The sequence below is a fragment of the Elaeis guineensis genome, chromosome 4, assembly GCF_000442705.2.
Source record: "Elaeis guineensis isolate ETL-2024a chromosome 4, EG11, whole genome shotgun sequence".
NCBI classification, from domain to species: Eukaryota; Viridiplantae; Streptophyta; class Magnoliopsida; order Arecales; family Arecaceae; genus Elaeis; species Elaeis guineensis.
The window spans coordinates 29389729-29461817 of NC_025996.2; the positions used below are offsets into that span (position 1 = coordinate 29389729).

The 72089-nt window shown below is 38.8% G+C and overlaps 3 protein-coding genes and 1 pseudogene across 6 annotated transcripts in view; 1 reads left to right on the top strand and 3 right to left on the bottom strand.

Moving 5' to 3' along the window:
- Positions 1-5327: 5327 nt before the first annotated feature.
- Positions 5328-33110, bottom strand: LOC105043157 (sterol 3-beta-glucosyltransferase UGT80A2-like; annotated as a pseudogene).
- A 6925-nt stretch (positions 33111-40035) lies between these two features.
- Positions 40036-44566, bottom strand: LOC105043158 (probable pectate lyase 8). 3 transcript variants are annotated; one of them, XM_073256049.1, is made up of 7 exons: positions 44304-44566; positions 43961-44026; positions 43231-43296; positions 41254-41896; positions 41054-41157; positions 40807-40945; positions 40036-40704 (listed from the first exon to the last, which is right to left on the bottom strand). In XM_073256049.1, exons 1-7 carry the CDS (start codon positions 44408-44410, stop codon positions 40483-40485), a joined length of 1347 nt encoding a protein of 448 aa, XP_073112150.1. In that variant the 5' UTR covers positions 44411-44566; the 3' UTR covers positions 40036-40482. The 3 variants fall into 3 exon arrangements, with proteins under 3 accessions (XP_073112150.1, XP_073112149.1, XP_010918897.2); XM_073256048.1 differs by lacking the exon at positions 44304-44566 and having other exon boundaries at positions 43961-44187; XM_010920595.4 differs by lacking the exon at positions 43961-44026 and having other exon boundaries at positions 40037-40704.
- An 18987-nt stretch (positions 44567-63553) lies between these two features.
- On the top strand, positions 63554-69514 carry LOC105037085 (uncharacterized). 2 transcript variants are annotated; one of them, XM_073256052.1, is made up of 5 exons: positions 63554-63971; positions 64044-64226; positions 68975-69047; positions 69153-69224; positions 69307-69514. In XM_073256052.1, the coding sequence occupies exons 1-5, from the start codon at positions 63654-63656 to the stop codon at positions 69357-69359; spliced, it is 699 nt and encodes a 232-aa protein (XP_073112153.1). In that variant the 5' UTR covers positions 63554-63653; the 3' UTR covers positions 69360-69514. The 2 variants fall into 2 exon arrangements, with proteins under 2 accessions (XP_073112153.1, XP_073112154.1); XM_073256053.1 differs by having other exon boundaries at positions 63556-63971; positions 68978-69047.
- A 2162-nt stretch (positions 69515-71676) lies between these two features.
- Positions 71677-72089, bottom strand: part of LOC140857275 (uncharacterized) — a 4263-nt gene continuing 3850 nt past the window's right edge. The window contains exon 2 of the mRNA XM_073256051.1: positions 71677-72089. This exon is cut by the window's right edge and continues 645 nt beyond it. The gene's annotated coding sequence lies outside the window, so the exon portion shown is untranslated.

The following is a 72089-nucleotide window of genomic DNA, read 5'->3' on the forward strand; positions in this document are numbered from 1 at the left end:
CGGCTAGGGTGTGGAAGGAAGAGAAGGGAGAAACGAGGGAAAAAAAGAAAATGATAAAAAAAAATAAATATAAATTACAAATAATTTTTAAAAAATATTTTTTTAAAAATATTTTTAAAATTTAATAATTTATTATTAATTAAAAATGCCACTTGGCATGCAATTTTACTGATATCACCGGTTGGACCGGTGATTTCAGTGAAATCGCCCGTTCGAGCGAGCGATTTTAGTAAAAATATTTTTAAAATAAAATATTATTTTTAAAAAATAATTTTTTAAAAAATAATATTTAAAAAAATATTTTTAAAAAAATTATTTATTAAAAATAATAATTTATTATTATTTTAAAAATCTATTTTAAATTTTTACGGCTCTGTGCCGAGCACCCACAATCGTCCCTCCGATGCCACTCGCGGCTCCTCCACACCTATCCATACAGTTTTCAAAATTTTTTTTAAAAAATATTTTTTTTATTATTTTAAAAATAATATTTTTTAAAAAATAATTTATTTTTTAAAATAATAATAAAATATTTTATTACTGCGTCAAGATACAGCGGCAATCATGATTCTGAGTCAATTTCTTGATCTGTGTTGCAGCTGCAGCAGATTCAGACTCATCATAGGTTAACAATTTAAGTAAAATCGCTACTTAGACGAGTGATGCGGGTAGATGAGAGTGGTGATGCAGATGGTTAGGGGGCAGGGAACTGCAGGGGGTGGGGTGCGAGGTGGCCGCCGGCAGAAGAAGATCAGTCCGGGGGGGGTGGGGTTGGGAGGAAGGGAAGGAAGAAATCAGGAAAAAAAAAAGATAGATATAAATTATAAATAATTTTTAAAAAATTATTTTAAAAATTATTGTTAAATTTTTTTAAATTTTTTTAAATTAATAATTTATTATTATTTTAAAAATCTATTTTGAAATATTATTATTATTAATAAGTTATTATTATTATTATTTAATTTGTTATTAAATATTATTATTTTATTAATAAAAAATATTATTATTTGATAAATAAAAATATTAATTTTATTTATTATTGAAATTGCCACTTGGACGTGCGATTTCACTGAAATCACCATTTCGACCGACAATTTCAGTGAAATTGCTACTTCGACCAGCGATTTCACTGTAAAATATTATTTTTAAAAAATAATTTTAAAAAAAATGCTTAAGGTCCGAAGACGAAGATGTAACGGGTGCCATGCCGACACAAAGGGTAGGATGCATGGAGTTGAAGATGTGATGGGCGGGGTGCCAACATAGGAGGTAGGGTGCACGAAGCCACAGACACGATGAGTGGCGTGCCGCGAGGGGGTAGGGTACGTAGAGCAGCCAGGAGTGAGAAGGAGAAGGATTGTGATTTACAGTTGATGATGGATATTGTTACCATTGGTAAGGAATTAATGCCACATAAGAGAGGTACGAGTATACCAGGCACCTGTCCATGATGAGTTTGAGTCTACTGCAGCTGCAACACAGATCAGATGGAGACGGATGGGTGGAGTGTCGGCATTAGGGATAAGGTGCATGAAGCAGTCGGGGGTGTGGGTGGTGTGGCGTGCAAGTGAAGGAGGTGGAAGAAAAAATAAATAATAATAATAATAATAAATATTAAATAATAATAATAATAATAAATTATTAAAAAATTTTAAAATACGCCAGCCCAGGGGGGAGGGGGTGGGGTTTTGGGGCCGACGTGCGGGGGGGGCGGGGGGTGCATAGAGTAGCAGTCGGTGTGTGGGGGCTGGGCGAGTGCGCGGAGGAGAAGAAAAAAACCCCCCCAAAAAAAAAATAATTATAAAAAATAATAATAATAAAATATTAGTTTTTAAAAATAATTTAATTTTATTTTTTAAAAGTAATATTTGATTATTATTTTCACTGAAATCATTGACTCAAGTGGTGATTTTAATAAAAAAATATTTTTATTAATCAAATAATAATATTTTTTATTAATAAAATATTAATATTTAATTACTAATTCAATAATAATAATAATTTATTATTAATCAAATAATAATTTATTATTAATCAAGTAACAATATTTTATTATTTATAAAATAATAATAAAAAAAATTATTATTGATCTTTTTTTTTTCCTCTCATTTCTCCTTTTCCTTCCTCCTACCCCTCCGACCGACCTCCCTCTGCTGGCAGCCGATCCACACGTACTCCCCTCTGACGCACCACCTGCGGCTCTGCTGTGGGTTGCCTCTCTCTCTCCTCGTGAGGCAGCCGCCGCAGTTCCGCCTCATCGCCATTCGCGCCACACTCACCGTCCACTTCCATCTCCATGCGACCACTGCCCCTCCTCCCCTTCCCCTTCAGGTCTCGATAGTCGTCCGTACGAACATAAAATACACCCGCCGCTGCCCCCCACCTCTCCCGCTCCAGCGATTTTAACGTGGATGGTAATTTGAGAAATAAGATGGAAGGGAGGGTACTTTTGAAAATAAAAAATAATAAAATAATAAAAAAAATCTGAAAATTACTGCAATTTTAAAGCGCAAATACCTTGAAAGAGAACAGAGTTGGACTCGGATGAGAGCCATAAGGCTGAGTCCGGATCACACGAAGATTCTATCAGTCGTTACCTTCCAAGAATTATTAAGATTTTTTTTAAAAAAATATGTAAGTTACTGAAAGCAGAACCATTTGCGCCCTCTCCAGCAGTGGACTCTTTCTTCTTTTTTTAAGTTTAGATTGGATCACACAACTCGAGAACGAATACATCTGATAGAGTCTACAAAAAAAAAAAAAAAAAGTCCAAAATCTAGGATGGAAGATGAGCAAGTCTCTCCCACTTGGTATGTCCAATGTCCTCAGCCACGAAGGACGATATCTCGAAGTCTTCAAAACTATTGATCTTTCTAGCCTCTCGGTGGACATGGACTCTTGAAAATAATAGATGGTAAAAGGAAGTCAATTGAAAACGGGGATCTATCAATATCTCGGGAGTGGTTGCCTTCACAAATTGAATTTTTGTATCAGTTGCAGGAGTTTACAACTCCATCGATTGTGAGTCAAAGATAACTTTAATTTATATAGTTTGGATCCTTCTCTTCTTCGTGAGACATTTTTTGAAAGGTAAAACCATAAGATCCGATTGCCACAAACATAAGCTACGACCGTCAGAGAAAACCACAAACACAAGCTATGGTATACACGCACATCAAAACAGACAATACCTCACACTGGACGGAGTCCACCAGCCATCCGAGCCTAGAGTCCTCTAACCACAACCTACGGTGACACCCATCGTGGGGCCTTCTAAAAGGCAGAGTTCTACTTGTGAGTCAAGGATAATTTTAACTTATATGGTCTGAGTCCTTCTCTCTCTCATTAGACATTTGTTGAGAAAAAAAATTGTAAGACTCGACTATCACAAGCATAAGCTACGGCCGTCAAAAAAGACTATAAATACAAACTACGGTATGCATGGAAATCAAAACGGACAATTCCTCACGTACCTCATGCTAGACGAAGTCCTCCAACCATCCGAGCCTAGAGTCTTCTGACCACAACTAACAATGGCAACCACTATGGGGCCCTCTAATAGACAAAATTTTCTTTAACTAGAGAACTACTGTTGTGGGGAGGATGTTAATCGCACATCGGTTGTGAGTCAAGAGCAACTCTGACTTATATGATCTGGGCTCTTCTCTTCCTAATAAGTATCTTTTGAGAGACAAAATTGTGAGGCTATAAGCTACGACTGCTAAAAAAGGCCACAATATGCAGGTCAAAATGGATAATACTTTATGCTGGACAGAACCCTCCCGTCGTCCGAGCCTAAAGTCCCCCGGCCAAAAGCAACAGTATCTTTGGTGGATCCGATTGTTCCGTGATGAAGCCACGTGGGCTTGCTTTGTTTAACGAGGAGCAGCATCGAGTAGTTGACTCGATACAGTTATCCGTTCGAAGAAACCCGCAACAGAATCATCATATTCACCTGGGAGCTGGGGGGTTTATCTCCGAGCCAGATGTCATCTGAAGATCAGTCTGCCACCCTACCATCCTCTAAATGGAATCTAATACCTTCAACCAAATTACTCCGGATTCTGGCAATTCATACGGAAAATGGAGGTTGGAGATCTTGAATAAGATTTTTTCTTTTTTTGGCCTTGAGAGAGAGAGAGAGGGAGCGTGAATAAACTACCTAGATCCTAGTACTAGCTGAAACTGAGCCACGCAGTCTTCTAGTATAATAATTTAAGGGCATGCTTGTTTGAGGGAGTTGATCAATCGGGTTTTGGATTGGGGAAGAGAACAGGTGCCTTTTATTCCAGTCATTTAGTCTCATTTCCAATCCGATTCTAGAAAAAAATTAAAATATTCCGATCATCTCAAATCTAATCTAGACTCTCCTTTAACATTTAAATCCCATCCAAATTCTAATCACAAACCAAATATATTAAAAAATATGACCATTTCGATTCTCACTCAAATCCATTTCAATTCTAATTCTAATTTTAACTGTACATGTGCACCCCACGTAATCAGGATTCCACATGGTCCATCAAGCTTTGGAATAGAGCGTTACTGCCCATTTAGTAGCAAGGCTATAATAAAAACCTTTTTTTTTTTTTTTGGAGTTCTTACTTTACTTCTTGCAAACAAGGCTCTCTAGTTCATGAAACAGCAGCCACCGACTCCTCCATCAAATACGCTAAGAAAAGCCTTCTGAGGATTGTCAATCTTAATATTTAAGCAGTCAGGATTAAAGTAGGTGAGGTTGAGGACATCATATTCATCAACACCACTCACTCAGTAGAAGTGCTCGGCTTTTCTGACCCACCCATCTGTTTAATTTCATAAAAAGTATGTTTTCAGAGTGATGTTAAATTATATTTTTATTCAGTTCGGTTGAAGAAAAGTGAGAGAACGGACGAAAGACAGATTGAGAAGGCAGAAGGGGACTTGAAGTAGATGACAAATTGGGAATGAAATGGCATAAGGAGGCGACAAGGTGGTCTGAATTTTGAGAAGGCAGAAGGGTACCTGAGGTAGATAATAAATTGGGGATGAAATGGCATAAGGAGGCGACAAGGCGGTCTGAATCCAAAATGCAGACCAAGATAGATATTGATTCGTATATCATAAAATTCATTTTTTGATTTTATTAGATTTTTGTTTCACTTAGAATCACAACTATCAAGATAGATATTGATTCGTATTTCATAAAATTCATTTTTTGATTTTATTAGATTCTTGTTTCACTTAGAATCATAACTATCACATTCACTGGAACAATTCATCATGCGCACTCTAATGAAAACGAACCTTCTCCATGCCGATCATTGAATCCATTCAGAAACCACGAGAGAAACAATACTCGAATAATTATTTATTACAACAAAGGATCCCTTTTTCAAGATAATTTATGCCCTTCACTCAGCTGATTTAGTAGCTGCCCGCCTCTCAAACTACTTACCTAGCTCCTTTTTTTGCAGCAGTTCGGTGCATATATTATGCATCATTACAACCGGAGAAACCATAACTTCCTAAACATCTCCGTACAGAGTCAAAAAGGTGTTCGATGAGACCTGATGGTGGTGGTGGAGTTTGAGGTTGCAATTCTTGAGGAAGATGCTTAAAAAATGCTTTCACTGCTACTGTCACACCATCTTCTGATTCCATGGCTACGCTGAAATATGTCATAATAGTAACCTGAACCATCTCCGATAATAACCTCATGATTGCTTTATTTCTTTTTGGAGAATGCCACACTACAACAATATTGCTTCCTTGCGTATATATGTTTCCAACAATTTTACCTTCATAACCATTAAGAGATGGGATTGCCTTGTCCCATTTGACATCAAAGAAAGATAAAATAAGTTTTGCCAAATTTGACAAATGCACATTTAGTGTTCAGTTCACCAATGCTTCCTGTTAGCAGAAGCACGAGGAAACAACAGTGCTTTCTGTCCTTTGGGACCAATGAACTCAAAAACACTAAGGCGAGAATGAACAGCATCCTTCACTTACCTTCGTACTTTAGCAAGCGATCACTCACTCAATCCACAAAAGTGCCAGGCACAGAAGGTCTGACTTGACCTCACCCAACCTTCCTTTTGCTCTTCCTTCGGTTTGGCACCACGAATGTGCCACCTAGGAGCCCCACTCATATTCAAAAGGCGCTACGTACCAAAGTGGTTGCAGGAATGAACTCATAATTATAACGTATCCACATACCAGCATGCTTGGAAGGACAGCAGCCTTAGTAGAAATGACTAGGTAAGAGAGAAACATGAAGACCTAAAATTTGACAGGACTTGTAACTGTTTGAAAAGCTTGCAAACATAACAAGAACGACCACCAAATAAGGATTCATAAACTCAACAATAAATAATTGGAATAAGGATTGATGGTTATGGTTGCAGGAGGTCACATTCCATCAACACTATCACATATTATGTAGCAAATTGATCAAAAACATTATCAAGCCACCTCGTTCATTTCAGAGAATCATACTTTGTGGCTACGTTGTTTTGGTGAGTGCATTTTTTTGATGTTTCCGTTTCAATCAATTAAATTTAATATCCATTAAAGCCGGACAGACAATAACTTTGACATACTCTGGGGACATGCAGAAAGAAAGAAGAAATCGGAGAAACATAATCATGTGATTGTTTTCATTGTAGCTTTTGACAACCATAGCTGGTTGGCCTGGTGACTCCCGTTTTCCAATATCAGTCAACCTGGAACGTAGATTGATAGGGAGGGAGGGTGCAACTATAATTGTCCCTTGCCAGCATTCCCCAGCCAGTGGTTGGTGTTTGAAGGTTTCTTTCTGTTTCCCCTCTAAATCTTTAATCTACTGATGGCAACATTTTTCTTCTATTATGTTTTCTTGCAAAAATAACATTTCGCCATCGATTCACCCTTAACCCTGGATTGAGAACTCTCTCGTCTTCACACTTCAGATCTATCCTTTTTAACACCAGCTAGGGTTTCCCCAAAGCTGCCTTCGAGCAAGATTGCAACAGCAGCACGCACGCAGATGGTCAAGGACAGGTGAGAAGCATGGAAACTTTATGAATTATTTTTTTTCAATGACTGAAAGATGACTCACAAGTCACAACTAAGTTTTATATCAGATACTGAACTGACAAAAAAACTCCCATGTCAAAGATCTAATTATTGGAAAACTTAGTTGGCATTCCTCTCACCACATGAGAGGTCCAGGGTTCAAACCCTGAGTCTACAGAGAGTAGAATTTTCCACTAATTTGAAAAATATAATAGAAGTTTAAAGGTTGATAGATTTTCTTTGGTCTCCGCTCATTCCACTTGATGCAACAGCATTAAAAGATCGCTTGCTGTGCACCACGGGAGGCAGTGATAGCTTAAAAAATCAGCTCATGAGGTGTTTAGATCAAGTTTTAATGCAATGGAGGACTCCAAGTAATCAATCATAAAACATGAAAGAGTTTCTGGCCTATACCATGCTGTCCAGCACAATCAAGGAGAAGACTGCAGCCATTGATGTGTCTAATATTGGGCCTATATCAGCATAAAACAAGAAAGAGTTGCTGGCCTATATCAACAAAAGAGTTAGGTCCTACCATGTCTAAAAGAAGATTAGTAGTCAAAAAAAAAAAAAGACTCTTTTAATTTACTTTGTCCAGTTTGTAGCATGAACTGAACAATGATGTCATAATATTGGGCTTAGTTAGGAGTTCTAATAGGATTTGAGTACATATTTCTTATATCTTTCACTGATCTTATCACATCTTCTCATTGATAAGAATCCACATTGGATTTCAATTATGCTGAAACATGTAGTTTCAACACGCATGAACTTCTGTATCGATGTCTCTGTTGTTTAATTGTTACTAAGCAAATCTGCTGTCTATTTAATTCTGCACTCCTAATTCATATTTTGGTTATTGCGCATTTATGGAACACTTGATTAAACTCCAATCACCTGAGATCTGTAGTCTTCTCTTCCTCCCAAAGACACAGAATCTGAATGCAGATATAGTTAATGTTAGCAATCATGCACCTCAAAGACTAAAACAGCAATGCAAACACAAAGGGTCAATAGTGAGCGTAATCATGATCCAAGATCACAACAAAAAAGAGGAGAGGATGCCCCCTCAAGTCAGCATCATGCCACATGACGAGCAAGGTAAACACAATCACCCCTCAGACCCTCGGGCATCGGTCCTTAATGTAAGTCCTAAGAAGAGGCTAGTATGGCATCATGGACCAATCAAGACATACCCCAACCACATGAGCTTCCCACAGCCCACATTCCAAGTCACCTTTGGACTAATCAGTATTGGATTGAACTGATCACCATTGAAAAAACAAAAATGAGCTCCCACAGCCCACATTCCACCTCATCCTATGTTCCACATGTCCATATCTCTAGTCAACTTATCAGAATTGAAATAACAAGAATGAGTATGCATGCGATAACAATAGAATAATTTGAATAAATAGCACAATAACCACACATAACATGTAGCAATATAACATCATATATAGCCATAACCATTTTATCACCAAGTATATGTTTCATATCATTAAGTATTTTAGAGGTTCAAAACAAGTCGAAACAGCCATTTTGGCCTAAGTTTTGTAATATAAGCTTCTGTTGGGCCAGGAAATATCATATTTCAGCTCAGGCTTAAGATTATGAAATAGACAGCCCATATCAGGTGTCATACTCAGTTTCTGCCAGACAGCAATTGGCCTATCATGAAGGTTTGTGGTTTTGTGTTATCCTGCATTCGTCCTGGGTATATGGGCCTGACTTACCTTTGCATGTCAGGCCCAAAACCATATCTCTATCAGGCTTACATAATATAGAACATGGTTTAGCTCAGCCCTCTTGCCAAAATAAAGTAATATGAAAGAAAAAGGTCAAGGCCAAGATTTTAAATCCAATGGGATGGGGCTGTCCTGGTTTTTCCATAAACAGGATGCTCCGTCATCCCGTCTCGTCCCGACACTTGGGATAGGAAATATCCCAAAATGCCCTGATGGGGATGCTGGTGAGACAGCCTGTCCTGACACATAGGATGATACCCCATCCCGATGTCCCCCCCCGGACAAAAGGGCTACTGGTCGCTGGCTCCATGCCAACACATAACGTCTCCTCGGACTCTAACTGGAGCATCAGCATGCAGCTGTTGCCAGCAATCCTCAAGTCACCAAGTTGGTGCCAGATTTCGATGAAGCCTAGATCAAAAAAAGGTTTTGGGGAAAAAAACTGGTCATGGATAATTGTTGCTTCACAAAATCACACACCTGACCTGGCAGCAGCAGGTCCAAGCAATCAGCCTTAGTAACTTCTATATTATTTTATTTTGTTTTAATCTCCAGATCTATGATAAGGGGTTTGTTGGCTACACAGATCAAATCATGTTCTTCTAGGCTTTGGTACTACCATCGGCAATCATGCACTCCAACAACACAAAACGCACAAGTGGAGGATCCACAGTGGGCACTATCTTGATCCGGGACCAGAGCAGCCAAAAAAAGGGGGAAAATGAAAGGGTACTTTCTCTGAGATTGACATGTTGCTACGTGAGAAGCAAGGCACACACGTTTATCCTAAGATCCTTTGGGACAACAATATCACCAGCAGAGAGTATCATAGAGAATATGAGTGATACATTGGCCTCTCCTAATAGGTGATGAAACTAAGGCAGCAGCCCATTGGGTGTCATGTAAGGTTTTCATATCGCTCAAGTTATTGATTTGAAACAACACTGAGCATCCACCAACATGCAATATTAGAAAATATCAACTCAAATAATATCAGCTGATATAACTGAGTACACCTCGACATATCAGCATATACAATATGGACAAATTTGCTAACATATCTTAATCCCCATTAAATCATAGTAGCTTGCAAGAGTTCTCGTCTAGGCTTCAGCTCTCGGCCTCAGCCAGACAGGCAGAGATAGGTGGTGACCGCAGAGACTATATAAGGTGCTCACAACATGGACAAGTTGTATCTCATTTGAATTGAGAAATATGCCTTTGGCATGCAAGGTGCAGTGGTTTTGGATGTCTGTGAAGAGGCCCACAAGGTAGACATTCACTGCTACATAGAGGGTGGTGATGACATGGCTCTGGAAGTCGATATCGTTTTCAATGTTTTTGATGTCTGGGAAATCTTTGGAACCAATTGCTCAAAAGCATAGCTTCAAATGAGGAACCAATTTCCAACAACATTTCCATCCTTGATCAGAATTGGTGGGGCTTCTCCATGTCACCATCCCTCATTCTACTTCTGTGCCACATTAACACCATCTGCTTCCCAAGAGCTAATCTCCCATCAACATTTGAAGACAAAATACATAGGTTCCATGGAGAGAGGGGTGGAGATAGAAAGATGGTGAGGAAAGGGAAGCAGATTAACAATTTTTCTACACATAGGTCGATCCTTAATCATGTTTTACTAAATCAGGTGATATACTTAAATCTTCTTTTTCAATATTGGTCACTCACTATCATTGAAATAAATGTGACACCCAAGATTAAAAAGCTCAATCAAACAATTAATGCTCAATTCATTCATAAATTCATAATGAGTTCTTGGCTGTCCTGTTCTCAGATTTTAGACAGCAGTTGACCAATTTCATTGGAACCCCAATCTAATCTACCCAAAGGGCCTTCCACATTGCAGATAATCCCTTATTAGGCCTGAACAACACATGTATCTATGTGCATCTGTTTTGTACGTATTCATGTATATACACTAGAATGTTACTTTGTTTACTTTATCCTAAATGAAGTGATTTACAAGACAAGGACGGCAAGAAAGATTTTTTACTCTTTTTATTGAATGTCTTTTGTTTTTTCCTTTTTCTTTTTCCTTTTTTTGGTTGTGGGGTGGAGGCAGGGGTATAAAATCAGGCTAGATATCGCTACATAAGATCTAAGAACTGAGATGGCTTCGATAGGGTTGAGGGCAAGGTTTATCATACAGCCTGGTATGGGGCGAACCATACCATACTGATATGGAGTATTGCCCCATGCCGACACTACCACGCCGTATCGAACCATGTAGTGACACTATGATAGGATTTTACCAATATAGTGTCCAGTACTGAGACGGCGAACCATGGTTGAGGGGATATGGCCCTATATGATATTCATATAAATTGCTGATAAACAAGAATTATTTGTGAGAATTGGTCTAGTGGTTAGCAGTTAAAACATTCAAACATATCCACAAACAGGAACATCAACCAGTCCTAGAAATTAAGATGATATTTAAGGTATATTATCTGCACCAACAGCATATGTTATTGGTATCATAATATCATTTTACATTACTAAACATTATGAAGAAGATCAAAACTAAATATCGAGAACTAGTCAACAACCTAGGAAAAAGACATCTCAAAAGGAAAATGGAAGAAAACACACAATAAGACCCACAAACAAAATAAAATAAAGAGAAATAGGCTAGCATAAATATTTACCTTTGGATCCATCATGAATTTTATTGCATTGACCAACCTTGATGGTGTAAATTCATCCACAGGAATAGGTGGGGGGGTCCTAACCCTCTAGCGTGCACACGCTCCCCCCAGAAAGGCTGATCACCAAAGAAAGGTACAATGGTAGTTGGACACTGCACATCATTAAACACCAATATTTGAAGAATTGTTTCTATTCCAATATATTTTAGTAAAGAGGGGACAAAGAAAAAAAAAGGAGTTAAGTACCCCAGCCTTTAGCCCAGCAGCTGTTGTTCCAGCACCACCATGATGCACCTGAGTAGAAAAACATTGCAAATTATGATCAATGGTTTAACTTCCAGCAAACAATCATATATAACAAAAAATTCACAAATAAAAGAAAAAATAGTTGCATCTAGTGCTAATTTATCTGCAAATATGTTGAGAAAAACTTATATTGAACATAATTTATATTTTAGATCTTTGTGGTGCTCACTATATTTCAAAATCTATAGTCCATGCATTGTACTCCAAAATTTTGCATGAAGCGATGACTGACAAAGGAAATACTTGGAACATGATACAATAGCTTGAGCTAAGTTTATTGTACAAAAGCATGATGAAGAATGTCAACATTAATGATGCATATGCACATTGTGAACTTATGCTGGCATATATCAACCATCAGATCAGGATTTGCCGAACCATCCTGAACTGGGCGGTTCAGGGCATTCCGAGCCATACCGGCAGCAAACCGAGACAGTTCGGTTGAGCAAATTGGAACACTGGAAAGAGAGGAAGAGAGAGAGAAGAGAGAAGGGAAAGAGAGGGTGAGGCTGCCAGAAGCTGGTGGCGGCCCGCTGAGGCCGCCGAGGGCCATGGAGGCTTTTACGGCTCAGTGTCATCCGATAGGACATTTAATCGACAAATAAAGAGAGAGGGGCAGCGACAGTATTGGAGGAAGGTGCAGCCAGCAGAGAGGCTATCGGAGGGCACCGGACGGTGAAAAATATGCGAGCGGAGCTACAGCCACGAAACAAACGTGATTGCCCCTATTCACTCATTGTATTTTTTTTTAAAAACGATGATGAATAGTGAAGCCGACAACAGATTTACCAGCTTCACTTAATGGGGGTTTCTTAAAAAAAAGCCTGTGAAACAAGGGCGTTTGCCTCTATTTCATGCCCACGGTGCCACAGGCCTCAATTGCGCTGTCCGACGGTCATGACGGCTAGCTGGAAGCCCTTCGACAGCTTTCCCTCCCTTCTTTTCTCTCTCTCCCCTCTCTCTTTATCTCTCTCTCTTTTCCTCCTCTCCAGTTCCCTTCTCCTCTGTGATGGTTCGCACCGGTCCGATCCGATACGGACCATACTGAGTCTATTGCCAGCCGGCCGGCCAGCATAGGTCTCGGTTCCAATTCTATCTTCCTTGCATCAGACAGTTTATTTAAGTTATTTTAAGCAATAGAAAGATTCAGATTTTCTCAAGCTATTTCTAAAGTTGCTTACTCAGAATGCAACTGTCAATAAAATGCACTTTCATTGATCCGAAAAGCATTTTTTATTTAATCCTAAAACATTTTTTTACAAAATCATTCAAGAGCTCTGGTGAGTATTATGTGTTTTCATGCAAGCTTAGAGGATTGACTAGATAAGTTCTCTATAAACAGGTCTTGGTCCAAGCCAAACCACATTTTTTCAGCTAAATTATTTGTGTTTTCCAACCTGTTTATGGTTCCACAGATTTCTTCAGCATTAAAAAGTGCATTGAAATTATTATATTTTGATCCATCGACAATGTTTATGTCAATTGAGAGCAATTTTCAGTGAGTTAAGTACTACAAGAGTTTAAAAAAGGCACAAGATTCCTACCATTGTAGGATCTAGGGAGGGTCATATGTACGCGACCTTACACCTATGGGCAGAGAGGCTATTTTCCATGTTTCTAACATGTGACCTCTAAGTCACAACGGAGCAACCTTACCATTCCACCAAAGTGTACGCTTAGTCAAGTTCTATAAGAGTTAGCATTCAAATACTCGGTACCACATAAAACCCATATGTCACCCAGGCCCCTTTATTTAGCTTGAAACACCTGAACCTAAACTTAAATATGGATATTATATGACAACTGAACAAAGATCTGTAAGAGGGAACATTTAGATATCGTAAGGATCCAACACTAGGACATGCACCACACTTGACAACTACATTTTTACCAAAAAAAAAAAAAAGTACTGCATGTCTATATCACTGATAACTAGATTTAGCAAAAACCTTGTAGAAGCAAGGATTGCTTAATTATGGTTTCAAGCTTGGTAATGAAATGTCCTCCTGCTCTCACATCTATTCTTGCTTCCAAGCCATGCCAAACAATGACTAGGAATGTAGCATTACTTTCTTGGATGTTGTCACGACTCTTACTCTCTAAGGGCCATCCATCAAGGCTTTATCCTTAGCCAAAATGTTTATCGAATACACAGGTTTCTATAGATTTGGAAAAAGAAATCCCGAGGTTGATTTGGTAGGTGGTAAGAAACGGAGCCCTCCAAATTGGTCTTACTCACAATAATTAGCACAACTATGACGAAGTTACAAAGAAGTTGGGGACTCACATTCTAATTAGGACTAACTTGCACTAGGGGCTTCCCTTGATAGCATCTTGGATGTGCAATTACATCTCTATTGTTTACAGATTGCATTTGGCCAGCAGGCTAGAGTATTAGCAAGTCATAATTTCAAAGTAAAGAGGAATGAGAGGTCAAACCAAAACAAAGCATAAGAAATTTTATTGAGCATAGAATATGTGCACCCATGCAGACACGTATGTATACATAAGCAGATAAATATGTATGTTTGCATATATCGGATGTGAATTAATGCATCTGTTTTGTAAACACTGTATATTGCTAATAAGCCTAGAGTTCGTAGTGAGCCATGAATTTAAACTAAAGAGGAATGAATGGTCAAACAAAAACACAGCATAAGCAAGCACATGTGCATACAGATACATGCATATGTATATACTTAGTACTTACGCATCATATGTTTATATTTGGTAGAGCTAAAATATGGCACAAAGTAAGGTGTCTCCATGTTTCCACACAACCAATTTCAAAGATGGGGTTCCAAAATGATGAAACCAAAACAAAGCCATGATTTTAAATGAAAGAGTGAATGGTCAAACTGAAACCAAGCACAAGCAAGCACATGCTGCATCATATGCATATGTCTGGTAGAGCTAAAATATGACACAAAATAAGAAGCTTGCGGACAACCAATTTCAACAATGGGTTCCAACATGGCTAAACAACTGGATGATATAGCCAAGGATTAAAGTGCCAGCAATGCTGGTCGGCACAAGCCAGCAAGGGGCATGGCTAAGTGCCAGCACTTAAAAACCTTGAATGAAATAAACTAGGACAATTCAGATAAAATAAGTCCATATAAATGCAGCTAATGAATCACAAACGTGAATTTAAATATTACCCTAAGTTATGCACAAAAATTACTCAGAATACATTCACATGGCAAAATGACTCCCAATGCTTCAGCTCCTAATCTGGACCATATATAACTGCCAAATCAAAAAGGAATAGCTGGAAAAATGAAGCAAATAATAGATAGTTTACATTAACTGACAAAACTCATAATTAGGGTCTCTGCTTATATATTGCAAAGCATGAATTATACAAATCTATACAGACTAGCATTAACAATAAAAGTTAGATTTTCATGATAATTAAGTTTTGAAGGTGCATCCCAGAAAAGTGACAAAATGATGTAATCACCGGAACTAATGACAAGATGCAAGGTTGATATTGCGAGCAATATGTAAACTGACAAAGAGTTAATGGTCTGTACCAACAAGAAACCACTAAAAATAGAAGCTTCAACCACTTTTTTACAAGAATTCAGTTCTGGAAAAGAGATAGCACAAAATTATTTGCTTTAATATTTAATGATGAATAATTTGCATACATCCAACACAAATTTCCAATAATTGTTATAGTTTTTGGTCTGGGCAGAAGGCAGATATAAATCAAATTATACAGAAAAAAATATGGCTGAATATGTTGCATGGAATGTCAAATATGTTGACCCCCCCACCCCCAAAAAAAAAGAAAAAAAGGTAAAGAGTCATAAAATTAAGAATGTTTCCCTAAATGTGCAGCAAATATGAAAAGGTTAATAATGAGTACAATCAAGCAAGCATAGGATATAAGTAGAAAAGAGAATAAAATGCTAAAGAGACATTTGAATTGGCATCTTCATGTACAACAAAGACTGTTTGAAGCCCCTATCCATGTAAGGAACACAAAAAAAGTACAGGAGACCAAACAATTCTGATGCCTGTGTAGGTCAATAATAAAAGGTCATACACTCTGAAAAGGCTTAAATAAAAGAAAGGAAAAAAAAATTCACTACGATCTGGATAAACAAATGAAAATTCAGTCAGATCTGGATAAACAAAAATGAGCTTGACTAGTAACAAATGGTTGTAAACGACACATCCTGCCAGCCTAAAAGAGGGACTTGACCTTGTCACTTCAATTATTACACAGTTACAATTTTTATGCTAAATTATCATGCTACAAATATCACTGTCCATGGGGCACTACCATGAAACATCCAAAAAAAAAAAAAAGCGATAAAGCATCAAAGAAGGGGAAAAAAAAAAAAAAGGGCTATACATTCAGATCTAATTAGTACTGTCAAAATGGGCCGGCTCGGCCCGGCCCATAAGGGCCTAAAATTTGATGGGCCGAGCCGGGCTAGGCCCATCCAAAAAATGGGACATAATATTGCTGGCCCAGCCCAGCCCTTTAAGGGCCGTGGGCCGGGCTGGGCCAGCTCATGGGCCTTAAATCTCAAATGACTAATAAAAAAAATTAATAATCTAATAAAAAAATCAACTGACGGGCGACTACCCAGAGGGAGATACCAACTGGGAGAGAGATACCAACTGGCGGGCGACTATCGAGAGGGAGAGAGATCGAGGAAGAGGGGAATCGTCCGGTCGACGGCGTCGGTCGTCCGTCGATCGGCAGTGGTCGGAAAGGAGGGGCGTCGATCGGTGGAGAGGAGGGGCCCGGAGGAGGGGGATCGTCCGGTCAGCGGTCGGAAAGGAGGGTGTCGATCGACGGAAAGAAGGGGCCCGGAGGAGGAGGGCTGGAGGGGAATCGTCCGGTCGGCGGCGTCGGTCGTTAGTCAGTCGGCAGCGATCGGAAAGGAGGGGCTCGGAGGAGGGGGATCGTCCGGTCAGTGGTCGGAAAGGAGGGGAATCATCCGGTTGGCGGCGTCGGTCGTCCGTCAGTTGGCGGCGGTCGAAAAGGAGGGGCGTCAATCGACGGAAAGGAGGGGCCCAGAGGAGGGGCTCGACGTCCTACTACTCGACGAAGACGATCGTCTTGCTAACAAGGAGGCGGTCGTCCTGCGGTGATGTGGTGGCAGCGGTGCGGCGGCGGCGGCAGCCGGCGATGTGGGGGCACCGGGGCGACAGCGACGACCGGCGATGTGGGCAACGGTCGGGATTCGGGAATCAAATTAAAAAACTTAAGTCCCACTCCCACCGTCCCAGCCTCCCAATAAAATATAAAACCTAATACATAATAGTAATACTGTTACACTGTAAATTGTAATAAGATTTTTTTTTTAAATTTTCATGGCCCATTTAAGCTGGCCCGGCCCAACCCATATTAGCCCTTGGGCTGATGTGGGACGAGCCAAACAGGCCCGGTTGTTATTTGGGCTACTCGTATGGCAGCCCAACCCATCCCATTTATAGGGTAGGGCAGAATCGGTCCTGTGGGCCAAGCCCATTTTGACAGTCCTAAATCTAATCTATTTCATTGGGAATATGTTGAAATGGACCTAGATGAAACAGGGTACTTATGGCTCAAAAATGAAGAATAAAGTGATCCGAGAAGATAGAGGGAAAGAAAAACACAGCACATGCAGATTTATATGGCTCAAACAAGGGCCTATGTCCATGAGCAAGGATGGAGCAAAGATTCCATTATAATTAAAAAATAGAGTATAAGAACCAAGGATCGGTGAACCAAAACCAGACCCTGTGCTAGCCGGCTGGCAGTACAGTTCAGTATGGCTCTGTACCGGGCCGAACCGACGGGGAAGGGAAGGGGAGAGAGAGAAGAAAGAGAGGAAGAGAGAGAGAGCGAGAAGGAGAGGGAGAGAGGGAATGAGGGGGCGAAGGAGAGGAAGAGACGGCCTCCGACAGCTATCAGAGGCCATCCGAGCTCTTGCCAAGCTTGATAAGGGTAAAGAGAGGAAAGAAAAGAGAGAGAAAGATCTTATGGGTCACAGGAGGCTCTCGAAGCCTCTGGACAAATGGCGACCTCACCAAGAGCTCTCTGATAGCCGGCGAGCCAACTCTGAGAGAGCTGAGGGTGGCTGAGGCCGAAGGAGGGCCTCCACCCTCCTCCGATTCAAAATAGGAGTTCACCCTTATTTAATTTTTTTTTTGTTTTTCTTGCGGACTTTCCCTTACTTTTTTTTTTAATAATTTGGTTGAAGTCAGCAAACCATTTGCTGACTTCAACCGAAATTACAAAAAAAAAAAAAAAGGTGAAGTTGGCAACTGCGTTGCGGACGTCGCCCATTAAAAACCTAAAAAGGGCAACTTCGCCAGTTAAAAACCAAAAAAAAAATGAAACAAGGGTTCACCTATTTCGAACTAGAGGGCAGAGGACCTCCTCCGGCCTTGGCCGCCCTCAACTCCCTCGGAGTTGGCTTGCTGGCTGTCGGAGAGCTCGTGGTGGCGTTGCCGTCCGTCCGGAGGCCTTCGAAGGACTCCAGTGATCCGTAAGATCTCCCGCTCTCTCTTCTTTCCTCCCTCCGCCTTTACCAAGCTCGGCAAGAGCTCGATGGCCTCCGACGGCTACCGGAAGCCCTCTCTCCCTCTTCCTCTCCTTCTTCTCCCTTCCTCCAAGATGGCCACTGTGCCGTTTTGAGCGCCAAAATCGGACCGGTGACTAAGTAGACATCACCATTGACTTGATGGAAGAGTACTCTATGTCTATGGTGTCGGGAAGGGGAATACTTTTCTTAGTTGTTTCCGGGACCTAACCCAACTAATCCTTTAGAATGGATGGAAAGAGCTTTTTGGCAATAGCTAGCACTACATATTTAACCTTTAGACTAAGCCGAAGCATGTAACACATCATTGTGTTTTGAGTCTATTTACTTATGTGCACTGCAATTGTACAATGAAGAAAGGACATCACCTTGATCAGTTATGCCAATTTTGTCAATAAATAAAAAGGCCAATCTTAGAATGGATATTCATGTGACATTTCTGGATTGTTAAAACTGTAAAGGAGAACAAAGAGGGTGTAGATATTGTGTATAAGATTACAAAAAATCAGATAAAATCTCACCATATGCTGCTGGATTTGCAATTATCGCATCTGCTTTGAAAGGAATGCCGGTATCAACATCTAGGTCCTTGCAGGGTGGGAGTAATGAAAATATAATTTCCTTGATCTGTTTTCGCTGAATATGTATCTCTGAAGGTGATGAAGGTAAGAATCCCTTATTCTTGACCATATCTGTTCAAATTATCAATCCAGTACTCCCAAGTTCCACTAATTTTTAGCTTATCACGTCTTTTTAACAAGTAATAAACAACAGATGCATGTGATTCACATACATGCAGCAAGAATTTTGGGATCTCCACCTAGAGGGTAAAACTCCAGTCCATCAGTCAATACGAACTCCTTAAAGTTTGCATGAGTTGCTAGTCTAACACGATGCCCATGGTCCTGCAAGAAATCATCGCAGGTTATCTCGCTGATCCTTTTTATTTAATTAGTATGTGAAGAATATACGAAGATATTAAGACAATAATTGGGGAGGATATTGTAGCCACTGTTAACAAATACTTGGATGGAGACCACACTAATTAAAGCTGATGCTTGATGTCATAAGAAGTAACGTAAGAAATGGCATTTAGATCAACCAATTCCAATTCACAGCCTAATTACTGTACATAAAGTAAAATTATATTATAAAAAAGTAATAGTACTTCAACAAATAAAAGAGTGCGAATCAACCAAACAAATGCAAGAGCATCATTACAAATTAACAAGTCAATGGACAAGAAACAAAAATGTATTAGTTGGTCAACATATTGTTGAATGATTGATGCATTCTAATACAAATAATAATACTAATGATAACAGTATAACAATTAACTAATGATAAGCAACAAAGTTTTGTCTCTGTAGAGTGAGCTTTCATTTGAAATAATGCTTATATTTTATTAAAGATATTCAACCACATATTCCATCTAGCAGGAGCGCTCATATACAGAACAAATAACATTATATCCCAGATTGCCATATATGAAAAATCCTAATGATTATTTTGATGATTTTCTGCCAATTTGCACAATTTATCCTCCTCAGATCAATTCAAACAAATCATCAAATGTGCACTTGCATTGTCCGTTAACCTAAATACAAAGAGCATGGTGCATCATCTAGGCAAGCAAATGGATAGTAGATCTCTCCATGTGATCTAATATGCAACCCAATCCAACTTCTCCAAAGCATAAAATTCTAAAGTACATCTTTCTTTGCACTTTTTGATTCTATTCAAATAAGCAAAATTTTATGTAAAGATACTATAAGTTAGTCAATAATAAAATGGTAGCTTCAGTATATTTAACTCACAACAGCCGGATGCTCTACCATAATAAAAACAGGTTAAGTGTTTTTCAAATTTGATAAGCTAAAATATCTGCCATATATTGATCAGTGAATTACATTAGTACATTTTTAGCAAGTGCTTCCACAAGTTAAATTGGACAAAAAAGAGGCTCCATATGATGTAAGGCATCTATAGCTTTCCAGGTGAAGAGAACGCTAATGACTAGTTTAGACACTATTTATGCTAAAAATAAAGCTAACCTGTAGATGTTTACCAATAGCAACAAAGGGCCGCACATCTCCTCGTGTACCAACAATAAGAATAACTATTTGCATAGGCGGTCTGTATTGGAAGTCCGTTGAGTCTAGTAATTCTTCATCAACTGGTTCAACAGCAACATCCTCAGGCCTAATATCAACTGGCATAGGTTCTAGACTGCTCGGAACATCAAATTCTAAAGTTCGATCATCTTTCACCGTAGCTATTCAATTTAACATTTTTAGCTGCAGCACATACCCCCCCAAAAGAAAAAAAGAAAAAAGAAAAGAAGAAAACAAAGCTTTCAATTTCTCTCATAAATTGCATGGCTGCTAAAAGTTTAGAGTATACAGGCAAAGAATAATGCAAGTTTTTTTGAATATAAAAGTATAAAACAATGCATCGTATGCAAGGAAGTGAGTGGGTTTATACACAATTACACAAAATGATGGTCAATAATAAGAGACTCAGCTTTGTAACATCCCCAGTTGGAGGTTCCTTAAAGATCACCACAGGACAGCGTGAGAGCTGAAAGTGGCAGAAACCCAGAATATCTTTTTTTTTTTTCTTTTTTGATGAAGGCAGAAATCCAGAATCAAAAATTCTAAATGTTTAAAGAAGGCATAGGCATGACTCCAAAATTAACCACAAGTAATGGTTAATCTGTGAAGCATCTTAAAAGGTACCCCTTTCATGAACATGTGCTACAAAAGATATTTCTTTAACTATGTGAAACTTTGCAAATCAATCTCACCTGAATTTGAAATCTTATTTCAAGAATACATGAAAGTAGAAAAATGCATGGTGGGTGCGAAAATGAAAAAAAAAAGGCTGGCATGTTAAGACTGCTATCAAAAAGTGTTCGGTTACTCACTTCAGCCATTAAAGTGACTAAAGCATTCTATAAATGTATGCATAGATGATAAAGTGGACATCAACAGTAGGCATATAAATACTAAAAAAAAAAAAAAGTGGTAAAGCATGTTTGCATCAAAATCAAGTTAAATTTACTTCCTAGGACTTTAAATTGCAAGAGCAGAACAGAAACTGAGATGCTTAGATTCAAAACTGTTGCAAGTCATGTTAGGTAATTCATGCATTTTCTTGATATTTGGGGGAAAAGGATTTTTTTTTTTTTTTTGATACCTTGGAAGTTGCATTAGATTGAGTTTTTTTATTTTGCAAGAAAATGGCCAGTCATAAAAGGTATCGAATTCATCAATTCAGTAAATATAGTGGTTCAAGAAATAAATATATACATATACAACAATCATCAAGAGTTGGAATTGAAATATTAAAAAAATGTGGTATATCACTGTTTCACCAAAATCAAATTAATAGTACTTCTGAGGACAAGAAGTTGTAAGATGATAACATACACTGAGCTGCTTGGATTCAAAAGTGGGAACATATTTTGGGCCCTCTGAACAAAGCTTATAATTGATCAAGCAGAACCTCTTAATGGTCTTGACCAAATGCAAAAGAGATATAAAAAGGCTAATAATCTCATTTGCTATATCTTTCAAGTGATGTTAGCTAATTCATGCATGTTCCTGACAAAACAGAAGATACTAAAGGAAGTAAGGAACTTTTCGATCGTAGAAGCTGCATCAGGTTGAGATATCTGTTACATGCAAATGGCCGTCCATGGATGGAAGGTGTTCATTACAATAATTAGCTTGCTTTCCCATAAACTAAAGGGCAAGCAGAGGATATTTTATGTTCGTTAAAATGCAACCTTGTGAACAAAAAGAGAAGCAGCGAAGGCCAACTATAAACCAATGCACACCCTACACACAATCTTACATTAAAGTCCCTCTCTCAGAGGTGAGGCTCTTTCTTGAGCATCCAATAAAGTTGTATTATTATAATCAGCCTGCAAAGCATGCAGTTGACAATCCAATGTCCTAAAATGCAAAACCTTGTAAAGGCGAACCGTAACTTCATAAGATTAGTCTACATTTGAAAAATTAATGAAATTATATGTTCTAGTGGACATTTGGTTCATATGATAAATGTGTCATGTAGCTTTTAGCATTTTGGCCCAAACTATCAAAATGTGACAAGAATGGTAACTGATCTCAGATTGGGTATATTGTGAAGTTAAGCAGCAAATAGGGCTCTCATTTTTAACCGATAAAGCAAGAGGGGTGTGTTGTCGCCAAACTCCTCGATTTGCGTGCGTTTAGCTCACCGGTGGGATACACATGCAAAAATGTCTTGTGCCGAAGAAGATGGGGGGTTCTCCAGCATGAACCCTCCAATGCCTAAGTTAGTGGAGGAATTTGAGAACAGTAGAGTAATTGCCCGAGCGAGAAAAACCTTACCGAATACCCCCATTGCTTCCGTTTTATATAAGGTATTTGACGGTTACCCTGAAAGTGCGCCATTATGAGGCAGTTACTCCCCAAACATGCGTCACTGTGAACGTCGTGGTAATGGATTTTATAACGGCATTAATGTCATGCACGTCGTGGGCAGGACCACGTTTATCAATTTGTGCGTGTCATCCTTTAGGCTAGTGGTCAGAGCTCTTTGGGGCAAGACGGCTTGGAGACGACTTCCCTTCTTCCTTGAGGCAAGTCGGTTTGAGGCCGACTTGCCACTCTTCTTTGGACCAAGTTGGACGGAGACCGGCTTGGTGATCTTTTCTTTGGACCAAGTCGGCCCGGCCGACTTGGTGGTTCTTCTCTGGACCAAGTCGGCTGGAGGCCAACTTGGCTGACTTTTCTGGGCTAAGTCGGCTGAAGGTCGACTTGTCTGGCTCTTTGAGCCGAGTCGGCTGAAGGTCGACTTAGTGTTCTTCTTCACCCAATGACCGAGTACGACCTTTGAGTTGGTGAGAGGTCGAATCGTCGCATTATGCCGGATATTGGGTTGTTGAACTGGATTGTCGTAGACACGGGTTTATTTCCCAACAGGGTGCATGGCCTGTAATCGCTAGGAGATATTTTAAACATGCATTCCACAGGACAGCATCCTCATGTTGACTGCCCCAGATGGGATCATCGTTTTGAAGGTCTTTTACAAATGAAGACATCATTCCTGATAAGCATATGAGAGACATCAAATAAGTATAAAACTAATAGTAGATGGTTTGTTTTAGCAGGTATAGCTACTAAGACATTATACACATAGTTGACCATTTATAATGTACCCACAAAAAAAGAAAGAAAGAAATAGAAGCACAATATGCACCATGCAGGCTGCTGAGAGGTTCTGACACACCACTTGTTTTGTTATCCAAAGTATAAGCACAGTCCCAAACTAGCAATGGCAGATAAAGATTTGCAACTAGTAGATCAGAAATGCACTAGCTACTCTTAGTTATTCAAGATGAGATTTCAAAACAAGGTTTGTAGTACTAGTAGGTACCATACTATACCGGTACTGAACCGGTACACAGTCTTGTACTATACCAACATTCTGTATGCCTCACCGTCTCATACCGTACTGCATATCGATACTGTAATAGGATGGAACCAGTACGGAGTCCAGTACCAAGATGGCATATCTTATTTCAAAATGTGTTGACAATAAAGCAACCAAAATGCACTTGGTACAAGGACAACTTACTCTACACAAGACCTCATCAAATACTACAACATAATCCAAAAAAAAAGTTGAGGTCATGGAATAGGTTCATACCTTCATTTTTACAGAAATCTTATCATCAAATAGTTGGGCTACTGGGTGATCACATGGATTGCTTTGCCTGTGTCTCTCAGTTTTTAATCTTTCCCAATTATGCTGACCTGAGGATGTCTCTGACTTTTCAGTATTCTTCATCTCACCAGGCATGGTACTTGCCCTGGGTCAATTTCTGTTAAGGATCACTGAATAAAAGAGTTTCAGAAATAGCACCAACAGTAACATCATAATGAAAGACACACATGCATACACCAAAAAAAAAAAAAAGAAAAGAAAAAGAAAAACTCCAACAGTAAAAAAATCAACCCAACGCCTTTAAATTCCTCTTGAGTTTGATAAACACAAAATATTTGCATTTTTTCCAACCTTTATTTTGGTAACCAAGCAACTAATTTAATTTAATCATGGAATATGTGGCTGAAAAAAAATAAAAAGGATAGCACACTACTGAGACAATTTAAAGGATTTTCCAACATCAATTCTGTTAATAAGTCTATGCACTATTATCAGTGCAAATCAAAGTTCGTGGCATAACTAAATCCAGAGAGTCACCGGCCATTAATATGGGTTTGACAGGTATTAGGAAAAAGGAGGAAGTGAGACGGTTCACCCTTGCAATGCAAGATACAAACCACAATGCAGTCCAAGGAAAATGTGTTGCATAAATTATCAAACTAAATTAGTTTTCAGAAGACTGAGATGCCCTCCTTGCAGCCTCTTATAGTCTGGTATCTCCATAATTTCGTCCAAAACCCAAAGCTAAAGCCAGAAAATAGAGAAGCAATTGCATAATAGTTTACAAACCGCTGAAACACATAGAAACTTCATGTGAACGTGACTAGTTCCTACATACCACCCGTATAGTGAAAAAGTAGGTTCACGCCTTCCAAGGTAAAGCAAGGGAGCAACTACACAACCTTCTGCCAAGTGTTCTGCTAACCATATCTACCAGCTAATTACATGATCTAACAAATGGAAATACTACTGTAGTATAAATCCATATCAGTATTATGTAACAGCTAATGCGGAGACAGGAAAAAATGGAGAGAAGAGAATAGAGAATGGAGGTGCTGAGGTGCTCAGTTGCATTCCCTAGTTGAACTTACTGTACATCTTTTCTATTTAATTAGGCCAACAATTGTCCAAGTGATAATAAGACCAAAATACACTTTTCTATTCTGGTCAGTTGCTTCTGCTTTGTTCCATCCATGCTAGTCACTCCAAAACCAAATGATTAAGGCCCAGTTACTTAAAGCAACTAAGATGGTGACCACAAAACCCCTTAGGCACAGACACTGTGAAGTGTGAACACTTATTTGTACCTTAAATTGACAGTCAATGCTTCTTTCTTTGCTGTTTAAATTCCTCTTGAAATTTACCAACATCAATTTGGTATGAGTGGAACTCTTGTATGATGGTTCATTGCCTGTAAATTTAACTAGCAAGATGGAAATATTGATGAAAAATCCACAATCTAGTAATTAATTTTGTTGCTTAGTCAGATGATCACTGTGACAAGATTCCATCTTCTCCTACTTACAACCCGTCAATATCCTAAACAAAGGACAGTAAGATGTGCAAAGCACAATGACAGCAAGAAAGGTGGATGATCACTGTGACCAGATTCCATCTTCTCCTGCTTACAACCCTGTCGATATCCTAAACAAAGGACAGTAAGATGTACAAAGTTCAATGACAACAAGAAAGGTGGTTGCACATATTAAACCAACAAAGCAAGGATGGATGATGAATATCATCAACTTCCAATGATGAGCATGCTTATGTTTTTTAAAAGACAGGCTGGATGCCTTAGGGACCAAAAGGAGGAAACGGCAGTTAGTGAGTTTACCAAAGGTGATGATAGGGGAGACAAGCAAGTTCACCTGATGCAGCTTTCAGCAGCTTAGGTAAGGCAGATTTTTTTCCCCTTTTTCCTTTCTCTGCCTTGGTTGTCAAACTCCTTCTAGTTTTTCAAAACCACGGTTTTCCCATCATATTTCACCAAATAATAGGAGAAGATGTAGTCTTAGATATCTACAGAATAGCTCCTTATGGTGCTTAGTCAAGGCTTTAGCATGCCAAGTTGCCAACAATCTCATATGACAGAGAAAATGAAGGATGAATCAAGGATTAAAGTGTTGGCCATGCCAATCCATGCCCCTAAATCTGTCCTTAGAAGAGATAGATCAATATGCAGCACGACTGTTTCCTGGTGCATGTATGACAGAGTGCACCAAGCCTCCCCATGTTCAATACTAGCATCTATATTGTGCTAGTGCTAGGTCAACACAGCACTAGCGTGCTGAGCCTCCACATGTTCAGTACTAGCATCTACATTGTGCTAGTGCTAGGTTGACACAGCACTAGCATGCCGCATTTAAAGTTTGAATCAGGTATTTTTATAAGAAATTGCATTTAATTATATTTCCAACTGATGACAACCAGGATTGAGGTATCCATTCCAACAACTGGTTGTCACAGCAGTGTCATGTGCCATGCAGTGTGACACATGTTGTGGCATGGATATTTTTCAGTGGACATGGGACATGGGGGTTTAGTTTGTGTTTTAAAAAGAAATTGATGCTTTAAACATGTTTCTATGTTTGGTAGGGCAATTTTTATGCATTAAATTTTTATTTTAACCTTGTTAATAGCATTTAGCAATTAAAAATGTGCATCAATGTAAATATAAGACACATATTGATGATGATGATACCAAAATTAATTTTTCAAGGTTTCACATCAGCCCTGTGCATACTGCATACTACATTATTAAATAATTTTTTTTTTTAAGAAAAAAAAAGAAGTCTTATGTGTCTTGGTCAAGCTGATTTTGAGAATATACAAGTTTCACATAGGTTCATATTAAACCCAAGCACACCCAACTTTAGCTTGATTAACATGCAATCATTGTAGCATCTGCACATTTATATCGCAATAGGCTACCATAAACTTCCTCGCAATTCACTCTTTTACAATTTTAGAATTATTTAGCATAAATTGAATTTTCAAACTAAATGTAACTCAAAAGGGAAAAAAACAATAGGGTTGTAGATAATGGCCCACTTGACAATGTATAAAAATCAACCTGAATGAGCTTTATTGCATCTGATTATTTTCAGACATGTTGCTTTGGATGAACCTCCCAAAATCACTTATTTTAATTCCAGATTTGTGTGCTATAGTTAAAAACAACAAAATAAAGTTATATTAAGCTACGAATTCTGAATAACTATTATCTTTAGTTTATATTTTATATATTAATGACATAAAAAATGGAAGGGAACCATTATCTTATAACTGCAAGAGGAAGGCTCCGATCTGCCTCAATTTCACCTCAAACCACGCAAATTTTCTCACCAGACTCTTGGAAATCCCCAAACACCACATTCTCAATATACCCAAAACATTAAAAAAAAAAGGGTGGAGGAATTTTTTCTTTTTTTGGTTGGGGTGGGGGTGGGGGTTTATGCTTGGTATTAATCTATATCAAGCATTATTGGTAAATGTATTATTAGTATGCATGAGGCAATACCACTCAATACCAAGCAACTCAGCCCACTATTGGGTGCCAACTCAGGCTCAGCATGGTATGTGGCAAACAGCATGGAAGGCACCGCAGCACAGCCAACACTCCAATCCTTGATACCAACTATGCATATCCAAGAAGGTGCACTTTGGGATGATATGGATGTTCCAAACATTTCTTCCTATAAACTATAAGCAAACCCTTCATCTTCAAGACAAATGACCCAAAAAGGGCTGAAAGTTGGGTTAAATAAAATTCAACCTCATCCAAATTAGGATTTGCATCAGATTCAGATCAAAAGATCCATATCTGACCAAATTCAGATATGGATTTGGATACAAGGATGGAAAATTTTTCATATGCAAATAGAAATACAGATACTAAGTTCTTCAGATTCGATGGCATCACCATCAGTTTGCTATTTTTTTAAAAACATGAAAAATGAATCTTTGTTTCTATTTTATCTAAATTTAAAAAATATAAACATTATTATTGTCGATTTTTTAAACTTTAACCATAAATTCTATAATCGGTGGTTATGGTGGTGGTGGCAATGGTAATGGCAAGCATTGGCAGCATGGATGGCAATTGTAGTGGCAGCAATGGCGATGGTGGTGGCTGCAGAGGTGGCGGCGACGGTTGTGGTGGTAGTGGTGGTGGTGGTGTAGCAACTATAGAGGTAAGACAACTTGTTCATCTTTTCATGTGATAGCCACTTTTAATAGCTTTCACTTTTCTCAACAACCAGACAAGAGTTTTTTAAAAACAAAAAATGAAAACTACCTTACCAAACAAGTGTTCTATCTCAATTTTCATGTTTCTTTTTTTTGTTTGAAAACCGGGAAAAAAAAATTATAATGATGCTAAATAGGGCCTAGATCAGATACCAAGGAATTTTGAAACCCAGATATTTGGCATATATATTTTTTTTCCAAAAGCCCTCTCTTAGTAAGAGCTTGGATTAGGGCTTGCTTAAAATTGACATGGATGACCTCACATTCATGCTGTTCAAAAAGGTGGCTATTAATTATATGAAATCACTCTTACCTAAGGTTCGCCGTCTCAATACCAGACCTCATACCGGTATTATCCTGTTACAATATCGGTATATGCTACAATACGAGAAGGCAAGGCATACCGAGTGTCAGTACAGTACAAGATCATATATTGGTTTAGTACTGGTACCTAATGCCCAGTACAGTATAGTACCAAGTACCAACCAGTGCAAACCTGGCTCCTATATATTAAAAATATTTATTTTAATTTTCATTCTCCTCCCTATTAAAAACATTCATTTTGCTTAATTTAATAATCTAATAATGCCCTTATAAAAAATCAAAAGTTTAATTTGTATCCAACATTATATCCAATTTATACATGTATCCATTTAGAACAAATATGGATATGGTTGATATCCAATCCATATCCATTTCTGTTTAGGACATATATGGGCACAATTTTTTTAGTATCTGTTTAAATTGTATGATCATATTTGTAACTACTAAATACGCATGAACGTAGAAATGTATATATCAAGATTCGCTGTCTCAATACCGGACCCTATACTGATACCATTCTTTTACAGTGTCGTTATGTGGTACGGATCGGTATAACAGTATCGATATAGTATAGATGGCATACCAATATGATACGGTATGGCGTACCAGCATGATACAACACGATACGGCAAACACTAGTATATACCAATATCTGGTCTTGTTACAACCCTAGATGCAGTAAAGCAATTGAACATTTTGCATGCTTGTGATTGAAAGGAGATCAAAACTTCTAAGTTATTGCATTTAATCAGCCTACATATAAGAAGTCTAGGAGAGAGAGTGAGTCACTTTTCAAGTTCAACACCAAGTGCATGCTAAGGTCACTTTTAGGGCCCATCCGAAGCTGCAGATTGGTCTAAGGTTGTAGATGCTCGTAGATTCAATTTATACAACATTTACACTAAGCAAATTTATCTCTTCCCTATGATAGCATGATATTCCTTTTTAATCAAGTCAATCTCAACTAGTGCAATTTAAGCAAGAAACAAAAAGAATCTTTGATGATCCAAATTGACGTGAGAGAATATGAGTTGATATCACATCGTGGACCCACAGAGTGAAGTGACGAACATTTTAACATAGGAATGGAACCTCGAAATTGAAAACAAAGTCAAACCTATTCAATTCACTAAGATGAGCTTCCAAAAAGGATTGGTGTCAAACACTAACATGCACAATCTCCTTGTCCAACAGAAATTTAACATACTGAGTTTTAAGTGATGTAAAGTTGGTGCCAACAGCCTAAATTCTTTCAGGAAGTCCAAGGATTTTTGGCAAGGATATGAAGCATAATGATGGATTTAACACCTAAATCACGAAAACTAAAAAGGTCAATCCTCTGTGTTTGCCATAGAATGAATGCAAACACGAAAATTCAACTCCACAGGGCTATGCAGACAGATTCTTAAGGTTTAGGTTTCCACCATAATTCCAGCCCTCTATATAAATAGGATTTTGACTTTGAGTAGATGTGATAAATACAACACAACAGTTTGAATTTTGCCATACTATTTCCTGAAGCTTCTTCCTCCCTTCTCCTTAAAATTCTCATCCTCTCTTTAGCATCTTTCTTTTCATTATTTGAGGATGCCATGCGTCCTTTCTTGCACAATTAATCTCTATTTGAATTGTTCACATCAATATTCCTTATATAAGATGATTCAAAAAGCAAAGTAGATGGCCTTGGACTAACTGGATGAGTTCGTGCATCAAAACCAAGATTTTACATCCCATGAAATGAGGGTATCTTGATTTCTCCATGGAATGAGTGCCCCACAATCCTACCTCATCCCGCAGCAGTCCCAATCGAAAGGCCCATGAGTGCCCCACAATCCTACCTCATCCCAGCAGCAGTCCCAATCGAAAGGCCCATAGGTACCCTCCATTTCTCTCCTCTTTCTTTCTTTTCCTTTCTTTTTTTCTTCTTTCTCTCTTTCTTTTTCTTCTTTCTCTTCTTTCTTCCTTCTTTCCTTCCTTTTTCCTGACCTTCCTTTCTATCCTTTTTCTTCTTCTTTATTTTTCTTATCCCTTCTTTAGCTGCTTTCTTTCTTCTCTTTTTCTTCTTCTTTCTCCTTCCATTCTTCCTTCTCCATTCATTCTTTTTCTTCCTTCATTTCTTTCTTTCCTTTTTCATCTTCTTTCTTTTCACTTTTCCTTTTCTTCATCATTGTCCTTCCTTTCTTCCTTTCATTTTTTCTTCTTTCTCCTTATAGATGGGTTTAGAATCCCAACCCTATCCCAGTTCCATTTTCTCATAGGAACAAGATGGGATGGCCATTAATGTGACGGATATTTTGTCTAACCTCGGTAATAGCTGATACGAATCCATCTCGACACTATCCAACATCATTTACCTTAGATATGGACAAATTGAAGGGACAATTGTGTCGGCCCGAGAATAGCTGTAGCAGTTACATCCACTCGGCCATTATCGCACGTTTAAAGTGGCTATAACTATGAAGTAACATGTGAAGCCATTACTATATAGTTGAGCATAATTATAGCAATTGTCATGCAATTAATGCACATCTCGCCCATCTTGATAACAGCTATCGAACTCCCTCAATAAATAGGAGTAAACAGAAGACTCTCTGATAAGGTCCACTATCTCGATATCGGATACCATATCCGTATGGTTGGGTCGGTACGGTACAATCAATACAGTACAGTACGCATCCTATGCCGAAATAGTACGGTATGGTTGATGTAGTATGGGTTCATATGCACTTCGATACAGGTCCGTATATACCTCAGTATGGGCCAGTATATCTCAGTACTAGTGGTACGAGACTTGTACCGACTCAAAGGAGAATTTCATATGGTTTCCTCTAGGTATGATACCGTATGTCCTATACGGGATGCTATGAGACGGTACAGCAGATCATGCTCTCAAGTAAGTCATTCGACTGCTCTCTCATACTTTTTCTCTTCTATTATTCTTTGCATTCCGACTAACTTGAGTATTAAAGGATCCACCATTAGAAAAACTCTGACAAAAGGACTTTCTTTCAGGTCCATCTACCAATCAAGAAGCTACAACAACCACATTCCCGAATCCTCACCGCACAATGGGAAAAGACCGACCCCACCATCACCTCAGCTTGATGTTGAAGTTCAACAGCAACAATTAGGACACCCGTCATCCCCCCAAGACTTAAAATCTTAATTAAAACTATTTCTTGTCCCAAAAGGAGAAAAGATTGAAATCAGATAAAGGCAAATGTCTTCAACAACAATAGTCGAGATGCCTCTCATCCCACGAGGACTTAAAATCTTGATTAAAACCATGTCTTGTTCCAAAAGGAGAAAAGTTTAAAATCAGATAATGGCAAATGTCCTTGCTAGGTTCAGTTATCTCTAGAAAAAGACCCCATTGTACGTACTCATGCTTCAGAATTTGAGTTGTAATGGGTAAACTTTGGCTTGGACGAGTCAGTCAAGGTCAACTTTGGGTAAGTCTCATCAAAAGTATCTGTGACAAGCCATCAGCCTCGTATCTCTCAGCCTTGTGTCTCTCACAATAAATCTCTATTTGTCTTGTAGAACCACTAAACACATCCAATTGGACTTCCCTTCAAGAATCACTAAGGGCTTGTGCCTTCATTGATTCTTTCACTAGACAACTGACATCAGAAATTCATTCCTTGTTGGATGATTAGGTCCCTCACGTTCTCTGCAAGCTTTCAGTTATCTCAACCTATCGATGCAATGGAAGTTCTTGAAAGCTTCACAAATAAGTCACAGTGGCTATAAAGTGTCCGAGAAACTACACTAAAATGCAAGACGATTCTTCCAAATTCATCACAGAAAAAAAATGTTCAACTTGTCCTAATATAAACTCCAAAACTAAATATCGATATTCTTTGGTCACCAAAACCCTACAAATAACCTCTGTCCGGGTTCAGATCCCAAATCCAAAACACCAACTAACCGCAACCCACCGACTCCATAACAAACAAGTTCAAAATCCCGATCTTCCGTATCGATCTCCCATTAAAATTTCAAGCAGTTTTCCATCAAAATTTCTCATCCAAAACCTCAAGATTTCAATCCCACCGAAACAAAACAAAACAAACGAACAGAAGCAATCAACAAAATATCTAGTTCTCCACTGCGCACCGCTTCCAATTCCAACTCATATCCGACCAACCAAATAAAGAACAACAAGGGTTTCAAGAACAAAGAGGAGGAGAGTAGAAAGATCGATAGAGAGAAACTGACCAGATGGCGACGAACTCGATCCATCGCCGTTGCTTCCCTCCGTGCCGCCACTGCTCCCGGCCATCGCTTCCTTGGGTGAAAGAAAGAGTGGAGCGAGAAAAAGAACACGGAGAGAGAGGAGCGGGATGCAGTGAGCGAATCTGGCGCGAAGCCGAAAAGAAAAGAAGAGGAAAAGGGGCATGCACCGTTCTGACCCACGCCACGTGTCACCTCCCGAGCCGCCACCGTAGCCCACTGCACGAAAATAACCACCGGTCCGTGGAAGAAGAGTCCAAGCGAACACGTCGATCCGCGGTCCCACTGTTCCAATTGCAAAGCTCGCGTCGGATGATCCTCACGTCTTCTGCTTGTTCCCTGCCTTTATATATAATATATATATATAACTCAAATTTTTATTCATAATATATATATAACTCAATTTTTTATTCATAATATATATATAACTAAATTTTTATTCATATCGATTGAGATATGAGACAGTTTATATATATATATATATATATATATATATATATATATTATATTATTTATTTATATATATGATAGTATATTGAGAATGAAAGTGATATGAATAATATTCATTTGGATCTGTTTTCATATCTGAATCAATTCGGATATGAATAGAAATTTGAGGATCTAACTAAAATTCGTATTCGTATCTATATCTGTTAAAAAAAATGAATATAAATATAAATAGATAACTATCTGATCCATAACCGAATATCTAAATTTATCTATAATTTTATATTATTTTTATATATCAATTATTAATTTTTTTAAAAAATATATAATTATATAAATATACTATTAACTTGATTTATCATCTTTTAGTAATATCTTTGATCCTGCAGTCATCAAATCTAATTATCTAATTTATATCCGTGAGTATATCTATACTTTTGTTATCCAAATTGTATCTATATCCATATTTGTATTTGTCAAAAAAAATAAATATGGATATAGATATGCTAGTATGCAGTATGCGATCTGTATTTGATCTGATTTCAGCCCTAAAATATATCTTTTTGATCGTGAGATACTTTGGACAAGATTAAAGGAGGTGCACTATCGTTCGTCGAAGATACATTGCCCCCACGATGGATGCCAATATCTATCTAGATATATGAGGTATTATCCACCTCTGCCTATATTATGACATGGGGCCTCGGCTTCACGATTTTATTTTTAAAAGATGTCTCATAAGGAAAAAAAAAAAAAGTCTCAACCTATATAAATCAAAGCCTCTCTTGATTTATAACTAAGGATGTCTCACTACAATGATATATACAGCGCATTATATGGTTATATTTTCAACCTTCGATGGTAATCCAATCATATTTAATACACGCATGCAGATAAGATGATGTGCACGCCTTCCATTCGTTTATTTAGACATAAAGCCTTTATTTAAACGCATTGTTACAGAGACGAACAGCTGTGAATATTGTAAGATCACAACCATCCGTTTGCTATATTATTATCAAAATGAGTGATTATAATTGACAGTATATACGGTTATATGATCCATGTGTTTAAGGATATAATTTGCCATTACCTTGAGGTGGTCCTCCAATACTATTTCAATGAACAGTGGAACCTAAACCATCCGAAGCAACTCATTTGAGATTCGCCGTGCATGGTGAGGGACGGCCTTCGATTATTTGAATGAAGGATTAAATAGTTTGAGCGAGGCACGTGCGTGACGGTGGCTGAGTCCACTGAGAATTTATTTAGTGTTACGTGATTCACAAGTCGTTCTGCCACGTCTCAAGCCGTCTACATCTTCTGTGATCAAAGTATTTAATATTTCATGCTCTAATTAACATAGCTTGTTGAAATTGACTATTATTTTGAAAACTGTTTGATACTTTGTAGGAGACGTAGCTGTGAGTCAAAATCCCGCAAATGATTGGCAAGCAATAATTTTTGTGTTATATTATATATCAACCCATGTAAGAATGGCAGCTTGTTTATTGAATTGTAATTTGGACTCTTTTACTGCAACCTCAATCTACAGCCAGTTTGACTGGATCAAGATATACACCATTATTTGATGAGTGGGTATGAAGAAACCGTTTCCTAGTGTCTAATTGATATGGCCATGCTCCCTTCACAGCATGCTTGTAATATCATCCATCAGCACATCGTCTCTTCAGTTAGCTTACATCAGGTGAAAAAATAGAATGATTATTGCTAGCATTGCTGCATCGATCTATTTTTTGGTTCAAGCACAAGTAACTTGAATCACAGCTAAGCCAAATGGTCGTCCTTTTCCTTTCTTTGGTACAACGCTAATGGTCCTGTGTTCATGGGAAAGTTGCTCAAATCACAACCCTCGATAACTCCACATGCGTGCTAGTGAAAGTATATTGAGAGTGTAGTACATCATATTTTTTTTTGATACAAAAAAATTATTTTTTTTAGCAAAAGTAACTTTATGATATATGCAATCCCTTTTTTTTTATAGATAAAATCATATATGCAATTTTCAAAAGCACCATTTGTCCCTTTGCATCACCATCTGGAGGATATAATGTTTCTTCCTCATCACAAAAACAATCATTATCACTTTTCAACTTCTTTCTCCGTTAACAAACCACAAACAGATTTTTCAAATCAAGCGATTATTAACTACCTAACAAATTTTCTTTATGACTTAACAGCTAAGTAACTTTTTTTTATATAAAAAAAGATATGTTACTTTTCGAAAGATAAATCTAAATCATAATTCATAGAGCTTAAACTTTACTAATTTTTTTTTTATTTTTTCACTAAAAAAAATCTAAATTTTTTTCATTTCAATTTTCATTCATTGCTCTCTAATTTTTTTATTTTTTAAAATCTATTTTAAAGATCCCGGCTTACTGAAACATCGAAGAATCTAAAATGAAGAGTACCCTACTGGTCTTAAAAATTTTTTTTACAGGTTCACTCATGGCCTATGACGATCTAATTTTCAGTAGTACTCCAGCTCGATCTAACATCGATCATGCCTTCCCTCGGAGCCTTACAGTAATAAATATGGATCCAATTAATATAATTTTTTAATATTTTTTAAATACATGAACAATCGTACGCAAATAAAAGAAGCTCAGATTTAAAAGCCACCAAATTATTCAAAAGCTGTTGTTTTTTTTTTATTTATTTATAATCTCCATATCAATCATCGACAGGTTAATCAAGTGCAACTCTACGCTCAGATAACTTGCTGCCACATGGCCATTAAGGCTGCGATCTAATGCAATCAAAACGATGGAGATGCAGGAATCAGGCGGATAACGTGCGGCACTCAAAGCACATACGTACCAGTCCGACGGAGATGGCGGGATGAGGCAATACTCGCCTCGCAGGCGATTTCAAAGCAGCAAACGAGTGGCGACAAACATGGACGTGCGATGATCCACCTGCACGCCTTTTTTATCTTAACAAAAAATCTAATTAGAATTCACTCGATCTATAAAAAGGGTTCTGGATTTCGGTCCAGTTTGCATCATTTTAATATTTGTTAACTCACATCATCTGTCAACGATGAGGGAGACCTACTCTAGGCCAAGCAAACAGCCATTATACCAACTTGAAAGTGAAGGGTAATGAAAGCACCTTTCTTTTTGTCTTTACTGTTATCTTAATTACAACCTTATCCCCAGCTCTTACGGGAGCCTTAAGTCATATGACCGTGGAGCGATTTAAACAGTTCCATGGTCACCAGCTTTTATCTATTGTCCTTGCTCACTGGGTCCAGGCCTTTGATGGCCTCCTCCATGTCGCGTAAATGGGTTCTTATTTTTGTTATAAATATATATGGGGAGGAAAACTAGCTTATGCACCTTATGGCGTATACATAGGTGAGTAGCCATAAGACAATAAAAATAAAGAAAGAAAAATCAACAAGGGAAAAAAAAAAAAAAAAACTGCTTGTTCGTTTCTGTAGCGAACCATATTTAACGAGACCATAAACTCAAATCTATCAAACAATAGAAGAGTTTTTCCTCCCTTTCTTTTTCATTCTGTGTAAAGTGGAGGAAATCCTTGCTCTGCACACGGGACGTTTGTTGTAACTTGCAGAAAAGATGTCTTGGCCCATTTGAAGGAGCCGTGCAACAAAGGAGTATATGGCCCACTAAAGATTGACAACTTGATCAACCAACAGAAAGGCCGAGGCTCAACAACTATCACGAGCTTCGGAGCATCGGCCCTTCATATATAGGCTAACTGACATGACATGATTCCCGACAGCTACAAGTCCAGCCCCACTTCATTCGGCTCGAACGCAGCACCCAAACCTCACCGGGCAACCAACAAATGAGGCCCATGGCCTAGTCCAGCCTTGGGAAGGCACATAGTCCGTCCGGATCGGCACTAATTGTTGTTATTGTTGTTGTTATTATTATTATTATTAATTTTTAATTTTTTTAAGTACATACGGGTGACCATGCTATTGTAACATGAGTACAATCCAAGAAGACAGAAAAAAAAAAATCTTGCAAAGCAGACGGATAGACATCACTCTATCATTATGTCCAGTCTCTTATGTGCCCGACAATAAAAGATACAATTAAATCTATCATACTGTTTGTCTCTTGGAAGACGTGTTGAAAAAATATAACGATGGAATGAAGAAAGAAACTTCAGACCAAATTATGCTTCATCTCGTCGTTGATCTAACCGATAACCGTGACAGACAATATAAATCTTCTTCATCTGCAATTTTTGTCTGACGTAGATGATGCATACTAATTCAACTCCTTAGACAAGGCCATTACGGCACAAGTACCATCCATTCATCTTTTTTCTTTTTTCTTTTTTTTTAATCCTTGTTAATGGATGATCTTCATGTACTCGCATGCAAAGGCCAATCAAGGGCTCCTGACGAAAACACAGCCACGTACACTGCTTATGACTACATGTGCCGATTCAACTTAACCATGAGTCGTCTCTGACTCGCATTATTACATTTAACACGGAGCGGGTTAGTTCCTACGTATGTAAATTGGTGCTTTGAAAGTTTGAATCATGCTTCCTGTTTACTCTACATGTGTGCAGTGTATTCCAACGTGATCTCTATTGGTAAAAATCTCGGCATCCCAACCCATCAAGACAAGATCTCATGATCGTCCAAGTGTTAGTCGGATAAAACATGTTTAAACTTAGGATGTTTCCAATAGGAAAGAATACCGATCCACGAGATAAATAAAGAAAATAAGACAATTGTTGATTTCCCCCTCAGAAGAGTCCGTGTCTGATAAGAACTTCTCATCCAAATAGACCCTACCTCAAGCACATCATTTTAGTAGTGCATTCTTGGATCAAATTGAGACAAGATGCACATATGGAGCAGCAATCTGAGATGAACACAGGATGCATGGGGCCCATAGAAATCGAGATGCATGATTGGTGTGGTGCATCGCCACATGATGCATATGATACGTGGTATAATTTAGAACACTTCTTACTCAAGGCTCATTTTCCACGGCAATCCAAACAGGTTCGTGATAACATCATCCCATTGGAGAGAATATGAAATCAAAAGTCTGTTGGTGTGCAACCATAAACATCATTCACACATAAGAATCAGATTGAGAAATAGGAGGCGAAATCTGTACATATAATAAATGAAGCATGAAGCCAAAGCTGCTATCGACAACTAAGAGTTCAAGAGCATTTTCAAGTCAGGAGTTGCTAAATCATACAGCACCACGAAAAGACAGAATGTGGCGGGCTTGCTTTCTTAGCTCTCCATGCTAAAGGCATCAGATTTAAGTCTTGGATTTGATCCGACAAGGGACAAGGTCACAAGGGGGAGGCCCACCAACTGCAGGATGGAAGAGTGGGGGACGTCTTTGTTTGGCGTTGCAGGGTATTTGGATCCCAGCTGTGTTCTTATTAGTTGTTCCTGTTCTGCGATCCAACCCATTCGCAAGATGTCTCTAGAACCGTATTCCATGATCTGAAACCCATCCATGGTTTCACGTTTTCACCATGCATTATTATGGGGTGACAACATGATCCAGTTGAACTGATTTCACCATCTAAATTGGACTGCGGATGTGCCTCCCTTTACACTGGAGAATATAAAGAAGGGCAACAAAATGGATGAAGCAGACGGACACGTAACAACAATCGCATACCTACGGCTCGAGGTTGTGTGTAGTCGCAAGTGAACAATATGTTGGTTGGGCCATATGGTCCACACCACCTCTAGCGGTCTTGTACTCGGATTCATTACTCCTTAACAGGGAAGGATATTAAAAAGTTTCATTGACAAATACGTGACCTTAAGGAGCATCTGATTTACTGATGTCCCACGCCGACGCATGAGTAATGTGAAAATAAATATCTAAAATTTTTTTTACATATATACTCATATAAATATCCAAAATTATATGAATATTCTCATAAATTTATTATTTATATGCATACTGTTATAAATTATTTTTTAAATATATGTCATTATAAAATAAAATCTAAATTGCACATGTACTCTGACACTACTTATGTGTATACCTTTCTAAATAAATTATTTTTGCATGAATACTCTTGTAAATTATCTCATTTTTGTGTATACCCTTACACACACACCCATAACTCAATAAAGGTAAATATGCAAAAAAAATAGAGATATATGTGTAAATAGTAAAGTGATGACCGTATATGCATAAAAAATAATTATTTAGTAAATTTGTGAGAGTATATATGTAACTTCAAATATTTATAAGGATACATATATATATGCAGAAAAATTATAAAAATACTGTATAATAGATTATATTCACAAGTATTAGATGGTAAATTTATTCTAAGATAATAATATGAATAATTACTCAAAAAGATTAATCTCTCAAACAAGAAAAATTCGTGTCATGAGAAATACACTTGTTTGGCCTCCAGATACACATGATTGTAGATCAGATATGTTTTGATCCCAGAAACAAGAGCATAATTTTATGCATCACAGGCACCATCTACATTGACACTTAATTCACGAGGCAACTGCAAATGTTATAAATTACCCAGTGCACATGATTCTTTCAAGAGGCTGAGAGTAGCTAATGTGCACAGCATTGCGGAAAGGGTCTCAAAAGTCAAAAACAACCATCATTTAAAATCTTCACTCGCCGCCTGCTGAGTTACGAATGCGACATCGGGATAATAACATTCATGCCTCTTTTAGCCATCAGCAATTATGGAGAATGAAGACAGATACGAGAATTTAAACCCGAAAATATTACAAATTAACTGTTTCTTTTACTGAAGATAACTATGCGTCTATTACAACATAACCCAATCGACATCCATGCTATGCATGATTAAAGAGGGGAAAATAGCAGGAAAAAAAAAATCACATCGAAAAACCATTCAATCCTAAGATGATGGAAGGAGGGATGAGGCTGTGGATAGAACCAAGAGCAATTGAAGGACATAAGAACAAGGACCTCAAAATAAAAACAAAAAAAAGAAAAAAGAAAAAAACAAACAACGCTTCACGCCTGCTCCATGGACAGAGTTACAGTGGAAGCAGGGGGAGGTTGAGAACGGCGAATGGAGGGCTGGTGTAATTGACTGTGTAAACATAAAAAATGCGTAGACTTTCAAATATCCGGACTTTCTTTTTTTGTTCTGTTTTAGTCCTTTCGGAGAGGGAGGCTTCAAGAGCAACTAGCAATGGGCATTCCTGCGGCATTGAAGGACCCCGGCTTCGGAAGTGATGGACGCAACCATAGAAGAGGACTTGGCACCAAGGCTGGAGGCCCTTGAATAGCTCGCAGAGGCTCCAGCTCCTGAGGGGGTGAAGTAGGCGCCATTCAATAGGAGGTCCCCTTCCGACCTCCAGTTCCAGCTCTTCCACTCGCTGGCATCCGTGTCAACTCTCTTGGTCACCTATTCACACAAAACATACATACGGCACACCTACATGAATGCTGCTGACAGAAAGAATTCGTTCGTCAAAGTGAGAATAGTCAGATTGTTGGGTCTCTTCACCTCCTTGGCGAAGGGGTCAGCAGGGGCAAGGTATCTGTTTCCCTGGCTGTTGATGGTCGGGTCCGCGCTGCCGCCGATGGCGTACATCTCCCAGTGTGTGTAGTCATTGTTCACCACATGGAAATAACCGTGCCGGCACCTGCATTTCGTTCATTCATCATTCACTCGGGGGTTTTCTTTGGGGACAAAACAGAGCGTATCAAGCATGAGACACATTGTTTGCTGTCTCTGCTCCAGCTGGAATTACCTCGGCATTCTCTGGATGAGACCTTCGCCGAAATGGTTGAAGGCGATGGTGACCTGCATCGACTTGTCCCTCACGTAGGAATCGCTGTGACCCAGTAGCATCACCTGCATCGATGGAGCCAAGGTAGGTATTTTGCATATCAGCAAGTGAGAGGGAGAGAGCCATCCGGAGATGTTGCTGCTCAAGATTATTATTGCTACCTCGTTGTGGTGGGTGAAGTAGTTGTTGGAGATGGTGATGGCGGTGGAGCCCATGATGGCGTCGATGAGGCCGTCGGCGCAGTTGGAGAGGGAGCAGTGGTCGACCCAGATGTGGCTGGAGCCGAAGATGGAGACGCCGTCGCCGTCGGCCATGGTGCGCCAGCCGTAGTGGGAGGGGGAGCTGCGGACCATGGCATTGCCCGTGGGCTTGCAGTCGTGGATGTGGAGGCCGTGGATGATGATGTTGGTGACGAACTGGATGGTGATGCAGGCGCCGTTGGCGATGTGGACGTTGGCGCCGCGGCCGTCGATGGTCTTGAAGCTGTTCATGATGAGCTCCTCCTTGAGGGTGATGACCATGTCGCGCTTGAACACGATCCAGAGAGGCTCCTCCTGGATCACAGCGTGGCGGAGGGTCCCCGGCCGGGGGTTCACGGGGTCGTCGTCCCCGGGGTCGGTCACCGCGTAGTAGCGCCCGTCCCGGCCCCCGACGGCGTTGCGCCCGAACCCGATGCCGCAGTCGGCCAGCCGCTTGCGGTTGCGGTGCCACTGCGGGTCGCACCGCCAGCAGTCGTCGATGGAGTTCCCGGTCCCGCACGACAGGTACCCCAGCGACCGCCGCGCCGTGTGGTTGTTTATGGCCCTGATCGCCACGATCATCATCATCATCAGTCATCCAAAATTTATAATTTCATTAAACATGATTGATTCAATGCCCCTTGTATTACATTTCGGACAAATTAATTCCAACTTCTAAGCAAGCATATAATTAAAAGCATAATACACGCAACATTACTGACAAAAACAAATTTCTTATGAAAATAAACTATTTATACATAAAGGTAACCCTTTATGCCATAATTTAGCAAATTAGCAGAGATTATTGAGCAAAGAAACCGACCATAGTCACTTCATTTGCAGGAGGTAAGGATCCTGTAAGATGTAAAAATTATAGGTGAATGCATAGGAATTAATAAAAGAGTGTGCATCCCAAATTCTTAGATCATGTTTAGAAAGCCAACCATACCCAAATACAAGAAATGCTTTGAATACAAGCAGTCTCCCATGCACGATCTATCGGAAAAAAGCATGCTAACAAAGAATTCAGCCTTGATGAGATTCACCAGCATAGAATTCTTGTTTAATTACTAGGTTCCCGTCAAAGTTACCCTCGTTATACTTAAAACAAAAGAAAAGAAGCCGACGACGAAGGAGGTTTGCATCTCACATTAATCATTTAAGAATGTTGGATAAGTACACTACTAATATCCTCATAATTGCTAAATTAAGTTAATATTTCGGCAGCAAAAATGGTCGCAAAGCGGGTGGGAAGCATCCAACGAATTTTTCTTGTAGGATTCGACCCCACACAAGGCTTTTCGGGGACAGCAGAGTCTCCACTTTGGACCCACGTTGATGACAGGTCCCCGTAGCACGTGACGAGTTAATGCCAAACGGGAAAGTACATTCCGGAGGAGGTGGCGATGGCACTGCAGTGGCCACCGCCGGACAACGAACGTGGAATAGTACTGCCACTACGGCAAAAGCCATACACGACATTAATTACCAGGATAACCAACCTAATAAATTGAAACAGGTCAAGCAGGTGCTGCTGGCCTTTTTTTAATATTTTATGTCCACACACCAATCCCCAAAGTCCAAACCCGAGCAGGTCAGATAAATCCGTGAATAGAATTCTATGGCCCGGACTGCCATCCCCAGTTTTTTTGGGTAACAACTGCCATTCCGAGTTCATAAAATCCCAACCTTCTTCGGTCATTAAGGCATGCCTAACAGCCACGTGAGGGCACGAGGAGGCCATCATAAATTCCCCGTCTTAATTATATACTCTTAAACGGTAAATCCAGTCTAAAGAGAGAGAACGAAGAAAGAACGAATCTTAATTTCTGAAAGCTATCATTAAACTCCATGAATAAATTTGACATAATATAGCAATAATGTTAAGAAGAGTCTTACACGTGGACTTCGGATGCGACCAACTCCGGATCATTGACTGCGCCCACCACTACGTCCCGGCCGGCCCTGGTAAAAGGAAATGAGTGCACCATTATTAGTGAGAAATTACCAAAATGCCACTGTCCCTAATTAAAAAAAAAAAAATTTTCCTTCTCGTGAATTGAGATATCGCCACTCCCCTGCAGAACGCCGCTCGAGGCGGTCGGTTGCCTCCACCACTCCGCTCAAAATAAAATTAAAAAAAAAAAAACAAAAAGAAGAAGGAAAGAAAATAAGACTAGAGGGAGAGGGGATTTGACCGAGGTCAGAGAGCAAAATGACGGAGATGCCCTCCAACTAACGCAGCAGTAACGGTGGTAGTGGGAGGTGATTCGATTCGATTTGATATGGTTTTACCTTTTTAGAATTTCACCTTTTTGTATAAAAATTTACAAATCTCGTTCTTTTTTATCGGAGAAAGCGAAAAGCAGCCGGGGCGAGGAACTAACAAAACGAACGTAACTGATTAAACGGTGGGGATCTTAGGAAGCAGATCCGGACGGTTGGGATTTCGTTTAAGGTTCTGCAGAGCCGTCGAATACGGAGCCGTCCGATGTTGGACGATGCTAGATCTAATGGCCCAGATCCCAGCTAAAAGATCACCAACGGCCCAGATCTACTCCCAATAAAAGAGAGAAGTTTGGGGGGAAAAAAGCAGAGAAAACCAGAGACCAAGTTCTTCTTTGCAGACCTCTCAGTAATGGAGGAAGTTTCGTTGGTCGGCGCAGCTCTCAAAATCCTCCTCGCCCTCGCTCCTCTCCGCCCCTGAAAGAAAAGAAACCAAAGACGTCTAAGAGCTCGTTGTCTTAGATCGAATTCTTTCCCTAAGGTCTGGGTTCCCACAACAATTCTTCTGTTCCAACCGCATTGCCTCCATACCAACCCAAAAGCCCAGGAAAACATTAAAAAAAACCCAAACATGGGATAGAAACCCAGATATCTTTCAAGAAACCTCTGCGATCCCGGACAGGCAAGAGAAAGAGGCCTCGGAAACCCACATTGATGCGTTACAGAAGCAGAGGAGTGGAATGTACCTCGAGATGGAGACCTTCTCGCCGTCGATCCACCCAAGGCCACCGGCGAGGAGCACCAGGAGCCCGAAAACCAAAAGCGGGAGCCACTTCAGAGTCACCATCGTCATTGCCGCCGCCTCGCCTCTCTCTTTCTTTCTCTCTTACTTCGCTCTCAGATCTATCTCTCTTTATCCTCTCTATTACAGGAGAGGATAAAAAGGAAAAAAAAAAAAGGGAAAAGAATAGAAGGAGAGCGGAGAAAAGCGCAGCTGTGTTGCGAGGGAATCCCCAAAGAAACTCCAAGCGAAGCGCCATTTATAGAACGTTCTACTCCCCCCTTCCCTGCTTCTTCTTGGTCCCACCATCCCCTAACTTAACCCCGGTTAATATTTTAATCCTCTCCGTTAGCAACTTAACGGGAACCCAACCCACCACCCCCTCCCTAACCCCAACCGCCGCTAACGGATCCGGTCACCGACGCCGGCCCATGGCACGCACGTGCCAGCGGTGTCGGCTACTCACGTGCGAGGCCCTCGAGACTCCTACCGCAATGCCGTTATCTTCTCAACTGACTTTTAACGCTTTAACTGCGCCTCGGGTGAGGTGGTGGGTGCGGGGCCCGCGGAAGCCACGTAGGATAGTTGACCAGGTGGGGCCCGGAGCGGGTGTCACGGGTGGGCTTTAGGGGGAAATAATGGGTGATGATGAGGGGCGAATGGGCTTTTGGAGGGCAGGATCATGGACCCATGCAACGCCCCAACCGCTTCCCATCATCAGACGTCCTCACGCGTGTTCCTGACGCCAATGCATGGTTTAATTACGGCCCTGCCATCGGATGATGGGGTCTCCCGGTTGAGCCTTTTAGATTTATATTTGATCTGGTGGACCGTTGGATCACAGAACCATTTGTTGGGGCTGGACCCATGATCCTGACATTCCCTGGACTTAACCAGCGAACAGCTGGTAGAAGGCATAATGGAATGGAAGTTTTGCGTGGGATTTGTGTACCTTTTTCTGTGTGGGGATTTTTATGTTGCCAGAGGATATTCCAATCAACAAGGAGAAGGTTTTTAGTCTTGATTGCTGATACTTGGAGTGCTCGCTTGATCACTAAGCATATTCTCAAATCATATTTGTCCTCCTCCATTTCACTTCTTTTGTACTACTTTTCTTGGAGGTACCCAAACAGATCTAATTGAAAAGTAGATTGGCATTCACTTGTATGGGATGCACTCTATGCAATTGCATTCTTATGTTTCAACATTTACTTTAACATGCGATTGGACAGTAGTTTCTTTAAGTAAAGCTGCACGTATAAGATTCTCTTCAAACCAAATCCACCAGACTGGTGTAATTGGGATTAATGGGGTTTAATCCAGGATGATCCTAGTTGGAACTTGTTTTAAATCTGAAATTTGATTCAAAATTTAAATAGCATGCTCAACTTCTTTGGTTGGCCGAGTCCATATAGAGGAAAGTTTGAATGGCTGAGTTGTTCTTAGTTTAACCAGCTCTGCTGAAGCCATTCATCTGTGGAGCATCATAGTTATGTTAGAAAGTGACTCCTATACATGGAAGAATTAAAGTAAACCCATTGCTAAGGGCTTGTTCTTATGTGACTAAAAAATTTATTTAAAAATTTATATTTATCTAAATAAATATTTTTTAAATAATATTTAGATAAAAAAATAATTTATTCATGTTCTTTTATGCATAAAAAAGTGATTTCGAAAATATGTTATTCATATTCTCTTGTATTACTATTCTTTTAGATAAGTTGCTAGAATTTATCTATATTTTTTATAATATCTTTTATATTTTTTAGGTTTGAAAAAAATGAACAATTGAGTTATTGAACATTTAATGATAAAAACTTTGAAAATGAAGATGAAGCATATTAAGAATAAAATTAAATATCTATTTTATTAATCGATGAAAAAATAATTTATTTATTTTATAGGTAGATAATTTTTTTTTTATTTTATGGATAAATACTATCAGTGAAAAAGTAAATTATTCATCTTAAAAATATAAAATAATTATTTTTTTTATAATATTTATATATAAAAGAATGGGCTCTTAGTATTGAGAAGGTATCATTAATTTTAGGCCTCTCTTATGCATCCAGAAGCTAATCAGAATGCTGAATGGGTTGCAGTCCAGAAACATGACAGTCATAAAGTCTTTTATCAGGATTAGTTCCCTATTCCACTGGTCTTGAGTCAATTTTTGTTTGCTGATATAATGGTTGTACAATATGTAAGACACGGGCATTTTTTTATTTGGGCCACAGCCTCTTTGTATACCCAGAGAGAGAGAGAGAGAGAGAGAGAGAGAGCTGAGGTCTGCAATATTTAACTCATGTGAAGTATGGTGTACTTTTAGATCTCCATTGTTTATGAAGAAGTTATTTCTTTGTTGGTTACTAATGAAAGACTAATTAGCAATCTATTGGTTAACAAGATGTTAACTCAGGTTAAACCAAGGTCAATTATGAGAGGATTGAACCTGCCAACGCCACTAAAGACACATGCTTTGCAGGACTGGCTCCAGCTATTCACTACAACAACGTTATTCCGGCCAACATCGACCCCATTTCCCTGCGCGACAGAAAAAACGCTTTGATTCTTTTGAAAGCCAAATAGTCCCACATTTCATGCACAAGATTTACAACGTTCCAAACGGTCCTGGCGTCCTTTTCGTCGTTAACATCGATTAGTAATTTCCTTGATAGCTTTACACATGCATCAATGAGTGCGTCACCGTTACGTAGAGAAATATATCAAACAAATACCTTAGTTTATTACTTCCAGCACTACAAGACACCATGCTTTATTTTAATCCATAAATCCTTTTTTTATAGCTGGGATCTGGGGCAGCCAAACTACCGCCTTGAAGAACAAGCGTCCACCATCTCGTACCGATCTAATTCTATTATAATGTACTACTTGATCTGATGCCTTTGTTCCCTTCTTATCCAGAGCATCACCATAACCACCCTTTATTTTAATAAGACAAAGGAGATAATCCTGTTCCACTACAAACGCAGGGATTACCCTTATATTTTTCCTGCCATTTGGCTTCTTTACCCTTCCAAAATTTTATTCTTTACCAAACTCATTCGGGGAATCAAAAAACAAATCAAAGAAAAGGACTGGAGGAAGGAAGGAGCATGTTATGTCCCACAATTATTCCAACCACCGTGGCTCTCATCACTTGGCTAAAAACTTCAATCCAACAAACCAATAATTTCAAGTGCTATTTTTCCACCAATTGCTTAGTTAGAATTATTGGGCCATTATGGTTGTTGTAAATAGCAAACCGTTAAATTTCCAAAGTCTAAACTAAAACACTGACTTCGCTCCTAACCGGGTCGATGTGGCATTGTGACTCCTGTCCTTGAGACTTCTTTTCTAAGTTTCAAATGTATATAATTTTCCTCACAATCTATTATTCTTCCTGTCGTAAACCCAAAAGTCTAAAGTCTAAAGTGTAATTTTGGATATCTCCGACCAACTCTCGCCATGAATGGCGGGAGTGCCGGTGGAGTAAGTGGGGAGGGAGGTGGGTGAAATGAGGGGAAGACCGGAGTAGAAACAGCAGCCGTCCCATTAAACCCAGCTTTTTGATAGGTCCAAAAGAGTGGAACCCACTGTAGTTATAAGTCACCGACGCGAGAGAGTGGAGGTGGGCCCCACGGAGCTCACATGGCTCGCAGCGCCTATTAAACGCGCGATTGACGCGCGCGCCCCCGCCGGTCCTTTAAAAAATTCTCCTCCGTTTGTCAACGTTAGGGGTCTTGACGGTCAACCCGACGGCCGTCTCTTTCCTCCGTCATGACACACCACGTGGTACGGACGCCCTTTTTTGTGCGACCACCACCAAACGTTGAGCGACGCTGCACCAGCCCGCTTTTAATGCGCTCCCTGGTGGTGTGTTAGTTGCGTATGGGGAGAAGTTAGGGTTGCATGTGGTTTGGTTAGTGCCGGACTCGATTGGTGCCCGACCTAACTCAGACCTGATCCATCTTTAAAATAAATGATGCTGGTGTAACATGAAAGTTTCACATCAAGAGGTTGATCCTTTCTTCTTTAGCTATCCAAGTAAAAAAATTATAATGCATGGCCACATTGGGCATGCTAACATTTGTCGCGGTGTGTTGTGGTGGGTCAACCACTGGACAAACGTGCAACGAATGGAACTCATACTCGTGTATATTTTGATAATTGATATAGCCGTACATGTAGTACAAACAATTATTTCTGGTCGTTCCTTGAGAGCACCACATGAATTATCATTTAGAGTTGAGATACAAAAAACTTATGCGAGTTGCGTGAGTCCTCTTATTTGGACTCTGGAATTCATTTATGCATGTGGATCTCACAACTTTGGATAATAACTTGGATGGTATGAAATTGCTTTGAGCCAGCTAGCTCGACAAGGATGAACCCAAAGTTCATCAATTTGGCTCTGTCAAATTATAGGATGTAGTGAGATCTCGATTTTAGATGCAAAACCAAACTGGTTCTGGTGAGAGTCAAGTTGGACTTGTACGCGCCTTGACCCACTTCATACAACAGACACAAACTCGTACGCAAGTTAGAACGTCGCGAGTGACACAATCTGACAAGGTCCAAAATAAACCAGTGTCCTGGGCTATGGCTGGCATGCTTGTGTATATTGTGTGGTAAGTGTGGTATCTTTATTCTTTTGGTTCTTCAATCTACCATCTCCATGCAAATCACAAGCATCAGAAACGATCCATGCACCCATCTAGACCAACTCACAAGTAAGGCATTGTATCTAATATATATGGTTCCTGTATAAAACAGTCTTTAGATTTAATATATTTTTAAATATTTTATTTTATTTTATTTTGGTAAAACACTAGAGTTACAATATCAGAGAAATATACAATTCCAGAGGAATCCGAGAACAAAATACAAAGAGTAGTATAGAGATAGAAGCAAAAAGAGTCTTAAATCATATGGTCCGAATGGTTGGTCACAACAGTTGCCATCCAATTGAAGTAACCCTACAACTAATTTGGCTATCAAGGACTGTCCGTTTGTGTGAGCTGGCTGGTTTGAGTATTGGTTTAGGTTAATTCCGGATGGGCCCATCCAGTTAAAAGGCAGTGGGTTGATATGGCTTGTGGGGATTTGGGTGGAGTTGCCATCATAATTGTATTTGGGAATTTTTGCGTGATTAATTTACTTGTATCCTAAAGCCTTTTCTATTGGCTTGAGATCAAGCTTGCTTAATGCCATGATGTAAAGTGCTTATTAAAAACAAGTCCAATCAGCTTGTAGTATTTGTCATGCTAATTGACCTGGAAATTGAATTAAATTGGTTCTTTTTGGGGGCCTCTAACAATGACATCCCGGGCAAGTCCAAATCATATCTTCTTTGTTGATAGGTATAGCCACATGTATGTGTCTTTGAGTTGTTGATGGATATATAGGGGTGCTATCACCAGTTAAAAATGACTTTTTTTTTTTTTTTTTCTTTTTTTTCTTGTGATCATGACGTGAGAACCGAACACAATACCATGCAACCACAAGAAATTACAGGAAATACCTGATAACTAGATGAATAAAATTTCTACAAATAGATTTGAAACCATGATTTTTTTTTTTTCAAAAGAAATCCTTCTCTGGCAGGCTAATTAGCGGAATAATTCGATTACAGCACTTCAAGTGGGTAAAACCAAAGCTGGTTCATGATTTTGGGACTTACTGCTTCTATATGTCACGTCCTATATATAAAATCATGCATCATTAACCAATGTAACGTGTATGGTATATTTCTTACATTTGCTATATCTAATACTATTTTTCAAAAGCCACCGGCAATACATTATCCATGATCACTTCAGAACTCGAACCTGCAATCTCTGGTAGTTAACGAGAATATTATATAATGAAAATTCTTGATGCAAGTATTATGGAATTTATCTTTATTTTTTGATCTCCACCTGCTAGGTCCGTGGATGCGTTTAGAAAGAACTCCTTGAATGTTCAACATCCCTTTGTTCTATGTATATATTTTTTTGTTCACTAGGGTATCCTGAATTTTACTTTCAAGTAATTAAGTAAGAGATAAAGTATGATCCACTAAGTGGAGTATATACTTAGTAAATTTACTCCAAATATTTTGATTTTTTAGATATCAATATTCATCAAATGCTTTCTTCTTGAATAAACTATACGCATTGTATGTGCAAATTCTAGTTATGTGCTTGAAATCTCGACAGGTGTCTTAACGTTGACTCCTATTATATCCCAAACCCACCACTTAAATTGAAACATGATGTAGATGCACATTCCATAAAGCATAGCCTTTATTGAATATCCAAGGCCTACAAATGGAATAAAATTCATCATATGTCTCAAAATAAAACAAATAGGTTTAGTATTATTGAATAGCAAAAATAGTCCATGTGCAGTTTTCAAACACCAAGTTACATCAAAGGCATCTTAATTTTTTCCACCTCTCACTAATGAACCCCAAGCCTTGGACAAATGCTAATCATCCAGTAGTTCTGAATGGAAGGTCAAAAGAATGACATGAGCTAACAACTTAATAAAAAATCTCCACAACCACACATCAACATGAATAATTAAATGTAGATAGTAGTAAATATGTTTGGGATAATATCGAAGAACAGTATAATCATCATGATATGTACATTCCAAATTAATCAATATTTAAATTTTACATCTACTACAAATTAGACTTGACATATTAATCATGCACTATCACAACATCGACTGCCTTTAGTAGTAATTTCAAATAAACAATTTATTATTTCAAATTAGCAAGGCTAGGCTCATTCACATTATTGAGCTTGTGCAATGAATACTTCCAATTATTTCTGGCTTAAGTATGGTCATGGTGCACCCATGACTAACAATCCATATTATCATATTCTTAGCAATCTGTATTATCATGTTCCTACTTGCAACAAGACTATTTGCAGTATCATATTTTATCTACAATAAGGTTTTTCATAATATCACATTTCTATCTGTGTTGAAATTATTCGTAGTGTCATATTTTTGTCCGAGACGAGCTACCAATAATGTCATATTTTTGTCCATGATGAGGTCATCCGTATTTAACCTAGTTTGTCCAATAACCTCTTCTTTCTAACCACTAGATTATGCAAGATACAATTTCTTTTACCCAATCACATATTATTCTTGTCAATTGAAGTACAAATTATCTCACAATCCATGTAAGTTCAAAATGATCTATACATGGTACATTCATGTATATCAAAATTTTTATGGTTATACAAATGGACATGAAAGAGATAAGTGAGAGATTTCGATTCATATTCCTTATGCATACAAAAGATTTGATGCAAAAGAAATTAACCAATATGGTCAGTTTCACCATAAGCCCTTAAAATTTGACACCCCTTAAAGTTTGACCTTTTTACGCATAGATCCCAAAAGAAGAAAGTTTTAACCATCTACCAAAATTTGAAAATATTGTAAAGAGTCCCAACCGTTGTCTCCAGCCTAACAGCATTAACAAAAAAGATAAAATGACTAACATACCCTCAATTCACACTCGATTCTTTTTTCCTGAATCACCAGGTGCAATTGGACTACGCAAAATCCCACGGTAGATAACATGCCACATTACCCTTGTATTTCATCGATTCTTGATTGCACGCTATCCATTGTGCATATACTTCAAGATTTGCCCAATCTTTGCCATCGCCTTCCCCCTCACGGACTCCCTCACCAATGTCAGCCTTTCCCCTTGCGGATGCCCACCTCTCGCCACTCTTCGCCGTCGCCTTCCCCCTCGCAGATGCCCTCACTGGCGTCGAACTTCCCTCTTGCGGATGCTAACTCTCGCCAGTCTCTACTGTCGCCTTCCCCCTCATGAACGTCCGCCTCTCATCAATCTCCGCTATCACCTACTTCCTCATGGATGCCCTCATCGGCATCAGCCTTCCTTTTTGCGGACGCCACCTTCTGTTGGTCTCCACTGTTGCTTCCCCCTTACGGATGCTCGCCTCCCGCTAGTCTCCACTATCGCCTTCCCCCTCATGGATGTCCTCACCGGCGTCGGCCTTCCCCCTTATGGATGCCCACCTCCTGTCAATCTCCACCATCACCTTCCTCCTCACAGATGCTCTCACCGGCGTCGACCTTCCCCCTTGCAGACGCCCACCTCCCATGATCTCCACCATCGTCTTTTCCCTCACAAATTTTGCTTCTGCTGGTCTCTGCCATTGCCTTCTCCCTCACGGACGTCCTCATCGATATCATCTATCTCCCTCCAATCTTTTTTTGTACTTTTCTTCTCACAGATCTTTGACAAAGAGAAAAAAATGAGAAAAAAATGAAAAAAAAAAAATTTGATCAATCTATGCGGAAAAAGAAAAAAAATTCCCTTTTTCCACCCTTCTTTTTATGTTTTTTTCAGATTTTTTTTTATTTTTTTAATTCTTCGAAGCAACTAGAAGGGAAGAAAATGGAAGGTATTTATAGTATTTCACTAAATTTAACCTCTCAGTTACTCTCACGTTATAATGTTCCTAATAGAGAAGATGTCTGACCTTTTTGCAATATTTTCAAAGTTGTGGTGAGTGGTTGAATTTTTTTTTCTTTTGAGGTCTAAGTATAAAACGATCAAATTTTAAGAGATGTCTTTATAATTTTTTTTTCTTTTAATCATCATACATTATGCTTGTCAACTGAAACATGTGAGTTCAAAATGACCTATACTTGGTACATTCATATATATCAAAATTTTTACAACCGTACAAACGAGCATGAAAGAGGTAAGTGAGAGATTTCGATTCATATTCCTTGTGCATACAAAAGATTTGATGCATAAGAAATTAACCAATATGGTCAATTCCACTGGAAACCCAATGTCATTAGATTTTGACAAGAGTTAATAGATTCTAGACACAAATAGCTTTCTTGCTTGTTTTGATTCAAATAAGACTTTTTGTAACGGTCTTCTTGGTTTGATACAAAAATATTTAAGATCTTCCAGCACATAAATAATGTAGAACTAAACATACACTTATACAAATCTTCATACATTCCCTCCCATTTAAGCTTCGATGACCCTGCTAGGCTAATGATCCAAATGCAATTACAAATCCAATCTACTTCAATCAGAAATGCTATGATCGGACCATAGATAACCCCACATAGACCCATATTATAGTGCATCCTAATTTACATGGGTTATGAATTAGATTCACTTTGATATCATTTGTAATGATTTAAAATCTCACCTCATAAAAAGTACCTAAAATATTTCTGGTGTCAGTGATACGGAATTAAATCCATATCTAAACTGATCCTCATATTTCTCCATATATCATTTCACCAATCTTCCAGTGTTACCTTCGAGTGCTACCTCTTATGTCAAATTAATAATATAATTAAATTGTGAGAGATGGAGCAACATCGGTCAGATAAATACCTTCGATCGATCATGCCCATGAATCCCTAAAGAAGACTACAAAAACCCCTGAACTTTGACCATGCATAAAACGCCACCAACCTCGTTATCAAAGATCCACAAAGTTAGGGCGCTTGCTTCTGTGTGGCCCAAAAAAGACTGAACGGTTGCTCCTCATCTCTATTTGTGCAATGGAGAAGGTGGCCCTAGTCTGCCTTACCTCTATGGGGCTGATGATGAGCCACTTGCCTTTGCTTTCAGCAAAAAGCACTCATAAGGACGAAGTCAGGTCTGGCATGACTCCCTTTTAACCCCTATTAGTTTCAGGCAGAGGAACCATACCAATAGGTTTTGTTAGGACCAATCCCTGATGGTTGTATTATTTGATAGAGCCATGGCACACATGGCATGCATGAGTGGCTATAGATGCACAAGTCCCTCTATTTGCCTAACTTTGAAATTTCTGTTGTCACGCCTTCTAGTGATGATCTACTGTATCCTTACCAGTGGCCTTGTCAGCATGTTGTTGTACAGCTCATCTTTCTCTAGATTGATGGGGGTAAAAGCTAATCAGACAAAGATCTTTATGTGCTAACTTTTTGTTCCAATGATAATTAGGTCCATCTTTTCTGGGTCCAAAAGCCAGTGATCTTCAACAAAACAGCCAGTGTGTGCTTGGCCAGAGCAAGTTCGGTTTGGAAAGACGGCTAACTTAGCTGAAGGAACAAACTATGGCACATGGGACACTTGGGCAATGGCTGAGCGTAGGAAGGACCGGAGGGCCACTGCACCTTCAAAAATTTTTAAATATTTATTATTTATATATTTATATATATATGATCTTCTTAATATTTTAATTTTACGCACATTATGAGTCCACCGGTTAAAAAAAAAATCATATAATTAATTTATATATTAATTTTTTATTAAAAATAATAATTTTTTTAAAAAATAATTATTTATTTATTTTTTAATATTTTATTTATTCTTCAATTTTTAATGTGAAGAGATTATTAAGATTTTTTACACAATCAAAATCATTTTGTAGATATTTTTTTTGCTTATTTTTATTTATACATAAAATTAAATATTTATTGATATTTTTATAATATTTTGATGTTATATATTTTTATTTTATTATTTATTATAAAATTTTTATTTAAAAAATTATTAATAAATTATTATTTTGCCTTCCAATATTTGATGTACTTGGGCAAGAGGAGGCACACTACCTTTTCAAATGCCAGCCATTAGGCATGCCTCTTAATTGCTTCCCTGGATATCTTATCCACAAACACTGATAAATCCCAGCCTATCTCATTGTCTGTCAAGTGTCATCCCCTTGGAGTTGGCTTTGTCATTCCACATACCCCAGCATGTCAACCACCCAACTTTCTCAATTATGAGACAGCCTATGGAGAATCCATTTGTGGCAAATCCATCAGTGATGGGGTGCATTCGTGAAGTCATAGAAGAGCACAAAGGTAGGATTTGGAGTTGTAAAGGAAAAGGAGTGTAAGTCCGAAACTTGAGTCACACAAAAGTTGCTGATGATGGCATGAGATTTGCTTGTTGGAGAATCTCGGAACTTTCCAAGCAAAAGGCTCCTTTGTTGTTTGGGAAATCACATTGTAAGAGTGGAGTCGAGAGGATCTCAACTCGGAGAAGTGTTTTTTTTTTTTTTGACTCGTTTGGTTCATGAGAAGGGGATGGGAAAGTGTGGTCAATGAGAAAAAGAAAAACTATCTTATACTTAGTTGGAGTTTTAAAAAAAAAAAAAAAAGTCTTCCCATAAAAATAAGATTTTTATATTTTATAAAAAAAAAAAGCTCACGTGAAATATAGACAATTCCAATTCCTATATATGAAATTGGGATAATTTTTTTTTCTAAAATTACTCTCAAGCTTTTAGATAGAATAGAATAATTTTTTTTTTCTATTAAAGGCATAACAGATACCAGAAGCTATTCTAAAATATGCTATTTTTTATGATCAATCAAATATTTCAAAATTATTTTTTTAGATACTAACTTTTTAAGAAAAATATTCAGCGGGGAAAACTCTTTCCGCAAACCAAACAAAGTCTTGGCAGAAGTGTTTAGTACTGGAGGGAACCAAGAAGGATTTAGTAAGACACCTAAGAAATACCTATGGTTTCCCATGCGTTTCTCTCATAAATTCGTTTCTTACATTGCTTGTATAGGTCCTGTGGTCATAATCCAAGGTGGCAGCTAAGAGTTTTAAGTATGATGCTTGTGGTATTCTTTGATCCGAGACCAGTTCACAATCTTCACAATTGTTAATGGTGTGATCAATTCCGTGATCTGGTATAAGAAATGTGAGGCTATGGAAAAGGAGGCTTCCTCTCAAGAGATAGGGCGCATGTGCTTGTCCATCATGGAGGAAATCCTGTTGTTGCTTACTGTGCCTGAATCATCTCTTGCTATTTGGCCCCCCCAAAAAAAGTGTGTTGCTTCCTTTTGGAACTTTTCAAACTAGTGGATAATCTATGCATGCATCTTTTTTCTTCTTATTTTCTTCATGATGGGTTTGTATAATGTGAAGGAAATTATGCACTTCTAGAATCAAATTATGTTACACAAACTAACGAGTAGCTCGATTAGTAGTGCAATATATACTAAGCACTAACAGCTCGAGTTCATGGTAGATTTTCATTGTCCGAAAACAATTTAGGGTTTGTTTTTCCATTTAATAATCAGCCCTGGTAAATTATATAAGGACCAGCCAGCCCCAACCTTATGAATTCAATAAAAACCTTCCGACGTAATACTGTTGTAGGAATTTTTCAAAACTATGCTTATAGAGTATCTGCACTTTTTTCTAGTTTTCTCCCCCCCATCTATCATCAAAACCTAGTCTAGCACCCCAAAGGCAAGATTATAGGAAAGGCAAGCACCAACATCAGTTAGTACTAACTTTACTTGCAGGCATGCTCTTTTCCTAAAGTTGCTAAAAAGGATGTGCATTAACCAAAGGCCTATGCACCAAGAAGACTAAATTTATATCAGCATAGGTGCAATCTTGCACCTTTGCATGTGTCGGCCATAAGTGATTCACAGACAGAATCACGGCATGTGACCTGAAGCCAGTCATGAAACACCGATCCCTACGAGCACCTAATAAGCTGTTGTAATGGTTCTATATCTTAGGAACAAGCATTGAATGTACGAAATAGAAATTTACAGGTTGCACCCTATATTATTGCATGCCTACCAATTTCTTGCAGAACCCAACCTATTATTATCTGATCAACACCAGGAGCATGCAACATCTGACTGTCTTACGGCATTTTAGAACATGCAGTACTATTTTAGTTTTCTTTATGGACATGTAGAACCATTTCATTTTCCTCTATGCAAAAGCTGAAAATTAAGTCAGAACCACCATCTACCACGAAACTTGTGAATTTGCTGCAGACTGAGACAATAATTTGAAGAACATAAACATTGATTTACAGAAAAATTGTTTCGAACACACTTAAATTAAAAATTGTGATGCTGGTTGCTAACCTTTTTTTTTTTAAAAAACTATATCTTTACATGTTGTTAATAGGAAAAGCAAATATCACCATGTGAGACCTCTATCACCTAGAGTTGGAAGACTCATTGGTGAATCATTTAATCGTGGACGATGTGCAACACCTGTCCACTTTGAATTGCCTTTCTCCACTTGGCCACGAACATGTTATCCACTCATTTGATTTCAGACCCAAAGTCAAATCGATCCATTTTCCAAACACCACCTTCCGAGTCCTACTTACTCACAAGACTTAATTCAACTAATGGTACACAACCAGTTACATCGGTGGATTAGACTATTACATCAAAATCAATAGTTGAACCTCCCCCAAGTAAACAACCTTGACTCATGCTTCACCAAGTATTCCAGTTTGTCAGAAACAATGACAACCGGGAGGTGCATTTGTTACTGGTGAGCTATCCATGATTCTATAATATGCCATAGACAAGACAACTTCTTTAGCTCATATCATTGATCCTTCCTAATAGCCACCAATATCACCTCGACAACATACCACCATTTAATGCCAATCAATTGCCAAAAAGCTTCTCTCTTGGCCATCTATTGGTTTCATCCAGGCTCACCCCTGTTTCACCAGTGTCTCGATGTCCACATGGGCCCATGTGCTCACAAAATATACAAGCCATGTGCTTTGGAAGGTAGCCTAACATGGGCATGTCCCCTTAGTGTGTGCTCTTTGCTTTAGAAGCATCAGATATCCTAGTCAGTCTATATATATATATATATATATATATATATAGTACTCGGTATCATCATCCTCCTTCTTAATGCATCTAACTTCGTTATAAACTAATGGAGGAGTCTGCACAAGAGGATATTGTTGAGGGGCTTGGGTTAGTTTTCCCTCAGCCTTATCTAGCTATTATTCGTATTTACCTTTAAATTTTAAAAAAAATCACATTGTTTATCATGATATGCAACGTATAAGCCACCTAAAATTGAGTGAAGTTATGAATTTGTTTAAGATGTGTTACACGGTCCAGAAGAATATGATGGCGCACTGGAAAGTGAAAGACTTTTTCGATCAATATGAATTGAGTAGGATGTTTAATGTGAATGGGACTTCACACATTAGACCCCCCCACAGTAGCTGGTTCTACGACCACATTTGACAACGACGTTGATGTAAGACAAATCAGTAGATAAGATCCCAATGGGATTGGGCATTGTTCCTTTATTAGTGAAGTTTTGGGAGAGAATTCATATACTCATGGCCTTTTTATTTTTATTTTTTTAAAAAAACTCCCGATTAATGAGTCCTGATTAAAGATGAGATTCCAAAATATAACAGCTGTGCGGTTCCACAGAATAATACCATTTCCATACCATAATTTCACCATTTAATCTGCCACTTAATTTGCTTTCTGTAGAATATGACAGAAACAAGTATAAATAAGATTTATTTGGTTTGCGGTTGGAATAGACTGAAATCGAAATTGGAATGATCATATTTTTAATGTGTTTGATAAATAGATATTGGAAATGGAATTGGAATGGATTTGAATATTAGGAAAGAGTAGATATTGAGTTTTAGGGGATTGGGGTATTGCTATATGCCCCCATTCTGCTATGATCTTTAAATAGAAATGCGCCTGTTTCCAACCAAACGGTTGGAATAAAAGTCTTATTTCTATTTCCCTTATAAAATCCAACTCTTCCTACCAAACATGCTCTAAACGACAATCTAAGGGAACAAGGGATTCACGGTGAGTCAGGAAAAATTTTCAGATCGAGGAGCCACAAAGTAGTGGCCAAGACACTAAGCCCAAGTTCTGACCTTGGTGACCCTGTCGGAAACTAGGCTTTATCCAGCCTCCATGTAAGGCTAGCTCCAGCTGTTGAGGTTCCCATCTCATTTGAGGCAGTTGGTTTAGGGTTCCTTGGGCCCTGCAACATTGGAAGCATGTGATTAGCGTCCTCATCCATCAGCCCAGCCGACAAACATGACATAAAGTGTTGAAGCAAAGAGGGAAGAAAAATGGAAAGTTTGAAAAAGAGGATGAATTTAACAGTGTCAAATAACAAGCATTTACCGTTGTCCACAGAATGAATTTGATCTTATAGAGTTGTGTTATATTGTGTTGTTGTAAAGTTGATCTTGAATTGTCTCGTGTTGTTATCTTCTAATTTGGGGCTCTTTTGAAAAAGCTACCAGCCAACCAACCACCACAATGGTTGGCTGGTTTTGATTTAAAATCGCCGTTATTTCTTTTATTATTTTGACAATATCTAACGTAAAGCTTCACAGCTAAGATGTATGTCATGTAACCATTGATTGGTAGGGAGCTTGTTCCTCACCAACTTTCCCAACTAAAAAGGTTTTATTTCTAGGGCCTGCCAAATGGTCTTCCATCCCCCACTGTTAGGCATTGAGGATATGGCTTTAGTGGGCTTATCCCCGATTACACCGCCATCACCAAGCCCATCTATCGGTCATGTTAGAGACTGAATGTGTGGGATAGTTTGTACAGTCTCACTTCAGAAAACCGGTTGTAAAAGAGAGAAAATCCCGAGTATTGTTTTGTACAGAAGAAGAAACACTGTGATTCTCCAAAATCATTATCATCCAGAAAGGAAGGTATTAACTTGACATAAAAATCAAATAACCACAGCTTGCCAATGATGCTGGTATTTAACGCATCACCAACGACAGTTACCATGCCATCACGGATTATCTTGCAAATACTCAAGATGGCTCGCCAAGTCAAGATTTCCCCATTGGCCTAGTGGCCCAGCTTGACCCAAAGGAAATCCTTCCCTTGCAAAGTATCGAGGAGAAATTATTTTATGCACCGTGTACGGTGTAGCAAAATTGATATGGAGTGCACCACACAATCACATTGAACCATAGTGCAATTAATAATAGGACAAATATTTTATACCGTTCAGTTTTTTTCTATCAGATTTTTGCGGACAAAAATATTCTTTCTCTCTATAAAACAAAAAAAGAATAGTATTATTATTTTCTGATGCTTTGTATAACTTTCTGTGAATATATATGACATTCTGAATAATATATATAATTTTTTATATTTTTATATAATATTCTATTAGTTATTATGGGTTTCTGATGCCTTATATGACTTCTTGTGTCTTTATATGACATCTTAAACTATATATATTGCTTTCTGATGTTTTATATAACTTTCTGTAAATATATATGACATCTTGAATAATATATATAATATTTTAAATAATATATATGACTTTCTATATTTTTATATGATATTTGATTAATTTTTATAATTTTTTAATATTTTATATGATTTCTTATATCTTTATATAACATCCTGAATAATATATATGACTTTCTGATATTTTATATGACTTTCTGTGAATATATATGACATCCTAAGCAATATATATAACTTTTTATGAATATATGTGATATTCTAAATAATATATATATGATTTTCTATATCTTTATATAATATTTTGAATAATATATATGATTTTTTGATGTCTTATATGATTTTATGTGTCTTTATATGACATCCTAAACAATATATATATCTTTCTGATGTCTTATATAGCTTTTTATGAATATATATGATATTCTGAATAATATATATGATTTTTTATAAATATATATGACATTCTGAATAATATATATAATTTTTTATGTCTTTATACGATACTCTATTGGTTCTTATGATTTTTTTTGATATTTTATATGATATTTTATATCTTTATATGATATTCTGAATAATATATATGGCTTTTTAATACTTTATATAACTTTCTGTAAATATATATGATATCCCGAATAATATATATAACTTTCTGTGAATATATATAACATTATGAACAATATATATGACTTTCTATATCTTTATATGATATCTTGAATAATATATATGACTTTCTATGAATATATATGACATCTTGAATAATATATATAACGAATATATATGACATCCTAAATAATATATATAATTTTTTATACCTTTATATGACATCCTGAATAATATATATGACTTTCTGATATCTTATATGATTTTTTGTGAATATATATAACATCCTAAGCAATATATATGACTTTCTATGAATATATGTAACATCTTGAATAATATATATGACTTCTTCATACCTTATATTATTTTCTGTCAATATATATGACATCCTGAATAATATATATAATTTTTTATAAATATATGTGACATCCTAAATAATATACATGATTACTTATGTCTTTTTATGCTATCTTGTTGATTATTATGACTTCCACATATCTTATATGACTTTCTATTGTTATAATAACTAACAACATATCATATAAAAACATAGCAATCATATATATTATTTAAAATATCATATATATTTATAAAAAATTATATATATATATTGATAGAAAATTATATAAGCTATCAGAAAGTTATATATATTATTTAGGATATCATATACATTCACAGAAAGTCATATATATCGTTCAAGATGTCATATATATTTACAAAAAATTATATAATATATTAGGAAGCCATAATAACCAATCAAATTTCGTATAAAGACACAGAAAGTCATATATATTATTTAAGATATTATATATATTCGTAAAAATCATACAAGAGGTCATAAAGTAATAAAACTATTCTTTTTTTGTTATACGGAGGGAAAGGATATTTTTATCAATAAAAATTTGATGAAAAAAAGTTAAGTGGTATTAAATATCTATTTTATTATTAATTATACTATATGCCCCAATATAATTGGATAATGCATTTTACATCAATTTTACTATACTATATGTGAGTGCATAAAGAATTATCCATTATCTTATCCACCTATCATTAGTGGCCCATTTTAAACTTCGAAGATCTAAGTAGGTAAAAGGCCCAGCAGCAATCTCACTCGAAAGAGTTTCAAGAGAGCAACATAAAGGAATGATGAGCAGGTGCCTACCTTCCAAACTAAGAGAAAGTCTTTGTGCATCACGTGCGGTGTAATAAATTTGACGCGGAGTGCACTATCTAATTATTTTAAAGCACATAATATACTTAATGATGGGACATATATTTAATACTGTCCAACTTTTTCTTTGTTCAATTTTTAGTGACAAAAATATCTTTTCCTTTATACAATAAAAAAATAATAGTATTATTATTTTCTAATATCTTATATGATTTTTCATAAATATATATGACATCCTGAACCATATATATGACTTTCTATATATTTATAACATTCTGAATAATATATATGATTTCTTGATGCCTTGTATGATTTTCTATGAATATATATGACTTTTCGAACAAATATATATGACATCTTGTGAATATATATGACTTCCTGTGAGTATAAATAACATTCCGAACAATATATATAACTTCTTGTGAATATATATGATATCCCGAACAATATATATGGCTTTCTAATATCTTATATGATTTTTTGTGAATATATATGATATCTTGAACAATATATATGACTTTCTGTGAATATATATAACGTTCCGAATAATATATATGACTTCCTTGTTCAGGGTGTCATATATATTTTCAGAAAGTTATATATATTATTCGGTATATCATTTATACTTACAGAAAATCATATAAGATGTTACGAAGCCATATATGTTATTCAGGATGTCATATATATTCATAGGATATCATATATATTGTTCAGAATGCCATATATACTCACAGAAAATTATATAAGGCGTTAGAAAGCCATATATGTTGTTCAAGATATCATATATATTATTCAAAATATTATATATATTTATAATAATATATATTATTTAAAATATCATAAATATACAGAAATCATATATATAATTCGGAACGTCATATATATTCACAAAATGTCTTACAATACATTAAAAAATAATATTATTTTTTATTATATAAAAAATATTTTTATTATTAAAAATTATAAAAAAATTAAATGATATTTAATATTTATTTCATCTAAATATACTATATATTTTAATATTATTAAATAATATCTTATTATTATACCACGCGTGGTGCATAAAAAATTACTCCCAAACTAAATAAACGGTTACAGCTCAAACAAATAAATGTCACGCAACGCACGCATGGTCTCCGAGTACCTTCCGGCGGATCGAGGACGCTTCTAGAGATTGAAACCGCCAATACACTTTCACTTGCCTATACTCCAACCATTCCAGCCACGCCACGTGGCATATCACCTCCAACCCCGGTCTACGTAGCGATTATCATCTCCTCCCAGTGTTCCAATCCCATCTGTTAAAACACATCCTTTTCCCCATTAATTAATTAAATAAATCGTTCGAATCCATTAACGCATTTAAGGGGAAAAAAAGGCGAAAAAAGGAAAAACAAAAATAGTACATACCAGAAGCGACCCTGTGGAAGCTCCGAAAGCAAGGGAGCGGCGGCGACGATGGCTTCTTGCAGCTCTCTCCAGCGAACCCTTTTCCTCACTCTCCCACCCCAAATCCCGAAAATTTTCGATCCCTCGACAGCCGTTGCAAGCTATCCCACCACCATATATGGCGTCGCTTGGAAGCCGCTCTCCTCGATCCGGTGCAAGAACGTTAGATCCGTCTCGGCGCTGGCTTCCTCTTCGACGGACGACCTCCGGCCGGCGCTGGACGAGAACCCGGAAGGCATTATCTCAGGCGAGTGGCCGGAGAACTTCTCCCTCCTCAGCTACGACGACCTCCGAGCCTATCTCGAGACCCAGATCATCAGCGACAAGGTCTTCTTCTTCGGTTTTGGTTCTGCTTGAGGTTCTTGAATTGGTTGTGATTTCTTTTTCTTTTGGTGGCAGATGAAGCCGACGGCGCTGTTGGGGGAGGTGATGTCGACGCAGATCCGGACGGCGACGGCGGATCAGACGCTGGAGGAGATCGAGCACCACTTTCAGGTGGTGTCGGGGCTACCGGTGATCGATGCGGATCTCAAGTGCATTGGAGTAATTTCCAAAAAGGACAAGACCAAAGCCTCTTGTGGGGTTGGTTCTAATCTCTCTCTCACTTTTGCTTCAGTATTTTAAATTGGTTTAATTATAATTACTTGTTAGAGTAGGACTTTACCTTTCTAGAAAAATGAGGAATTCCCTGCTCTTTTTTCTTTTTAGTATGAAGTGACTAGGCCGAGGAAGCGATTCTTATCTAACCATAGAGTAAAACAAATTTGAAAAAACAAATCATTGGAATTCTCGTGGCAGAATTCTTAACGTCTCTCTGGTTCTCCGAAACCCTCAGCGGATCTTTAAATTCTTCAATTAAATCAAAGGCCTCTATTCTAACAGGATGTTGAAATCTGAACATTCTTAGCGAAGTAGTGCTTATAACATGAAGACGTATTTGAATAGATGATGCATTTTCTTGGTGTGTTTCTTGGATTCCTCCTGATTCATATTTTAGAAAAGCTAATTTGCTGAGCTTCGTACTTAAAATTGAGACTAAAATACTTGTTTGCCATATGATGAACAAATCATGATAAAGACATGAGCCATGATTTTCACATGGGACAGGTTTTTGCTTAGAAACTTTGTCAATGCAAGAAAGTGCCTTATGCTTCAACTAGTATTTAATGCTTGAGGGAGCTATGTTCTGTTTTGACATAAGTTCATGCTCATAAGTTACCTAATCAACATGCATTGGCCACAATATCTGTTGGGTGGATGTCTGATCTGGATACTATCTTCCAAGATCTTTTCAGTACCACGTGATGCAACAGGAAGAAAGAAGAAACAAAATTAAAAAAAAAAAAATCAAAATACGTGGATCAGCCACAAAAGGGCTCGCCTCCTGCTCCTTGTCTCTCAGCGCTTCCGCCTCTCTCTTCTCTCTTCTTGGGTTCTGCGTGGCTGAGAAAACGAACCACTGCCTCTGTTCTCTATGTACAGGGCCTTTTATAGGCCTTAATCACGACTTAGACTATGATTAGGAATCCTTAATCAACCCAAATAACTCCTGGACCATCGGATCAAGATCGGGAGCCACCCACGCCGTTCGATCGCGCTCCGACCCACGGAATAGTGTCGTGGACCGCGTGAAACGCGTGGAAAACGCCCACGCGGTTCACAGGCCCAGTCGTGGACCGCCCGGTCCACGGTGAACCGGTGTAAAGGGCCAGGCAGGCCGCCTGGGCCTGGGTCGGCCCGCGCGCTGGCCTGGGCCGCGCCTGCGCGCGGGCCCACGCACGGGTTGGGCCGCGCGCCCGGCTGGGCCGCCCACCCGCTTGGGTCGCGCGTCCTGCGCGCCGCCATCTGCGGCCGCACCGCTGCTGCCAGCCGCCGGCCGTCGGTGGTCCTCCGCCGCCTCGAATCTCGTGCCGACTTCAAAAGCTCGTATCTCCTTCATCCGAGCTCTGTTTCTGATGATCTTGGTTTCGTTGGACTCCATTTTTCGCCGCGAACCTCGCTGTGGGTTCAATGTGGACTGAATCTCAAGGTGTCAAATCCTAACAATCTCCACCTCGACTCGATATTCGGTCTCCTCCAAACTCCGAGAGCTTCTGGATCTCCTTGCCCCCATGCCCTGGGACAATCGCCTGCTGATCATGGATGGGCAAACATGAGAGTCGAGCCAGGCTGCTCGATCCCATCTCCGTCGTATGTTGTGCTCCTCCTGACCTGAGACCTGCTCGGGGCATCATCCTGCGGCAATAGGAATCTCACCTTGCGACGTCGCCTCTCGTCCTCCCGAGTCTCCTGTCTCGTGCCCGATCCGCCTCCTGAAGCTCCATCTCGCTCTGGGCTCCACTGGCTCCCGAAGCTTCACCTCGCACTGGGCTCCCCATCAGGTAATAATGTCCTCTGCTCCCCTTCTTCTCCTTCAGCACAATTCTATTGCCGCGTAGCACCTTCAGGATTCCTCCACCAGCTATCGTCCTGTAGCCTCTTGAATTCAGTCTGCTAAGTGAGATAAGATTCCGTCTGAAATCGGGTATGTATCGGACCTTCCCCAATCTCCTCACTGCACCGTCATGTGTCCTCCAGCTGACCGTCCCAATGCCTCTGATCGCACAGCTCGATCTATCCGACAGATATACAATGCCCTCACTGTTCTCCAGGGAGTCAAACTGCTCCTCTCTGCAACATACATGATAGGGCATGCAGAATCTAATATCCACTGCTGGGAAGAAGTAGATACTCGTCAGATATCTCCAGGATATCTCCATCTGAATCGCTGCCGGCCGTCGCTACAGCAACCACCGTCCGATTTTTGAGTTGAGGGCAATCTCTGGCTAGATGCCCAACTCCTCACATCGGTAACACCTGATTTTGCTCAAGTCCCTCCTGGACTTGGACCGTCCTCGTTGCGATCTCCTGTCGCTCCGTCTATCGCCTCCTGCTCTTCCAGAAGCCACCAAAGCTAAGCTATCGCCACTTGAGCTCGAAGCTGGGTTCTCTCTCCTGAGAACCTCGTTCTGGAGTATCGCCGCGGTGACCTCGTCCATCTTGATAGTGCTCTTCTTCACTAGAAGAGCAGTCATCAAGGACTCGTACGAAGGGGGAAGCGACGCCAGCAAAACCAGCGCCTTGGTCTTCTCCTCAACATTCTCGCCAACGCTGAGGAGGTCGGTGAGGATTTTCTGGAAGTGGCTTAGATGCTTCTGCACGCTTTGTCCCTCAGTCATTCGCAGTTGGTAGAACTGCCTCCAGAGGAAAAGAGTGTTGGTGAGAGACTTCGCCATATACAACTCCTCGAGCTTCGACCACAGCATCGTCGGGGAAGTCTCGCTCAGCACATGGATCACCATCTCATCCTCCAGGTACATGCGGATGGTACTCACCGCCTGCATCTGTAGCCGTTTCCAATTCCGCACCTCCATGGTGGTCGGCTTCTCATCGCACAAGAGAGCATCGATCAACCCCTGTTGGATGAGCACGTCCTTCACCCTTACCTGCCACAAGGAGAAATTGCTCTTACCATCGAACTTGTTGATTCCATCTTGTTGTTTCCATCTTGATTGTTCCTGTCTTCTCCGTCTTCAGTCTTGCTCACCACCACTGCAATCTGCATCCTTGTACCACCTTGCTCTGATACCACTTGTTGGGTGGATATCTGGCTTGGACACCACCTTCCAAGACCTTTTCAGTACCACGCGATGCAGCAGGAAGAAAGAAGAAACAAAATAAAAAGAAAAACAATCAAAATACGTGGATCAGCCACAAAAGGGCTCGCCTCCACGGGGCATGCAAACTTCACTATGAAAAAGAAATTTTACAAGAGGAGACCTCACCCTCAATCCTTGTACACCCAATTCTCTCTCATTAGAAATTCTCCTCACAAAAGCTCTATCTCTCTTGGAAGACCCCCTGAACCCCTGAAGTGCCTGGCGACTGCTGTCCAGGAGCCTTCTGCTCCTTGTCTCTCAGCGCTTCCGCCTCTCTCTTTTCTCTTCTTGGGTTCTGCGCGGCTAAGAAAACGAACCACTGCCTCTGTTCTCTATGTACAGAGCCTTTTATAGGCCTTAATCACGACTTAGACCATGATTAGGACTCTTAATCAACCCAAATAACCCCTGGACCGTCGGATCAAGATCGGGAGCCACCCACGTCGTTCGATCGCGCTCCGTCCACGGAATAGTGCCGTGGACCGCGTGAAATGCGTGGGAAACGCCCACGCGGTCCACAGGCCCAGCCGTGGACCGCCCGATCGACGGTGGACCGGTGTAAAGGGCCAGGCAGGCTGCCTGGGCCTGGGCTGGCCCGCGCGCGCTGGCCTGGGCCGCGCCTGCGCGCGGGCCCGCGCACGGCTGGGCCGCGCACCCGCCTGGGCCATGCGTCCCGCGCGCCGCCGCCTGCGACCGCACCGCTGCTGCCCGCCGGTGGTCCTCCGTCGCCTCGAGTCTCGTGCCGACTTCAAAAGCTCGTATCTCCTTTATCCGAGCTCCGTTCCGGGTGATCTAGGTCTCGTTGGACTCCGTTTTTCACCGCGAACCTCGCTGTGGGCCTGGATGAATCTCGAGACGTCAAATCCTAATAATATCCTTCCAAAGGTTAGATTAGTTGTTGGGAATTCGATTACCATCTTGTGAGATGAGTATTCAAAGTCATAATTCTATCAAGGTAGCTGGTCATGAGTTGGATTTTGGTCGTTCATTTTGAAGTCTAAATCCATATTTGGTCAAATTTGAAGTCTACATTGATGACGATCCTAAAACAGTGTTTTCTGATTACAGAAAAGGCTGCCAACTTATCTATAATGGACTTGCATTATTTGAATTTTGAACTGTTTTTAATGTAGAAATATATCCTTAATGGCTTCAAAGTCCAATTGAGGGGTGCTCTTATTTATGTTATGTGGCCATCACCGTTAGATTTTGTAGGAATTTCCTGTTTCTTTAAATTGTTGCTCCATTACCTAATTATGCTAGTTCATTCCAAACAACTTTTCATTAAGGTGATCAATGTATTACTATTTCCATACTTTTTGGCAGCCAAAGGGTCAACTTTGTTTCAACCACCAGTCCATGTGCAGCATTATTACAAAGCCATCTGAATTCTATCAGTTGACATTTTTCTTTGTTCAATTAAAGTTCCATTATAAAATAGTATTGCAAAATTACGTGTTCATATATGCTCCAGCATCCTGACTGATTCATGCATAACAAAATCTGGCAGCCAAGTGGCACTTATAGTTCAGTACTTAGATGGTACCATTCTTTGCAGAAGTTGGTTTTGCTTGCCCAACCTCTCCTATCCCTCTCCTTTCTAAGTTTTCTGATAGGGTATTGTTGGTTAAGCAGCTGAAATCAAAGGTTGGTGAAGTGATGTCCTCTCCTGCCATCACTCTGTCACCTGACAAGACAGTCTTAGGTAAGTTTTTAAACTGAACCTTCTTCATTATTATGAACATAATTGTGTATGGGATTTTGTAAAATTTGAGAAATACTCTTGTTTCTTGGTTGCAATATCGTGCAGATGCTGCAGCTTTGATGCTTAAGATGAAGATCCATAGGGTACCAGTCATAAATGAAAAACAGCAAGTTGTAGGTAAGATATCTACACATAAACTGTTCTCTGGGAATCTCATTAATGAAGATTAACTGATATGATCTGAACTGTGTTTAAACAGGAATGGTTACTCGGACTGACATATTCCAGGCACTAGAAACTCAGGTGGTATAAGCTCTCTGCTTCATAAGAATGCTCATCTCCTGTCTAAATATGAAAATAGGTGTAAATATGAAAATAAGTTAAAGATGCACATAAAAACTGTGCAGCCATGACTTTGTGACTCCTAATTGCATATTGGATGATATATTCTCTTCTTTTCTTTGTGATGCAACTGTCTTTGTGGTGGACCGATAATCGTATTTGAGCAATACAATTTGATGCTTAGAATGTGAGCCCTGATTTACCTTGTAGTTCTTTTTGTGTCATCGAGATATTACTTTAGCTGGATGCTTTAATTGAACTTAAAAAATTCAGGGAAAACAAGCCTTGCTGCTATTATTTGTCAGTCATTTGGTTAATTATGCATTCCACTGATGGATGGGATAAGAAATATCATACATCTGAGGATGTCTTTCTTTTATCCTCCTTTTATCCATTATATGTTCTGCTTTTAAAGTTTTATGGTACTTTTAGTGGTGAGGTTCAAACACTTTGATCTCTCTAATCTTTAGTTGCAAAACTATTGTGGTGCCCAACCTGGAGTTGGTCTTTATTGTAGATCTGGTGCTTACAGTGCGGATTCAAGTCATTCTTGTGGTATCAAAGAGATATAGTACTTCACCAGGGCTTGTTTCTGATGTATACAAAGAACGTGATTGGAGACCATACTTCATAAAATAAAACAGGCCTAGAATAATAATATGAAGGAATTTCTCTAAGATTGCACGAACTAGGTACTGTAGTAGATCTTTAGGAAAATTACCCTCAAGTTGCATGTGTATTCATCTGATACCCCAGAACCAGTGCAGTGAATGACATTGGCATGAAATAAAAAATAGAACGCTAAGGTAAATCAAAAGCTTGTCCTAACATTAGACCAGTGCTAAGCAGTTTTAATGAATTTTATTTACATGAACTTCTGTAATCTTTAGTTTAACATGTCTACCTTTGAGTTGGCGTATTGCAATTTACGTCCCAATCCCTCGCAATGCAAAATTAGCCTCCTGGTGCGAGCATGAAATTGCTTTTTATTAGGGATAAGAGCCCTTTTATGGAGGTATAAGAGCAATGCTTAGATAGATCCAATGACTATGTACATTGAATCACATGAGTTTTTCTCTATCAACAACATCCCTCATTCTTACAAATCCTTTAAAAATTTGCTGGTGCAGTCTTCATTGAGCCATTTAAGATGTATAACAGGCTATGCTCCCATAACCATAAGCATCTAGTCTTATCCTCTGTGTTTATGATGATTATGTGGATTTTTTCAGATTTGTTGAATGAGGGAAGTGTTTCTGTCAACAGCATCCTTCATTCTTACCAATCCCTTAAAAATTTGCTGGTGCAGTCTTCATTGAACAATTTAAAGTGTATAACAGGCTATACTTCAATCGATTTATTTAGTTATTTCATTGCAGAGCGGGGCTTCCATTTTCTAGCTGTGTTTTTGCCGCAAGGATTTGCAGCATTGCATTTTTTGAATAGAAGTTAATCTCCAACCTTGTTAGTTGCTCCTATGCTAGCCATCAAGCTATAGTAGTCTATGGTCATGTCCGAGCATCCAGGTGCTTTATTGCTCTGGGGCCTGATTCCAGTTAGAAGTCTGATTTTTGAGCAAACGAGCTTGAACCGAAGATGAGCATTGCCAATCGCCGGCCCCAGCATATTCTAACCATCGCCAACCACTCGATGGGTATGCAATGCTTTCTGTCACAGAGTATTGCAATTTTGCATGTGGATGCAATGCCTTCTGTCGCTGAATGTTGTAATTTTGTGCTCCGTTGCTTTGCAATTATCATCCATGGTGATGTAGTATGCGGTGCATCCACGCTAGCCGTCCATTGCACGAATGGACGGTCTGCAAAGAAATGCATACACTACCATACATGCGGTGTGCATTGTTTGCTGGCTGTCCATCGTGCCATGGATGGCTAGCGTGGATGCACTGCACGGCAGAGGAGCCCGGCTCCAATTATCACATCGGAATGTGATGTTGATCACGTCTTGGGAATTTATGTTACCACTGATAGGTGCCTATGTATATCGTCAATTATCAGACTATAGGCTCGTTGCAGCCTATCTAAACATTTCAAGGGACATTTTCATTACGTTTGATGCCTTGACACCATGATTGGATTGGAGGTGGGAAGCCTCTTATCGTCTTCATTATTCAATGTTGTGGTCGGTGGTTATCATAGCGTGCAAAAGAGCAATAGACTCCTGATCAAACTCTGGTGCGATAATATATAATGTTGCTTGGGTACGATGAATTCCTTGCACTGTATGTAGGCTGATATATATAGTTTCAATTAACAGAGAAAAGAATCTGTTACAATCTATGGAAAATTTCGAGAAGACGCTTATCAGGTGTGACACCTTGACACCATGATTTGGTGGTGAGAGGTGGGATGACTTCATGATGTCCGCTGTGGTCGTTTGAAGAAAGCAATGGAGTGTTGAAAGCTCTCAGTGCTGTACACAGTGCAGAAGAGAACCTTACGCTTATCGGAAAACTTGATGATCTCTTTACAGATCTTCTCCTTTGAACCAATTGTTAATTTGATGTCAGAGACGTTTAGAAGAATCAAGCAAACAAACTACAGTAATTTACCACTAAGGGTTAATGGTCATGGGAACATAATCCATATCAGTACTTCATGTATTGAATAAATTCTGAACAGCATTGACCCTTCTTTTTTGATTTGTTGCCGCCCTCTGACTATACCAACAACCAGAACA

Coding starts and splice junctions, on each gene's coding strand:
- LOC105043158 (XM_073256048.1), bottom strand. CDS start 44,172: ATGTTTTCCTGGGCTTTTGGGTTGGTATGGAGGCAATGCGGTTGGAAC. Junction 43,297..43,960: donor ACTTCCTCCATTACTGAGAG/GTCTGCAAAGAA, acceptor TCCTTTTACCAG/GGCCGGCCGGGACGTAGTGG. Junction 41,158..41,253: donor ACTTCACCCACCACAACGAG/GTAGCAATAATA, acceptor CCATCGATGCAG/GTGATGCTACTGGGTCACAG.
- LOC105037085 (XM_073256052.1), top strand. CDS start 63,654: ATGGCTTCTTGCAGCTCTCTCCAGCGAACCCTTTTCCTCACTCTCCCA. Junction 64,227..68,974: donor AGACCAAAGCCTCTTGTGGG/GTTGGTTCTAAT, acceptor TTGTTGGTTAAG/CAGCTGAAATCAAAGGTTGG. Junction 69,225..69,306: donor TGAAAAACAGCAAGTTGTAG/GTAAGATATCTA, acceptor GTGTTTAAACAG/GAATGGTTACTCGGACTGAC.